The sequence below is a fragment of the Trachurus trachurus genome (assembly GCF_905171665.1).
Source record: "Trachurus trachurus genome assembly, chromosome: 23".
Lineage (NCBI taxonomy): Eukaryota > Metazoa > Chordata > Actinopteri > Carangiformes > Carangidae > Trachurus > Trachurus trachurus.
Genome location: NC_139912.1, coordinates 4,982,707 through 5,043,654, shown reverse-complemented (window position 1 = coordinate 5,043,654; position 60,948 = coordinate 4,982,707). Strand labels below are relative to the sequence as shown.

Genomic DNA, 60,948 nt, shown 5'->3' with positions numbered 1-60,948 from the left:
GTCTATATATAGTAAAGTAGGAACACAGGGGCATTTGCCCAGGATAATGTCTCATTATTTGTCCATGTTATAACACAGGTCAGTTGGGGTCTTGACAGCAGTCTTTGCCTGGTCTTTGCCCTGTTGTCCCCTGGGAGGTTAATCAGGCTGTATGCCCCAGTGGAAACTACTGTGTACACTGATCCCAATTTATGAACGAGCCCTTTATTTCCCAGCCAATCAGCAGCGTCTCTTTTCACTGTCAACCAATCAGATGGCAGTATAATCTGATGAGGACAGTCAGCGGTAGTTCATCATCTCCTGCTCAGTCCGAGGGTGAGAGGAGGAGGACTGGGGAGACTTTCCCCTCACTCACTCACCTGTCCGGTAGTTTTATATCTCTCTATGAAGAGCAGGTATAACGGATGGACAGCTACCTACCTGGCTCCAGACTGGAAGGTGACGTGACATCCCCCCGGTAACAACTTGTCACCAACTGCTCCGCCCGTTAACGTTAACGGTACCGGTAACCGTCACCGTCCGTCGCCATGGCTCGGACCAGCTCCGGGACTCTCCTCGCCCGCCGCAACATCAAGCTGGACACCTTCCTGAAGCGGAACACGGAGCAGTCGGTGTACGAGCGGATCCGAGCCTACGAGCCGTGCGTGGTGGTCTCGGACACCGTCAACAAGGTGTACATGCACGTGGTGCTGAGCGACGAGCTGGTCTACCTGACGGAGTACCCGCCGCGCACGCTCACCGCGGCCGTTAACTTCAGGCGCGTGCGTGACATCGAACTGGTAAAAAATTCAAAATAACGGTCGTTTTTTGAAATGATGTGAACTGTCAGTTAAACAAAACTTCATCAAACAGCTCGTTATTTTGATGGTCCATTAATCAATTGATCAGTGTTAAAGCGAAACTGTCAAACTGTACTGTTCCACCTTCTCAAATATGACAGTTTGCTCGTTTTTCTCATGTTTTCTATCAGTTCAAACTCATTCCTTCATCTCAAATTGAAATAGTTGATTAGTTAAGTGGCAGAAAATACCTAAATAGATTTAGGTATTGTTTAATCGTTTAAATAAGTGTTTGCAAAGTAAAGCATCTACAAGAAATCTCTGTACAGCTTCTAAAATGTGAATATTTGTGTTTGCTATGGGTTTTTAACAGCTGCGTATAGAAAAAAAAAACTTGAACATGTAGATAGATAGACAATCACAAGTTCTGACATAAATATTGTAAATAACAGCTACACCATATTGCTACATATGCCAAGCATTCCCTCTATTCACTGAGGAGTTTTTTGTGTAAAATGTAGCCTATAGGCTACACTGAATTTCTTAAAGACCTTTCTAGACATCCTGAATTTCCATAATAGATTAAAAAAAGCCATTAGTAAGGAGATTTCTAAACAAAATGTGATCAATCGGTATCAAAGTTTGTGTCCATCCGATAATCAACTAGCCTAACTGTTTACACTTAACCTTCCACCCTCTGATTAATTGAATGAGTAGCCTAATATTTGGCAAACATTGTCAGATACCCCCCCCCCCCCCCCCCCCCCCAAAAAAAACAAAAAAAAAAACAATTGATTAAGTGATAATTAAAGTATTCTTTATTTACAACTCTAATCCTGACCAAAGTAAATTAAATTGAGTATGTTTTTATGTTTGCCCATTAACTAATAGGCTCCTGCAGTGTGATCCTGGTTAAACTCGTCAGATTACAGATCAGATATTTTGATTCACAGGTTTAACTCCACACCTTTTCACCTGGCTGAGGTTACCTGGTTAATATGAGGGCATCATTGGCTCTGGTTTAATAATGGTTCAACAAACAGTTTGCATCTAATATAATGGTCCCTGTGGGCCTCAACCCAAATTCATTTTCTGTTGATCAACCAATTAACAATTGTAAATATAACATTTATCTAATATAAATATATTACTGGTGTTAAAATAGGAGAAACAGAAACAAACCTCCCACAGAGAGAGGCACTGGAGCGCGTATAAAAAACCTGTCTTGTCTAATTAAAGATGTCTTAAAAAGCCATTATCCCTGGATTACACTCTGATCTACACTACTAATGCCTTAAAATGGATTTAGGTGTTGTACTCCAACAAAATATACCACTACATAACATGCAGACAGTTATCCGGAAGATTATGGCAGCATTAGCGTCTAATTCTCACTTCATTATCTTGTTATGTCAGAGGTCAAAGTTCACCGTATAGTCCTCACAGTTAATTCCGTCTGCAGTAAACCGTCAGATTATAGAATCAGTCGAACTGTTTCCTCCCCCACTGTGGCTTCAGCAGGTGTTTTTACACTTTTTATATAGCCTTACCCAACTCACCCCAGTTATTTCAGCCAGAATTAACTAGTGTTTCTTCACTGGTTCCCTGGTCCTGCTGGGATTTAATCTGTTGTTGAAATTGAACCAGATTTTGCTGGAAAATGCAATTAACAGCGACATAATCCTACATAGGAACAATACGAATACGAACTACTTTATTAATCCCCAAAGGGAAATTAATTTGTCTGTCAGTTCACCTACAATTTGCAGAATAATTATAAAGCATGATGGCAGTGGGTATAAAAGATCTTCTGCATCTCTCTGTCCTGCAACGAAGAGAGAAGAGCCGTCGTCCACCACTGTTACTTCTTTGGTCCATCCAGGTGTTATGAAGTGAATGATCTGTGTTGTTCAGGATGGCCTCCACCATCCTCATTGTGTATCTCTCAGCCTTCTTGCCTGCTTTTTCCCCAAACTTCCTCCCCAGCAGAGCAGACTGCAGCATAAAATGAAACACTTGTCACCACAGACTGATAACCATTAAGGCAGCAGAACAAAAACAATCATCAGCTTAGCTAAGTTCTTGTGATGTCAGCTGCATATAATTATTGGTATTCCCTTCTGAGCCCCATTATAGCTTATATTTGTTTATCTAAGTTGCAGTGTGCTTATGAATATCCAGACAAGTACCACTAAATTAATGTTAGACTGAAGGAAATATAAAAAGGAGGTAAGGAGGTAATGACATCCTAAAAAAGTCTAATTTCCCGCTGAAGGAATCGATATGTGTTTCATGTGTGTGGGTTCAAATGTGACAGAGTTATCATCACCCAGAGAAGGACGACATTTTTTGACTCGTCCTCCTCACATCACGTCTGTTTTCGTCCCTACAGATCAACGACCTCCCAGATTTCCTCAGCGGGAAGGACAGGGAGCGCTGCCAGCACATACGGATCACCTACATCACCGACAAGTCTGCTGCGAAGGGACGCGACTGGCTGAGGAGAGACAAGAGGACGCCACTTCCTCCTGTGGCCCCGGCCTCTCGCAGGGGCAGCTACTGCCCTCCAGTCACACACACCTTAGAAGGTAAAAAAGGAGTAATATGTTGGTGTTTTTTTTTTTTTTTCTTTTAAATAGGTGTGTGTTGTGTTGTGTACCTGCTTTTATGAAGGCAATGGGCTGTAAAAAAGTCACTACCTAAGTCGGTTTTAATCCCTACTTCAGCTGTGGATCGATCTTAATCAGTGATCTGATCTGTTTCCTTTATTTCTTTCTCCTGATATCTGCACCTGTAACTCTAACCGTCCTGTTGCTCTATCTCCTCACAGGATATCCTGCAGAGAGGTGAGCATTACACACACACGCACACACGCCTGACTCTCCATAGATGTGAGGACACTCCTTTACTTTCTATTTTAAATCTTAATTTAAGATAATGTTTCAGGGTTCCTACGCAAGTATGGAAAATGGAAACTATTGTAAGGAAATATATTTATCTTAATACTTATCTGGATTTGGTCTTATCTGAAGTTTTTTGGGTTAATTATTTTGAATGTGCTATTGTACCTAGCTACAATCTCCTGGAAATTATTTGGTGACACAATGGCATAGAAATTCTGAATAATGAAAATCAATGAATAAAAAAAATTGCATAATTTATTTACATGATACACATTTAATTACTCAAATGTCACAAATTATTTGAATCCAGAGAAGTCTGGAAATTAGGGTCTGAAAAAACTAATTTGAAATTTCAAATGTGTAGGAACCCTGATGTTCTTACTCTGAGAGAGGAGACCCTTATTCTCTCTTTTGATTGGCTGACTGATGAAGTAAAAATAGAGCAATTTCAGTTAAACACTCAAGAGAAACCAAATCCTGCCTGTTGGATGGTCTGTCTCGGTTGGAGGTGCTTTGTTTTTGTTTTGTTGTGACATCACAAAGTTACAAAAATCCCAACGGTTTGTTTTTGAGGCTCAGTTTCTGAATACAAGGCTGTGTGCATTTCTCTGCATGTGGACTGAGGGTTTGACACTTTCGCAGTATTAATATAGAACCTAGAGCTGCTTTATAATCACACTACACATGGACATCTACCTTTTAAACAATATGGGACCTTTAATTACTAAACTAATTACGAATAGTAAGTCAGGAAGTTTCGGTTAAACCATGTCTGAAAACTCAGACAGTCTCCTCACACTCACTCAGGTCTTTGGTTTGTCACTTGATCCCCGTGTGGGGAAGCTGAGACAGACTGAGACTGTGTTGCTCTCACTTTTTAAAGGCAACACTACACCAGAAGTCTATCATTCATCAGTAGGTGCGTTTCCATCAGCTGTTTAGATGCGCATCGAGATGTATCGCATCGGAAAATGATGATGGAAACGCCGTGATTCGCATTAAAATCCCCTGATTCGCACAAACTGAAATACGCTCGCTATGGCCGGGTTTTGGTTGATTCGAATGGGATGGAAACAGCTGTATGTGAATTAAGTGTGACGTAGCGCACTTTCACCCCATCTGCTCCCATGTTTGCAGTTCACTCACAAGACAACATCAGGGTTTCTGCACCACCGCCACGGCAAAATAAAAGCCCCCACACACCTTCATAATGATGTTACTGCACAGTTCTTCATAGTTCCTCCTCAGTAAAAACCAAACTTGTCAACCAGCGAATCCAGCGTTTATCATTAATAAAGTCTGTGGCGGCCGCTTCTCTCTCTCTCTCTCTCTTTCTCTCTCTCACACACACACACACACACACACAGGTCGTGTTATGAAGGTAATAAACATGCGCTAAATCGCGCTAATGTGTTCAAATCAGACCATCAGTCCGTCGGGGGGGGGGGGGGGGGGGGGGGGGGGGGGGTGCAAAGTCCGTAGATGGAAACACACACGATTCGGATTTCTTTTAATGCGCATTTCCCAGTAATTCGAATCACTTTGGATGGAAACATGGCTAGTGTGCATCAGCAGGGTTTAGCCCTCTATGGTACGGCGTTGCCATATGGCAACAAACCCATTTTAAGCCTTCGACACACAGACAATACATCCCCGGTTATGTTGCAATGCATTAAAAGAGAGGGGAGGTTCTAAGTAAACCAATAGCAGTGTTTAAATTTGTTACATGACCTTCTGGAGGCCATTTTTAAGCCCTTTTCTGCAGACGTTTTCACAGGGAGGAGCCTCGCCATTTGACCCCTCAAAAATGATCTAAAAAAGTGTTTTAATGACATTTTTCAACTGGGAAAAAAATATATACTCAATAATAGGTTAGTTAAGTTCATTATTCTGTAGTTTATTGCACTGTACTTGATCATTAAATATTAGAAATTTGTTCAAATGTGTATGTTGCCATATGGCAACACCGTACCATTATGAATTGCTAGCCCGGCATGTTGATAACATTTTGTATTTAGTTATAGGCCTAAATTCTTCAAAATAATATTGTAAACTTTATGGACTCAGGCTCCACAACCATGTAGAATCATTTATTTTTTTCAGGTCCATCAATTAGCCCTCCCAGTAGATGGTAGTGAAGATGAATTAGGATTCAGTGTTGAAGAAAACGAGCAGCTGGCAACATAGCAAGGAGAGAGTGAAAGATGAAGACAGTGAGAATGATGAAGACTATGAGCCAGAGAATAAGGACAGTGGAGACAGCGAGGGCAGTGGAGACAATGAGGACAGTGGAGATGGTGAGGACAGCGAGGATAGTGAGGGTAAAAGTGCAGTGAAAAATGTCTTTTTAAATGGTTTTTACTTTCAAATGAGATGCATTCTTAACTGTTCAGGCTACTGGGGATTGTTGAGACTATAACATGAGTTTTTAAATAAATGTTATTACAATTTTAGACAAAACTCTATTATTTTCATTACTTTCCACTATCGTACGGTGTTGCCGTATGGCAACAAACCCTAAAAACTACTAAAAAAATAATATTTTTTGAAAATTTCTCTTGATTATGTTTAATTGGTCTATTTTAAGACAAAAAAACACCCAAAACATTTTTTTACCAACTGGGATCATAATGCGTACCATAGAGGGTTAAGAGAAAGTTTAGACACGTCTGCATGTTGTTGGTGAACGGCTGCAGCTCCTCTCTGCTGATGTGTTTACCTCATTCGGGTACTTCGTGAATCACTGCTCGCAGCTTCAGTCAATAGAAAAGTCATTGAGGAGGGAAAGTTGAGGACGAGAGCTAACTGCCCGTGACTCCTCTCTCATGACTGTCGGCAAACAACTCACGGCCCGTTCCTGTAATGACCCTCTTCACCGTCTCAGGTAGCTCATGACTTATTTACTCAAGAGAGACGAGTTTCCCTTCGGTTCAACCTGCTGCTCATTAACATTGCTCACTGAGCCACTCGGCTGTAAAGTACCGCCATTAAACAAGCACAGCCATTATTCAGCTGATACAAGCTGAGATGGGAAACGGAGCAAACGCAACAGTTTAATCGATTTACCAAAGTGTATTATGGTGAAAAATGTTACGTTTAATGTCTGATTATGTAAAACACACAGATATTCAGTTTGCAATCTTATAAAACTTCAATGTTTTGGGTTAAAAAGGTCTTACAGTCAGTCCCTTGGCACGTGTTTCATTCACTAGTCATCACATTGGCAAAGTAAGATATATATATTTATTCATATTCTTTCATAATATTATTAATATTTCCCATGATCCAAGTTGTTTGCATCCAGTGTCGTCGTCTTCCTGCGATTATCCTGATTCATGGACTGTGAAGAGACTCACTGAACTCTGGATTGTTGCCTGGTTACAATAACGTGCTATAAAACTGATATGTGTGATGTAAACAGCTGTCTCATGCTAATCTGTGTCGCTGCTCGAGTGTAGTTCACCCCCGGGAGGTCATTAAGCGCACGCACACACACACACACACACACACACACACACACACTTGTCTGTTTATACTCGTGAGGACCCTCGCTCACATGATGCTCTTCCCTGAGCCTCTAACCCTTAAATACCCCGACACCGTCCTCGAACGCCTCACAAAATATGTTTGAAATAGATTTTAAAGTCTTAGTTTCTTAGTGGTTTTTTACTAAACTGTACTCAGCCAAAGGGAAATAACATGATGGATTAATCCGCCTCTGAAAATAGTAGAGATGCACCGATCCAGTTTTTTCCGATCCAATCCGATACCGATACCTGGGCTGAGCGTATCGGCCCATACCGATCCGATTCTACTGTTGAATGAATGAAGCGTATACCTTGCCATTTGAGTGAAGGCATCAGGCTTGACATAAACATTTAGCCTTGTTAAAAAAAAAGGTAACAAATTAACTCATTGAGTGCCAACCACGTAATTTCTCGTTTTTCGTTCCCATGCGTTGAGTGCCAAAAACGAGATTTTTCGTTTTTTGCTTTTTTTTTAAATTATGAAAATAGACACTTTAATACACATTATATGTAAATTTGGGGACTCTACGACGAGGAGAACTGAAATAGATGACGATCAAAGTCACATGACAGCTCATGATCTGGAAGTTTTTATCATAACTCGGCTTTTGCAAACGGAGTTCTGCATGCAGATGCAGCAGCTGCTGCAGCGCAGCTGCTCTGCTCTCACCCGCGAGGCTGCAGCAGCTGCTCTGCTCTCACCCGCGAGGCTGCAGCAGCTGGGAGCTGAACCAGGAAGCTCTCAGCCGACTGTCCCGCCCGGTCTTCATCTGGAGCAACACCGTGTCCTCCCCAAAGTCCCCCCGCGGTAAAATCTGATGGTCTCTGGACCAAAGCAGACCGCCGTCACCGACCCGTACCACAGAAGGACCGCGACCACCGGCGGGACCGGTCTTCCCGAGCCGCGGTGGCCGACTGACCCTCACGCTCCGCGGGGAGAAGCTGAGACACGGCACGGTGCGTCTGTGTTATTGTTGTTTAGTGGCGCCCCCCCCGCCCCCGCTGGTGGTTTTGTGAATAGAACAACAACTGTTGTATATATTTATCTTATACGAGCCCTTTGATCCAGAAATGCGAGTGTGAGAAGAGCGACAGGCACAAACAGCGCACCTTTCATAAAAGACGCTCTATCTCCTTTTCTAGAAGAAAAGGAGGGATTTTGGTGAAACCCAGCCATGTTTAGCTTGACTTTTCTCAGGAACGGAGGCACGTAGAAACAAACGGTTTGTGGTCATTTGAAGCATAAAGTTAAACCTTTCAATTGAGCTACAGTATGTGTTGGTGGCAATAATATAGAATACACTATGGCTCTACATAAAAAGTCAAAAATGGTCTAAATTGCCGGTACACTTGACTAAAACTTTGGAAAGGAGCGCGGCACTCAATGAGTTAACACAGATATAAATGTACTTAATATTATTTATTAACAAATAACAAAGTGTAGGCTACATTTGCAGCAAAAAGAAATAAATAACACTAGATCGCTGTGTATGATATTAAAGCAGAAGTAAGCGGAATATTTGTGTTAATATAAGTCTTAAATAGTTATATCTTCCGACAGCAATCACTTATATAGAGTGTTTGGTCTGAAACACAGGTCTGTCAGTCACTCTGCTCTGTTGTAAGCCGAGGAGAAAACTTTCCTTGTATCCTACAACCTTTATCCAATGAGGAGAGAGAACGGCATAAAGGGGCGGTCCTCTCTGTGTGTGCAGCCAAGGGATGCGCGTGAATGTGGTGACGTAGGGACGAGGGCGGGGACTGCTAACTCCATCGGCTGTTAGCCAAAACGACCGGATCGCTTACTTCTGCTTTAATAAAAAAGAAATGACTGGATCGGAATGCTGGATCGGCCTCATTCATCCGATATCCGATCCAGCTAATTAGTCAATATCGCAGCCGATATCCGATCCGGGTGTCGGATCAGTGCATGTCTAGAAAATAGTCCCCACAGTCGGTTCTTTAGTCACCCAAGTCCCAGATGCTCCAGAATACACTGGTGGAAACCCTGAGCTGTAGATGTATCAGAGTTTAGATACAGACTCAAGGATTTATTAATAACTGCCTGGTTTGTTAGCCTGAAAAGCAACGACCGGTAGACCTCGGCTCAATCCAGGGGGCGGGATGAAGGCTGTCTTTCAAACTGCTTCTGCACGCAATAGGGTAGCGCTACGACTAATCAGAGCAAAGAGCAGGATGAGGTTGGTAGGTTAAACTTTTCCCATATCCCGTCGGCAAAACACCAAATACATCCTTCTTCGAAATGAATGACTTCAGTGCAGTTTCTTGCTCAAATTTTAAAGAAAATGACAAGTTTAATTCTTTCAAAGTTGATGCCAAAGCCGATTCAAACGATTCCTTTGCCAAAGCTATCTTGTCATGTTTTTCACTGTCGCAAGTATGTCGTCATCGCGTTAAGCCCGTCCAATGACTCTCTGAATAGAATAGAATCGAAATACTTTATTTAATCCCCGAGGGGAAATTTAAAATGTCACAGAGCAGCAGCAAGACAATACAGACAACAACACGGATCACAACACTGAAGTGAAATACATAAAGACATAAAAACACGTAGTGTATTAAAACACAAAAAATAAATATAATAAAAGATGCGTATAAAAAGTTAAAAAGTGCTGGGTCCAGGATGCTTATGGTGAATGAATGAATCAGATTGAGGAGTTGTACAGCTGTATTGCAGTGGGTATAAACAGATCTGCGCAGCGCTGTGATTGGTGAACACAAACGGTGTTCGAGACTCAAAAAGTTCCCATGGCTCGTTTCTAGACCCACCTACGGAGCAAATATATTTGCTGCCGCTAGGGTGCATCTAGGTTCTAAGCTACTGGTTTGTTTCTTTATTGACAGTAGAATAAAATAGAATATAAAATATCACATGACTGATTTTGTGTCTCTCGTCTCGCCTCCTTCAGGAGCCGCAGCGAGTGGAGGAAAGACGAGCTCCCCGTGTTAAAGCCCACCCGCTCTGCCTCCTGTCCAAACCCAGAGACTCTGGGGCTCCCGAGGGTCCCGCACCCTCCCACCACGCCCTCCCCCTACTCCCCCTCCACCTCGCCCACCTCGCCGCGGTCGCCCTCAGAACAAAGCCTCAGGACCAGTGACGGCGGTCAGGTACGGGCGGGTTCGAACATGTTTAGCCTGGTTTTTTTTAAAGGGATAGTTCACCCAAAATTGAAATTTCACTCATTATCTAGTACTCACCCTCATGTCGACTAAGGGGTGGGAGAAGTTTCAGAGTTATCCGTGGCTTCTCTGAGTTACAAGCTTGTTTGTAGCGGAAGATCCTCTTCCCAGTTCGTCCAAATTTGACGAACCGGGAAGAGGAGCTTCGAGGAGCTTCCGCTACAAAACAAGCTTGAAATATAGACTTATTTAATTTTTTTCGGGACAATTTCTCATTTCGGGGCTTCAATACAAGACGGACATTACATACGAGCAGCATGGAGGTATTTGGATGTTTTTTGGTGTGTCTTTTTGTTACGAAGACAGTTGGTATCCATTTGCAACCGTTATATGGACATGCACTGCTACGCCGAGACCCCCTGTAACTCAGAGAAGCCACGGAGGACTCTGAAACTTCTCCCAGCCCCGTGAAATTTCAATTTTGGGTGAACTATCCCTTTAAGAACTACCCAAAAAGCCGGAGGAACAGTCACACATTACGTTAAGTTTCTCCACCGATCTGAACCCAGGTTCCCAGGAGGCTCGGCTCGGTGCTGTCGCGCCTGCTGAGGAGAGACGACGGTGTGAACGGCGCCGAGGAGAGAGAGGCCGAGCTGCATCTCTACGCCGTGTCACAGACGTCCAGACTCTACCTGCATCTCCAGAGCTCGTGGAACAGCTTCATCATCGTGAGTGATGATCAGATGTGAAGATCCTGAAGGATCATCACAATCTTTCTACTACTATTAAAGGGATAGTTCAACATTTTTGGCAAATCCCTATAGCTTTAGCAGTAGGTTTGTTACCTTTAATTGTCGGTGCAAGCTGTTTTTAGAACAGCGGAGCAGAGCCGCGAGCTGCTCAGAGCTACGCTGCGGAGGCTCATGGGATTTCTTGGTTTCCCTCATCAAACTTTTCGAGACTGCTTGCCGAAAAAATGCCCCCGACAGGAACGCGCATCAGCTGTTTTGCATGAATTTACCTCTAAAACAACTCTGTCTGGTAACATTGTGTTATTATCTCATAGCGTGGTGAATGTGCAGGTCACAACTTGTCCACCAGAGCGTTTTGGAGTTTTTGGATTGTGTATTTGATGAGTTTGATGAGAGAAACCAAGAAATCCCATTAGCCAGCTCGCGGCTCTGCTCCGCCATTCTAAAAATAGCTTGAACCGACAATAAAAAGTAACAAACCTGCTGCTATGACTATAGGGAATATGGCAATGGGCCAATTTGCCAAAATGTTGAACTATCCCTTTAAGAATAATATCATGAAGTAATGACGGGTAAAGTTGTAAGAAATCAAATTAAAGAGATGAATGTAATATAGTGTGGAAAATAAAATATAGTATGAACTGTTCATCTGCACATTGTGTGATAACATTCCAGTGTGTGTGTGTGTGTGTGTGTGTGTGTGTGTGTGTGTGTGTGTGTGTGTCCAGAGGTCCACTCTGCTGTTAGATCCTCTCTACAGGAGGAAGTGTAACGTCTCATCTGACTCGTCTCCGGGGAAACGTCGTCCTGTCATCAGGTGACACAAACTCCTCCATCACTGTCATGAATGACCTGGAGCAGAGGCTCAATGGTCACCGGGTGTTCACCACTTATTGATTATAGATCAGCTGTGTGTGTGTGTGTGTGTGGATGAAGCTGTTGTATCCTTTAGTGTCTTTTTTAATTGTTCTATTTACCTATGATACTTTAGATGTCTGGGTTCTTGGATATTTGTTACATTTTTCTATTTTTCTAATATTTGTGCATTGTGAAGTTGTTATTCTTCTCGATTACTGTTACTTGTCTATCAAGTGATTGACCACAGCTGTGAGTATTTAAATGCATCACTTCCCGTTGTCGAAACCGGTCTGTGTGTGTTAAGCGCCGACGCAGTTTGCAATAAAAAACAATGAGAAGGACACGAGTGCTGCTGGCCTTTCTTCTTTTTCTTTAAGTGCAACTTTTGGCCGTGCACCTCTTCAGTTTGTTCCTGAAAGTTTTTTGGAGAGTGCGTGTTTTGTTTTGTTTTGTCCTTTAGTGTCAAAGCCATAACCGTGTGTGTGTGTGTGTGTGTGTGTGTGTGTGTGTGTGTGTGTGTGTGTGTGTGTGTGTGTGTGTGTGTGTGTGTGTGTGTGTGTGTGTGGGTGTGTGTGTGTGTGTGTGCAGCTGGGAGCGGACGGCCCACCTGTTCTCTCAGCTGAGCTCTGAGCTGCTGCAGGACGAGATCAGTGTGGAGAGTTTGTATCTGCTGCTGCAGGAGCTGAGGACGGCGGCTCACCGCAACGTCACACTGCGCAGACTCTTCTGGAGGGTGAGACACTAAACACTGGAAACACACGCGCACACACACACACACACACACACACACACACACACACTTTGATGTCTGACAGGGTTCCCGCGGGGTCTTAAAAAGTCTTAAAAGCATTGAATTTCAAATTTGAAAATAATACCTTAAAAAGTCTTGAAAAAGTCTTGAATTTTTATATTTGGGTCTTAAAAATTGTGCTGTTTGTAACTTCTCTCTATTTTTAAGTTTTTATTTGTCAATCGCGAATATTTGATAAAAAATAATGTAAATACAGAGAGGCGGAACTAATCATTTCGACCGCACTGCAATTGATAGCTTTCATGTGACGTCACGGTCCGTATGGAACGCCCCCCTGGCGGTCAAAACAATCCACTTCCCCGCTGTCCGCGGATTAGGACAAGGCAGAAAAACACACACTGCCCCCTGCTGCTTCAAAAATACCGGTGTTATGGCCCAACTGGTGTCTGATTTAACTGGTTACCGAACCGAACAACAGCTGTGCTGCACTTCCGTCCGCAGATTTGTCACAAATTCACAAATAAAGCCGCAGTTCACATGTTACTGCAGCCAATATGCGTCTGTGAGTGAACCTGTTCCGCCAATCTACAGACATCAGCGCCACACTACTCTCACTAGTCTGCACAACACTGCACAGTATGACAAAGCCTGTCGTGTTAAAGTTACGAACTAATGGAAAACACTCTGAAAATACGCTAAACAACACCGGTCATCGTCCTCGCCGCGCCGCGGTCGGTCCCGACCCTCGTTACCGTGTCGCTGCCGCCGCGGGCGGTCCTGCTGCCGGTGTCCGGTGGCGGGCGGTCCCGCCGGGTTACCATCGCCGCCGCCGCCGCCGCCGGTCCTGCTGCTATCGGACCGCCGTCATCGTTGCCGTCGGTAGCGGTGCGTAGCAAAGCTCCGGGGGGAAGGAGGGGGGCAGCTGGTCACCGTGCAGCCCAGCTAAGGGCTCTGGTTTGTGGGTGAGAGGAGCAGGGAGCCTGGGCTCAGTGGGCTGGAGCTCAGCTGTGGAGCTCAGCGGAGATGCGGTACCAGGACGGTGTTCCCGTACAGGAAAGTTACAGGTACATTTCTACCACTTCAATGAGTTCAGAAACATTATTTTAAGATAAAAAAAAAAACTACAAAATGGGGCTTTTAATCAGAAACCAGTTGAGCCATAACACCGGAGGTATTGGTTGCAAGCGGTGGAGGATGATGACTCTCCACCAGGTAATAAACATCGCCCAACTGGAGCTTCGGCAGGGAACTCGTATACAGCAGCTGGTGTTGAATATGGGTCACAAGTGCCCAAAACTTCAAAGTTGTTTTTATATCTTTCTTTCTCGGCCGCTGACAGATGATTTAAGTCATTACTCGGTTGTTTGTCCATAGAAAGTCCATTGCGGGGCCACTTTGGAATGTTGCTTTTGACCGCCAGGTCCCTGGGACGTGACGTCAGTGAAAGCTATCAATAGGCTATATATATCAGGGATGTGATTTTTCCGGATTTATCCGGAAATCCGGATTTTTAGACATGAAAATGCGACCCTCGTAAATCATGCAAATCCGCTTCTTCTTTTTTTTTGAGAGGGGGTGTGGGGGGGTGGGGACCGGTGGACCGCCGGACCGCCATTATCCACCATTTAACCAGAGACGTTAACCCACACAGCCATAGGTGTTGATGTTGCCCCGACCACGGAGCAGTAACAAGAAGACGTAGCGGCGGTAGTCGGTAGTTTTCTCTCTCTCTTTTTTTTTTGCCGCGGTAGTGTTTGTTGGAGCGGCGTGGTGCTGCACGTGACGCGCTGACGTTAATGTGTTTCGACGAGCATTAATTCTATGTCCGAACCCGTTAAAAAAAAAGAAGAAAAGAAAAGCCCGGCTCGAACCAGCGCGTCCGGACGGGTTGGGCCGTCCATGCTACTTATAGAGCCCAAAAGAACAGTCCAGAGAGCCGAGGGAGAGAGAGAGACAGCGCAGCAACAGGTGTGTGTGCGTGTGTGCGTGCGTGTGCTACCTGGGGGCTCTGCAGCCACAGCTCCCCACTAGACCAGTTCTGAGTTCAGTTTAAGTTTCATACACTCCAGCCGTTCTTGCCATTACAATGATAGGAACCTCACTCAGTACTAAATCTGCTTTTTAAAAATGATTATTTACTTAAGCAGCTACAAAAAATAGGCTATTAGACATGTACCACACATCTGGCTGGAAGGTCTCAATGGTTCAAGAACTCTTTTTCCATCATTAATTATTAAAATGGAGCTAAGTAGGCTACTGCATGTTTGTTTTCCTTTTAAATAAGTTCAATATCAAGTGCTAATTCCACCTGCCATAACTGGCTCTCTCTCCTGTCTCTCTCGCTCTAAGACACATTGAATGATCAAAATGATGAAGTTTATGTCACAGTGTGTGCGATATTCACAACACACACACTGTAATAATATCTGCACCTATTGATTGACATGCTGTTTTTGAGGGGGTTTTTTCTCCTTAAATTAATTGTTTAATATAAAGTGTCAAAATTATGTCATTGTGTGTAATGGCTGCACTGTTGCCATGTCGCGCTATGGGTCCGTATAATTTCCTGCTTTTTTGTCCTTGGCCAATCACATCCCTGATATATAGATACGTCACTGCAGACTTCATTTATGAAGACCCCCTGTTCATTTGCACGGTTACTGTGAACTGTTTTTCAAATAAACGCACACTGTGAAATTCAAGAATTTCATTTTTCTTCTTTGCCGATATGGCTGTAAAACAGGCCGACTAAAGTCTTAATTTCATGTATAAATGGTCTTAAAAAGGTATTAAATAGTCTTAAATTTAACTTTAAGAAACTTGTAGGAACCCTGGTCTGACTTTTCTCTTTTCTTTTTGCCCTCAACCTAAATTGCATCAGAGCCACTCTGAATAAAGTTGGAGACTGTTGCAAAACAAGAGACAAATTAATTTCATTTTCTATTTTTCTTGTTTTTCACTTCAAACTTATGTTTCTTCATACTTTTTATTGCATAATATTGTTGTATCTATGGTAACCAGGCCCGCTGACTGATTGCTACACACATATACACTCAGCATGCTCTCATGTCTTCACTTCTCTCTCTCTCTCTCTTTGTGTTTCAGTCCAGTGAAGTTTGTGTTTTCCTGGTTGAGACTCTGGAGGAGTCTCTCCACGGCTGTCAGAGCCTCAGCGGAGTCTGCACAGCAGATCAACTACTGTAAGCTTCAGTGTGTGTGTGTGTGTGTGTGTGTGTGTGTGTATAAGTGGGAGTGTGTGTGTATGTGTGTGATGTTAAACCTTTAATACCATCAGTCAGGTTGGACTAAGCTGCTTTTTTTTTTTTTTTTTACACAACATACTTATAGTTAGAGTAACGTTAAGGACAACATTGGTGTTTGTGGATAGAGATCTACACTCAATGAGCAGTTTATTAGGAACACACACCACCAACACTGGGCTCTACTTCCTGTCTCTTAAAGGGATACTTCACCCAAAATCCATAAGTCACCAATCTTCTACTCACCGTTATGCTAAGAAAGGGTTTGGAGAACTTTCAGAGTCATCAAAACGCTTTAGGAGTATATAATGGCGGCGGATAGAGCTCACTTTTGAATCGTCCAAAACACACACTATGAAACATCCAGATACCTCCATACTGCTCGTCCGTACTGACCCAAGTGTCCTGAAGCCGCAGCATGAAAAAGTTGTTCGGAAAAAATGTATTTGATCTCTGTTTTGCCAGTGGCTGCGCGAGATTTGCTGTGATATGTTCTTCCGTGTTTACATCATACATCCAATGGTTTACAACGACCAACGAACATCTCGCAGCAAATCACTTTTGAATCGTCCAAAACACACACTATGAAACATCCAGATACCTCCATACTATATATTGTAGCAGTAGCTCCCAGTGGCTGCGTGAGATTTGCTGCCAGATGTTCTTCCGTGTTTACATCAAACATCCAGTGGTTTACAACGACCAACGAACATCTCGCAGCAAATCTCACACAGCCACTGGGAGCTACTGCTGCTACAACAAGGATAAAAACAGAGATGACATTAGTTTTTTCCGAACAACTTTTTCATGTTACGGCTTCAGGACACTTGGGTCAGTACAGACGAGCAGTATGGAGGTATCTGGATGTTTCATAGTGTGTGTTTTGGACGATTCAAAAGTGAACTCTATCCGCCGCCATTATATGAAAATCCGTTTCCAGCCGGACCCCCCCTGGAACTCCTAAAGAGTTTTGATGACTCCAAAAGTTCTCCGAACCCTTCCTTGGCATGACGGTGAGTAGATTGGTGAATTATCGATTTTGGGTGAAGTATCCCTTTAACTGATGAGCTCCTGTTTGACAGTTGGTAACTTGATGATGATGAGTTCAGGTTGAAGAATGTGACTCTGACCGTTTGTCCTCAGACTGAGCACCGTGATCGTCCAGACGCTCGCCGTCATGTTCAGAGAGACGGAGGTGGAAGCAGCCAGACTCAACCTGCTCTCTGCCAAGAAGTAAACGCCTCATCTGATTCTTTCTGGCTGTCTTTACACTGCCGGCCTTGATGCCCAATTCCGATTTATTGCCTATATCTGATTTATTTTATTTATTTATTTACATGTTCTATCAGAGAAGTGACCCATATCTGATAATCTGCATTTACACCTGCTGTGCTTGCATGAAACAACTCACTGGAAATAAACCAGTGATTTTTTTTAATACAGGAGATTGTCATGTTATGATTCCATAATATTTTTAAACGAAGGTGAGTCTGGTGTTCAGAGTTTATATCCAACACGTCACTTACAAAGTGAACGTCTGTCCTTACTAAATAAAGTTAGTGAAGTGCCTGCATGGAGCGGAGCTGCTGTGAGATGAGTCCCGTAGTGAGGACGGGACAGCCTCTTGGACACATTTGTGTACATTGTTTTTCCTCTCTTGATTTCTTATCGGCATTCATGTTACAGATCCGATCTGAGCCACTTGAGAGGAAAAAATTGGGCCACTTGAACCATGCAGTGTAAAGACTGTCTCTGTCTCTGTCTCTGTGTCACTACAATAAAACAACAACTCTGGCAGAAGCAGCTGTGACTCGGTGGTTTTGTCTCTGCAGAGGAGCGCTGGCCTCCAGGATGCTGCTCGCCTTGGTTTGTGATCCACGTCTGCAGACACAGAACAGAGGCTCTCAGGTCGACTCTGAGGTGAGCTGCTCTCTGCTGCTGCTGCCGCGGTAACAACACCGTCTGTCTGAACCTTAATTCATGAGAATGGATTTAATGAGAGACTCACAGATGTCTCCGTGTCCCGCAGCTTCAGGCCTTACTGTCTGAGTACCTGGACGCTGCCTGCTCTCTGCTCTTTGAGCTGCTGCTGTGTGGACACGAGGTGAGTTAACACACATGTTCGGTGGTAGCGGGAACTGAGGCACTCAGAGTAGGAAAGTGATTTTAAAAAGCCTTTATTGCAGCATGGCCAAACAAATTAAAACCAAGCCAACGTGTTGCGGCCACAGGCCTTCATCAGGGCTGGTATAAAATGGCCGCCCATATGTAACCTGTATATATAGAGAGAGGTCACATGACTGGGCGGGCCCCATGGTAGAAGCACATGTGATGCCAATCAGCAGAATACAATATACATCCACATCCAAACAGACATGAAAGGAGAATAACACAAAATATACAAGCAATCAACAATAGAGAACATTTCAAACATTATAAATCATCAAGTTAATTAACAAGGGTTTCTCATTCAGGAAGCTGAAGGAAGACACATGTAGAGACAAAGACAATTGATACCCATGCAGCACTCCATGCATGTTTTTTGATTTAACACACATGTTCCTCTGAACTTTATTCATAACTGGTCAAATTCTCATTTTAAAACACAAATTTTATTCATCCCAAATGAAAAAAAATTAAAAACATTGAATCCAGTTTCCTCAAGAAAAGCCCTTATCACATTTCAGGGTTCCTACGCAAGTATGGAAAGTATGGAAAAGTATGGAATTTGATTTTATACATTTTCAGGTCTGGAAAAGTATGGAAAATGGAAATTACTGTATGGAAATATATTTAACTTAATACTTATCTGGTTTGGTCTTATCTGAAGTTATCTGGGTTAATTATTTTTGTATGCGCTATTGTACCTATAGCTACAATCTCCTGGAAATTATTTGGTTACATAATGGCATACACATTCAGAATAATGAAAATAAATGATTATTGCATGATTTTTTTAATATAATGCACAACTATTTACTCAAATATCACAAATTATTTGAATTTTTTTCAGGAAATTAGGGTCTTGAATTGGAATTGGAATTGGAAATTTCAAATGTGTGGGAATCCTGACATTTGATTTAGAAACTGTCAGGAAACATGACACTCCTACAAAATAAAAGTACTGTATGTGGCTGAAATTTTTTCAGTTGTGAACTAAACAGTTTTCTGTGTGTGTGTGTTTCAGACCAGCAGGTGTTTCTCCTTCGACAACCTCCTGTCTGTTGGTTGGACTCTCCGTGTGCTGCAGCCTCATCCTCACCTGGTACAGAAGCCGTGACACCGCGGACCGTGACTCTGTCTGTGTCCCGTCTCTCTGTCTGTCTGACCCCACGCCTGTCCTCTGTCCTCTGTCCACAGCTGCCCTTCATCGGCCACCAGGCCCAGCAGGCGGTGCTGGTTCTGTCGGAGCTGCAGGAGTCGGTGCTGAGCCCCGTCGGGGCCGTGCTGCTGTTCCAGCGCTGTCGCCTCCTGCTGGCCTGTCTGCAGTACAACAGCCAACTGGCTCAGCACCTGCGCTCCAACTTCAGAGAGGAGTTCAGGTTCGTTCTCAGTCAGTCAGTTAGATTCTTATTGTTCTTAAAGGGATAGTTCAACATTTTTGGCAAATTGGCCCATTGCCATAATCCCTATAGTCATAGCAGTAGGTTCGTTAGCTTTAATTGTCGGTGCAAGCTATTTTTAGAACGGTGGAGCAGAGCCGTGAGCTGCTCAGAGCTACGCTACGGAGGCTCGTGGTATTTCTTGGTTTCCCTCATCAAACTCATCAAATACACAATCCAACAACTCCAAAACGCTCTGGTGGACAAGTTGTGACCTGCACATTCACCACGCTATGAGATAATAACACAACGTTACCAGACAGAGTTGTTTTAGAGGGAAATTCATGCAAAACCGCTGATGTGTGTTGCCTTCAGGGGCAGTTTTTCAGCAAGCAGACTCTGCATTTCCCTCTAAAACAACTCTGTCTCGTAACGTTCTATTATTATCTCATAGCGTGGTGAATGTGCAGGTCACAACTTGTCCACCAGAGCGTTGTGGAGTTGTTGGATTGTGTATTTGATGAGTTTGATGATGAAAACCAAGAAATCCCATGAGCCTCCAGCTCTGAGCAGCTCGCCGCTCCGCTCCGCCGTTCTAAAAATAGCTTGCACCGACAATTAAGGGTAACGAACCTACTGCTATGACTATAGGGATTATGGCATTGGATCAATTTGCCAAAATGTTGAACTATCCCTTTAAAGGTTTATTCAGGGGTCTAACACACGTTTGCTCCCTCCAGGTACTTTGTCAAGCCGTCATGTGCTGAGGAGAAGCTGCCCCCTCACTACCCCATCAGCTCCCCCACTCTCCGACTGGTAGAGCATATTCTGACTCTTACAGTGGACAGATGATCACACACTCTGTTATTTACGTTTCACCCAGACTTGAACACTTGGGGGGGAGAAATGTGCCTTTACCAAAGTCTGAGGGATTTTGTGCTTTCAAATGTGAGGCTTCAGTTTCTGTGTTAATTTACCAACTGCATCAGGCCTGGTCGTTTCCACCCGGATCACAGCTGTCAAATATCATCGGTCATCGCTCTAGAAATTAGACTCAGTGGACACTCACACAAGTTAATGCTGATATACAGCAGTCAGGTCACCGTAGATAGATTTAAGTTGATGTTAAATTATTCGTGTGTGGTGTTTACATTTGAACCTGTAAAGTGCAGATTCCTCAGGTGTGTGCACTCTAAATAAACCACTGTTCAAGTCACCTCGGTTGCTTGAATATTTATGTCACAAACTGTGTTGTAGTCATGATACAGGAAAGTTACAAAACATTTTTAACCCAACTTTAACAATATCATTTTATGTTGTTAAATATTTGGGGTATTTTAGGAAAATAATCAGAATGGCACCAATACCTTCTTCTAAATATCTCAGGTAATTAATTATTTACTACTTGAGAAGGAGCTTTTAAAAACTAAGCAGCAACACACTGCCGGTCACTCTACATGTCAACATCCAATATCTTCAATATGTTCTCTACATTAAAATGAATTTAACATCCATAGATCTGGTTGATACACACAAGATGATTGACACACAATGGCACAATTTGGTAATAAAGATACTTGTTGAGTGCATTCAAGTCGTCAAATGCACACTGTCATTACTGGCATATATGTATATGTACTGTTTAGGTAGTAAGTGCTAATGCAGTCTGTCACAGAGTTGAGCTCTTGTACATGTGCAGCTGCAGGAAGCTGATGATTTTCCTCCAGGAGTCCTCCTGAGCATCTGAGTGAGGTTTGGTTTGTCCTCCCCACAGCATCACCACTGCAGAAACAATAACACAGGAAATTGTCAACTTAACAAAAAAGTGTAGTCAATTAACTGGCCACATGGGGGCACTGTTGGCAACATGTTTAAGTCCTTCACCTTTTATTTACAGCCCTAAATCATTACAATTCTATGAAAGGGTAAAACTCACCTTTTTCCTTTGTGTGGTTTTCTATATAGTTGGTCGCTCTAAAGTGAGGCGAGTAGGGCGGCTCGATCAGGTGTCCAGTGTCGGGGTACGCCAACCTGGTCAGGAGGTGATCCTTGCCTGCCGCATGCATCTGCCGAGCAATCTGAGGACGATCAATCAATAAATGAAATAGTCTTTAAATTCCACTGATAGATCATAAGTTTTCAGATCGATGTGTTAGAAGATAGCTGCTACTTTCTACATCTGGCAGTTACAGCATCTTCATGCACATTAAAAGCACTTAAATATTTGGACTACAAATCTCCATGAAGCCGAGAGCAGTTCTGTGGACTCGTTTTACCAGTTTTTCCAATAGTTAATGTCAAGAATGTGACCTTGACTCTACATTATGACAAGTGTGTGTTTACACTCACATCTTCAGCTGACTCCACCGTAGGCCAGTTCTGATCATCACAACCGTTCACCAGCAGCAACGGACAGTTTATTTTCCCAACCTAGCGAAAGAAACGTCTTAAAAACACCTTCAAATAGAGCCTAGTGGTGTGTTTATAGTTCTTATAAAATCAGCTTTATTGTTTACAACCAATCTGCCAACAGTGTGTCAAAGTCTTGTGCAGCATGTACTCACGTTTAAGTTATTAGAGGGATCACTTATAACAGCCAGACCGACATCTCGCCATATTACATGGTTGTTCTCATCCACACGCCTCTTGTCAGACTTCCTGCCATTACACATAACAGTTGGCAGCAGACCCACTGTAAAGCTTTACGTACTGCGTCCATGTCATTGACAAACACAACACCTACTTGCTCAACAGTTCAAAGACTCCACTGACGGGCTTCCCAAGTGGGTATGTGTGGTTTCCATTGATGCAAACACAACAATGTGGCTGGAAAATGACACAATGACACAAAATCAATTGTACCCCACCAAACAGAAAACCCAAAAGATGCTTCTCATACTCACTTTGACAACGGTGCTCTCAGACGCCAGATACAAGGACACCATCGAGCCCAAGGAAATACCAAAGAGTCCAACTCTGTCCGGCATCACCAGAGGATGGTCCTTGATGATGTTAAAAGCCGCCTATGCAGAAGATTAATATTAAGATTCTAGATTATTAAATATCAAAATATAATGCTTTTTGTCATGGATAGTAGTAAAGGACTATCAATTCCTATATTTATTATAAACAAATAATAAATCAACTAATTATATTGATTATCTTTTGGTTTTAAGAAGCTTTAGGTGTCAATTTATTGTTTTCTTAATGACTCAATAATCGTGGGAAAATAGTTTAAAAAGTCGCTGCCGGGGCAGTGCGTGGCGCAATGGTTAAGGCGGCCGCCTTAATGTAGAGGCTACAGTCCTCAACGCAGGCGTCCCTGGTTCGAATCCCGCGTCGGTCAGACCTTTCCTGCATGTCATTCCCCTCTCTCTGCCTCCCCTTTTCCTGTCTATCTCACTATGTGCTATCAAATAAAGGCAAAAACGCCAAAAAAATAAAAAAAATTTAAAAAGAGTCTTTGCCAAATAAAGGTCAATTTTAAACTGTTGAAAGGAGCATGAGAACAAACCTCAAAGTATTTCAACCCTGCTGAATGTCGCTCATTAGGGTCAAAATACTCCAGGGCCAGAGCGGCGTAACTCCGAGACGCTAGCAAGGCCGAGCGGTACTCCAGCAGCCCCCCGCCCGCTCCCCACATGTCCAACAGACCAGGGAAGGGTCCTGGACCTGAGGGGACGAGATGCAGACTCTAGTCGTTAATCATCACAAAAATAAAGCAAGGTGTACTTGGAAGTACAAACATGGTTAAGCTAAAGGTACGAACAGGGTGTTCCTAGAGGTACCAACGTGGTTTGCCTTGAGGTAACAAGATGTACCGGTACCTAGATGTATGAACATGGTGTACCTGGAAGTATAAACATGGGGTACCTGGAGGTACGACCATGGTTTACCTAGAGCAGACATGGGCAAACTATTCCACAAAGGGCTGGTGTGGCTGCAGGTTTTCTTTCCAACCAAGCAGCAGCACACCCAACTTGACTCATTTAATCAACTGATCTTAGTCTTCAGACAATTGATTGGTCAAACTGTGTGCTTTTGGTTGGTTGGAACGAAAACCTAGGCCTTTTGGGAAATGAGTTGCCCATGCCTGACGTAGAAGCATGAACAAGGTGTACCTTAAGGTATGAAGAGGGTGTACCTGGATGTACGAACATGGTTTACCTAGAGTTACAAGTCTTACCTAGACATATGACCATGGTGTACCTGGAGGTACCAACAAGGTGTACCCGGAGGTACCAACAGGCTGTACCTGGAGGTATGAACAGGGTTCCCCGCACTCCCTTCTCTCTGATCTCGATCCTCTTCACTCCTGGAGCCATGTACCATCTCTCTGTGAGCACCAAGGCCAGAGGAGCCTCGTCCCTGAAGCCCTCGTGTCCACTGTGGACTGAGATATCGACCAGCATGGGGGTGCAGACGTTCATCTTCCTTAACCTGACGAGCATAAGACAAGGACATGAGGGAGTCAGACTGGCCACCATCTCCATCTACAAGGTCTTTGATTTGGTGAAGATGCAGGTTCTTCTACCTGAGGCCTTTGCGGCTGCCTGGGACAGGACGCATGCTGCTCAGTAAACCCATGGGTTCTTTTCCTGTGTACGTTCCTCCAAAACTTAAATCATCTGAAACTGCAAAAGCAAAAACTTGATAACCGTATGAACAACATCAAACAATCAAGCCAGGTGCGACACCTTCATGACTCCACTTCTCAACTTCTTCATTTTAAAGTCTTGTGGCCATTATTGATTTAATTTCATCTAAACATCTAAAGGACCAGAACGCACCAGAGACGGTTCCTCTGTGATCACTGACGTAGTGCCCGTAGGCCTCCCAGTAGTCCTGGTCTTCCGAGTGGTGGAGGGAGCGGATCGTCACTGGAGACCCTGGAGGTAGGTTCTCCACCAGCACCTTGAACGTCTCGTCCACCAGAGCCCGGGTGGGGTGGACAGACAGAAGTGGAGGGACCGTTCTCTCAGACATGGTGGATGATCGTCTAATGGACACACACAAATGATTAACAGTTTACAGTTAGTTAAATCAGTGACAGAGGAGAGTGCTGTCCTGGATTTCCCAGTATGTTAGAAGTGGACACTGTTAAGACGTTCGGCTCTTATTGATCAATGGAATTTTGAATCTGAACCTACAGCCAGTGTTACAAAGAAGAACCAGGAGTTACTAAAATATACCTTTTTTTTTTTAGGAGACCGGAATGGAAAAAGGATTTTTTTTTTTTTTTTTTGATGCCAAGATCATTTTTGAGTTAAATAATAGGCTGTACTCCGTACAAGACAACTGATCCTGTCTGGTACAGAGAGTAAAATAAAGAAATAAATCAACATATTTTACAGTGGGTATAAAAGAAGAAGAAAGATCTCAACAACAATAGTTGGGGGATCCTGCAGAGTCAGAGGACGCCGGTGCAGCACCTACCTGTGGCTCAGGTACCAGTCACCTGTGTGCAGGTCAACAGAGGCGGGAGGCACAAGTGGTCCCGGGTGGTTTGTCCCATCCTGAGGGATCCCTCCGCGGAGCACACTGGTGCCGGGTCTGACCCGGGTTAAAGCCACAGAGCGGCGGGACAGCAACTTCAACATAACTCTGACAGAAAGTGAACTTGTGTTTCTTACCGGAGTCGAGAAGCAGAGACTACTATTGTGTGAACCTTCAACACACAGTCGTGTTTGTGAGAGGCGGGTCACACAACCTTCAGGCATCAAACTGTGTTGCAGTCATGTGAGAAACAGAAAAGTAATGAAACCTTTTTTTAACCCACAAAGAATTTTTTTTATTGTCTTTGGAAAAATCATTCATTTCTACAAGATGATTTTATATTATTAAACATTTTGTTATTTTTAGCAAAATTATCACAATAGCACCAATACCCTGTTCTAAATATCTCAGGTAATTACGTAAAATAAGAATGACGGCCAGTAATAACAATAAGGTATTTACTACCTGAGAAGGAGCTTTTAAAAACTAAGCAGCAACGCACTGCCGGCCACTCTACGCATCAACATCCAATATCTTCAATTTGTTCTCTACATTAAAATGAATGTAACATCCGTAGATCTGGTTGATACACACAAGATGATGGCAATAGACGCACAATGGTACAATTTGGAAATAAAGACACTTGTTGAGTGCATTCAAGTCATCAAATGCACACTGTAATTACTGGCATATATAAGTACTGTTGAGGTAGTACGGTAAGTGCTCATGCAGTCTGTCACAGCTTCGCTCTGGGAGTTGAGCTCTTGTACATGTGCAGCTGCAGGAAGCTGAGGATCTTCCTCCAGGAGTCCTCCTGAGCATCTGAGTGAGGTTTGGTTTGTCCTCCCCACAGCATCACCACTGCAGAAAAAGAAACACTTTATTTAATCCCCCTACAATAAATGGTCAACTTTACAAGAAAATGTAAAATGAAGCACAAAAAACAATGATGGAAAGTACATTTTCAATTCAGTGTAAAATAACTAAAAGAAGAGTCAATTAACTGGCCACATGGGGGCACTGTTGGCAACATGTTTCAGTCCTTCACCTTTTATTTACAGCCATAAATCATTACAGTTCTATGAAAGCGTAAAACTCACCTTTTTTCTTTGTGTGGTTTTCTATAAAGTTGGTCGCTCTAAAGTGAGGCGAGTAGGGCGGCTCGATCAGGTGTCCAGTGTCGGGGTACGCCAACCTGGTCAGGAGGTGATCCTTGCCTGCTTCACGCATCTGCCGAGCAATCTGAGGACGATCAATCAATAGATCAAATACAGTAGTCTTTAAATTCCACTGTTATATGTGGAAATAAATCAGATACAAATAGGATATCTGCCAATACGTCTGCAGTCTAAACAGACAGATCGAATCTTTCCTGGCAATGCTTCTCGTACGTCATCAATGATAATATTCATTCCCCGTGCCCGAACATTTCGCTGAACCTCTGTAGCCCGTGATTGACACGTGAGGCTGACCTGGACGACCACGGCCAGCTGTGGCCAGCTGTCACAGGAATTGCAGTGTTTCATTTCCGTGGTGTCCGAGTCCGCGCAACTTTTTTTTTTCCTCACTAGTTCTTGTTTTCATATACAGATATAAACTCTGAGCACCAGACTCACCTTTGTTTACAATTATTATGGAATTATGACGTGACCTAATACATTTCCCGTCTTTAAAAAAGTTCACTGGCTTATTTCCTCTTCAGCGGGTTTCACGCAAGCAAAGCAGGTGTAAAAGCAGATATCAGATATTGGTCACTTCTGATAGAACATGTAAATAGACAGTCAAAAAAATTGGATATAGGCAACAAATTGGAATTGGCCATCAAGGCCTTGTAGTGTAAAGACAGACAGCCTATGATACTGTAGGTGTGTTTACACTCACATCTTCAGCTGACTCCACCGTAGGCCAGTTCTGATCATCACAACCGTTCACCAGCAGCAACGGACAGTTTATTTTCCCAACCTAGCAAAAGAAATGTCTTTAAACTACCTTCAAATAGAGCCCAGTTGTGTGTTTATAGTTCTTAAGCTGGCGTGGTGCATTTAGAGCCAATTTGCCAACACTGTGTTAATGTCTTGTGCAGTGTGTACTCACGTTTAAGTTGTTAGCGGGATCAGTCATAACAGCCAGACCGATGTCTTTCCATATTACATGGTTGTTCTCATCCACACGCCTCTTGTCAGCGTTCCTGCCATCACACGTCATAGTTGACATCAGACCAACTGTAAAGCTTTACGTACTGAGTCCATGTCATTGACAAACACAACACCTACTTGCTCAGCTCTGTAAAGATTCCACTGAGGGGCCTCCCAAGTGGGTATGTGTGGTTTCCACTGATGCAAACACAACAATGTGGCTGGAAAATGACACAATGACACAAAATCAATTGTACCCAACCAAACAGAAAACCCAAAAGATGCTATAGGTACTCACTTTGATAACAGTGCTCTCAGACGCCAGGTAGAAGGACACCAACGAGCCCAAGGAAAGACCAAAGAGTCCAACTCTGTCCGGCATCACCAGAGGATGGTCCTTGATGATGTTAAAAGCCGCCTGTGCAGAAGATTCAGATTTCAGATTCTTAAATGCCAAATATAATGCTCTTTGTCATAAATATTGGTAAAGGACTACCAAATCCTATATTTATTATAAATTAATGATAAATCAATTAATCATATCGATTATCTTCAGGTTTTAAGAAGCTGAAGGTGTCAATTTACTGTTTTCTCAGTGATCTGCCATAGACAAAGTAAATATAGTGTTGGAGTTGTTGTTCATACAGAGTCGTGAGCACAATTAACAACCTGGAGCAAATTAGACATCACAAACCTCAAAGTATTTTAACTGTAGATCTGCTGAATCTTGCTCTTTAGGGTCGAAATATTCCAGGGCCAGAGCAGCATAACTCCGAGACGCTAGCAAGGCTGAGCGGTACTCGAGCAGCCCCCCGCCCCCTCCCCACATGTCCAACAGGCCGGGGAAGGGTCCTGGACCTGAGGGGACGAGATGCAAACTCTAATTGTTATTAATCACAAAAATACAGCAAGGTATACCTGGAAGTACAGACATGATTTACGTACAGGTACGAACAGGGTGTTCCTAGAGGTACTAACAGGGTATAACCAGGCATTTCAACAGGGGAGGCATCTAGGCAATTGCATAGGACCCCCTGAGCTGGAAGGGGGGCCACACAGATGGTTGACATTGGTCCATATCAATGATAACCTGATGTTGCCAATGGCTGTGTGCACAGAACTGTGCATAGTAGGATATGCAAAATTGAATCATCAATGGTTTGGGTTTTTTCGATTTATCGAAAAATCAGTTAATAATTGTGGCCTGTAGTTGGGAAAGGGGCCTCAAGGGGCATCTTGCCTGGGGCCTCCAGAGTGTCTAGAAACGCCCCTGACCCGGAGGTACCAACAGGCTGTACCTGGAGGTATGAACAGGGTTCCCCGCACTCCCTTCTCTCTGATCTCGATCCTCTTCACTCCTGGAGCCATGTACCATCTCTCTGTGAGCACCGAGGCCAGAGGAGCCTCGTCCCTGAAGCCCTCGTGTCCACTGTGGACTGAGATATCGACCAGCATGGGGGTGCGGACGTTCATCTTCCTTAACCTGACGAGCACAGGACAAGGACACAGGGGAGTCAGACTGGCCACCATCTCCATCTACAAGGTCTTTGATTTGGTGAAGATGCAGGTTCTTCTACCTGAGGCCTTTGCGGCTGCCTGGGACAGGACGCATGCTGCTCAGTAAACCCATGGGTTCTTTTCCTGTGTACGTTCCCCCAAAACTTAAATCATCTGAAACTGCAAAAGCAAGAAAACAGTAGAAACAACATCAAGCAAACAAACCATGTGCAAATTCCCCAAGACTTCACTTCTCAACGTATTCATTTGAAAGTCTTGTGGCCATTATTGATTTCATATCATCTAAACATCGACAGCACCAGAACGCACCAGAGACCGTTCCTCTGTGATCACTGACGTAGTGCCCGTAGGCCTCCCAGTAGTCCTGGTCCTCCGAGTGGTGGAGGGAGCGGATCGTCACTGGAGATCCTGGAGGTAGGTTCTCCACCAGCACCTTGAACGTCTCGTCCACCAGAGCCCGAGTGGGCTGGACAGACAGAAGTGGAGGAACCGTTCTCTCAGACATAGTTGATGATCGTCTAATGGAGACACACAAATGATTAACAGTTAGTTAAATCAGTAACAGAGGAGAGAGCTGTCCTGGATTTCCCAGTATGATAGAAGTTCACACTGCTGCTGTGCAAAAGTCAAGACGTTCGGCTCTTATTGATGAGTCAACACCATCAATGGAGGTCTGATTGGTCCTGATTGATGATATAAAATCTGAACCTACAGCCAGAATCAAAAAGACCTCAATGGAAAGAGGATTTTTTTTATGCTAGTATCACTTTTGAGTTAAATAATAAGTTGTACCCTATATGTCCGGTGGTTTTCTTTAAAATAAAGATATCAATGAACATATCTGACAGTGGGTATTTGACATAAATATCTTCATATATCCAGAGCATGCTTATACACTCTATGATGATAATCCTTTCAGACACGTGGCTAGATGTTGGTGTGTAGGGTATGTGACCTATGACTACATGAACAAGCCTGTTCCAAGTTTCACTTAGTCATAGGTCATAGGTAATAAGCTGAATGTAAGTTAAACAGCTGACGGTTTTGTGCACAATTTGTATATTAAATTAAGTATGTAGCTCAGAAAGCATGCTGCAGTAGTTAGTTGAAGTTCAAAGAGGTTGAATTTTTTTTAGTTTCAGGAGCAGATTTTCCCATTCAGAGTCAGAGGGCGCTGGTACAGTAAGCCTACCTACCTGTGGCTCAGGTATCTGTCATCTCCTATCCTGAGGGCAGAAGCAGAAGCAGAAGAACAAGGCAGGCAACCAAGGCGATTGCCTAACCAGGGCCCAAAACTGGAAGGGGGCCCCCATAGACGACTGGCATTGGTCCTTATCAATGACAACATGATGTTGACAATGGCTGTGTACACAGAATACTGTGAATAGTATACACAATGCTGCCAATGCCAAAGTTAATTCCTCCCAATAATGCATATATTATGTTGTCAAATGCTAACATTGATAACGACATCAATTCAGCTGTCAGGTTGTTCTGTCCAACCTGTTACTCATTTGTGTTTTGGAAGATGACAGTATTATTATCTCCTTTAATTTTCTGGTATAAATGTTGCATTAAACAAAATGAATGAATTTTTTTTTTTTTCGTGTCATGCCACCACTGTGGCCCATCCCATATGGGAGACACTTTTAATGAGAAATACAAGGGAAAAAAAGACTAGACAGTCCAGTCCTTCCTGTTGGTGTTACCTGCCACACAGGTGTGACATAAATAAACAATTTAAGAGTAGGCTACTCAACTATATATCACTCTTCGTCTCATTGCCCAAGCCTTTTCAAGAAATAAAGAAAATGCAAATATATTCAACTGAAAAATATGTTTATAATAACTATAACTATAAATAACTTCTCAGCATTGTCTAACCACACAAATTCGTTATTTGGATCTACCTTACTAAACAATTGTTGTCTTATAGAGTCATAGAAAGGGCAGTAGAACACAAAATGAATTTCATTCTCCACCTCTTGGATCTGCCTGTCTCAGTATGAAGACCAAAATGTTAACATGAAGCAATGATGAAATTATTGCAAAGTTGAATCATCAGTGGTTTGGGGCCTACAGTACAGGGTGAGGGTGCCCCCTCCCAGATTTATTGTCTAAACCGGGTTAAATCCACAGAGCGACGCAACAACAGCTTCAACATACAGTAAGTAACTCTGACAGTAGTGAACTTCTCTTACCGGGGTCGATCCTTAGAGACTACGGCAGATCGCCGTGGGCCGAGTTGCGTTCACGGCCCACATTGAATAATACGTGTTTTGACCTCTGCCCACCTATTACGTGGGCCTGTGTGTGTCTGTAAACTTTTAACACACAGTCGGACTAAGCCGTGTTTGTGAGAGACGGACCAGCGAAACTCCAGACTGGTCGGAGAAGTGACACCACAAGAGACCGAGAGACCCGCCGGCCAGTTTCCTGTAGGCGGAGTTGTCCAATGCGCGGTCACGAGGGTCTGCTCGTACCACCGAGGTTGGAAAGACTCCAACAAAACCCCAGTCAGTGGTGAGGGTGGTAGTAAAAGTACAGTACCTAATACTGTAATAGTAGGTAGCCTAAGAGTAAACGTATAAAGCAGCTAAGTGGCCTACTGTCAATGGAATTAACCCACCTTACACACTGAACAAAAAAAGTTAGAGAATTTGCTAACTTTATATTCAAAGTACAATAAATAGATAAATGAATAACTTGGAACCAAACAGGAAGGCAGGATAAAGGGACGGAAGGAAGAAAAGAAAGGAGGAAGGAAGGAAGGATAAAGGGAAAGGTAGGAGGAAAGAGGAAGGAAGGAAAGATAGAAGGAGGAAGGGAACAGATTGGGTCAATTGGGTCAAAAAGGAAGGAAGAAGTAAGGACGAAGGGAAGGAAGGAAGGAAAGAAGGATTGTGGAAAGAAGGAAGGGGAAAAGGATGGAAAGAAAGATGGAGGGAGGGAACTGATTTGTTCAAGGGAGGAAGAAAAAGGAAGAAAGAAGGAAGGGAAAAAGGATGGAAAGAGATGGAAGGAGGGAACAGATCAGGTCAATTGGATCAAAAAAGTAAGGAAGAAGAAGTAAGGACGAAGGGAAGGAAGGAAATAAGGAAAGGAAAAAGGATTGTGGAAATAAGGAAGGGAGAAAGGAAGAAAAAATGGGTCAGATTGGGTCAATTTGACCCAGAAGGACAACAGGAAGGTTAAAGTAGCCAACAGTTGTCAATGCATTTGTTAATGCATCACTTTAAAGTTGTAGCTGCTTATGGTGAGACCTATTTTAAATACTTTAAATTCAGATTTTTCTGTGGAAATGTTCATTATATTTGCTAGCCAATTGTTAATCTGTATCTTGAAATAACAAGTAGGCTAACAAAACGTAATGAAAATGGAATTAGTGGAATAAAAACTGCAGGTTCTATGCAGTGAAATAGACATGGAAGTACAAAGCAAAGTAATACTTCATCGTGTACAGTATTTGAGTTAACTCAATTTCCATAATTCCCAGTCGATAGCTGTAAATCAGAACCACAATGTAAAAAATACTCTTTTACAAGTAAAACTATGTGTCATTTAGAATACATATCCATATATAGCCTATAAATCACTTAGGAATTAAAAGAAAATAGGTGAATTTAGATGCATTTTATGTAAATACATTTTGTCAATGTTGTTGCCATTAACACGTTAACATTTTATGTGAGTTTTCAGACTATTTTAAAAGATTAGTAGAGAGTAGTAGAGTAGCACTGATTTATGTTTAATCAGTAAGTTATGTCACATGGCCTCAGTCCAGGAGCTACGAGCAGAAATACCGGCAGCTGGTTGTAGAAGAATCAGAAATACACTAATCAACATACACGTGTTTTCAGTTGATTGATGAGCCTTTATAACTGTGGAGTCTGATTTTCCCACAGTTACAACAGGACGCAGACACGTTTAATCATCTTTTTGTCAGTGAAAGAGAAAAATATCAGGTAATAATTTCACTAAAGGACTCACAGAGTTTGTCTTGACGAGTGCAGGAGGGCTCACAGCTGAAATCTTCAAGTGCACGTGAGCGCTGTGCTGGACTTTGACCCCGTATGTGCAACACCAAGGAGGATTTCCCACATCCCCCCGCTGCATGGTGCTACATGACGCTGCCTGATAATAACTGTGCTTTGTTAGTAATCTGACAGGTGAAGACAGTCTCAGTCTGTCAGAGTTCAGGAGTCAAAGTGACACTGTACGTTTCATAAGAAGGAAGAAAATCATATTATCACAGGGCAAAGACATTTTCTTTCTCTCTAGGTCAACAACACAGAGTAATGTTTATACAAACATATATGAAAAACTCTTTCACTCATTGTATGTATTATATTTTTTATAAAATAACACAAAAAATTAAGGATTTTCAAAAAGGACTCATTGTGTAGATACGTCCATTCATAATTACTATTACTGGACTATGTGTAACTATCACTTATACATGTAAAATATGAGCACTAGAGTAGAAGTATACTCAGGCGAGTTGTATGTATGGTTTTGTCAAGAAATTTTTTTTTTCAAATGAAACTTCTGTGGACATTGAACCTAAGACAAAGTTCATGGACAAAGTCCTCAGAAAACTGTAGAGCAAGACATTCTTTGTTTTAAAGCATCCATGTTTGCTGTGGTATATACATCGAATATAGATTATTTAAGAAAAAAAAGTTGTTTAAACCAAATTTTGTCTTGAAGTACTAGCTATAATCTATTAAAAGACATAACACGTATCTGAGTAATGCAATAAACTGATTTGGCTGACTGTTTAAAGACACTGTGAGATGTAAATGCTGTGAACAACATAATCTACACTTTTCCCAGTAAAACACAGTATGATTAAGATTCAAGATGTTTATTGTCATATGCACAGATGTTAAAAACCATGCAGTGAAACTCTTTGCATTGCCTCCCTTCACATTACAAACAGATACAGTAGTAAGAAAGAGGTAAATAAATAGAAGAAACCAACATATAGACATATTTAAGCTAAATATGCATAAAGTGCATGAGTGCCTGAGTGCTGGGTGGAACAAATACCCGTTTTATATGACGTAATCTGACAGGTGAAGACAGTCTCAGTCTGTCAGAGTTCAGGAGTCAAAGTGACACTGAACGTTTCATACAGCCACGGTGCAAATATTTTTTTCTTTCTTTCTAAGGCAACGACAGAGATCTTTTACACAAACATATATGAAAAACTCTTTCACTCATTGTATGTATTATATTTTTTATAAAATAATAACACATTAAAAAAAGGAGTCATTGTGTAGATATGTCCATTCATAATTACTATTATTGGACTCACTTATACATGTAAAATATGAGCACTAGAGTAGAAGTAGGGGAGACCGGGGATGGTTGTAACATTTTTTATCTCAGCTCATGTAACTTGCATAGTGTTCATGGTAGGGCTCTCAAATTTTGACACAGAATACTCTCATTTGTCCACTACAAGTAGCAGTGCCTTGAACTTCTTAAACTGTATCACAGAATTCCCTATTTGATGTCAAAGTGTAACAGTGAGGTTAAAAACTAAAAACTGAGACCAAACAAAAAAATATGGATCTATGTAAGTTTATTGTGCATGTTCCAACACTAAAGCATCTTCCTGTGGTTCCGTATGAACAACATCACTGACGGCTAAATAAGCAGTGACAGTGGTGTGGATCCTAACATTAGAAAGCTGTATTAAAGAACATATTCTGATAATACCAATGAAGGGTGTGTATGAATCGAAACCTTCAGCAGGAGGTCAGAAGCAGCTAATAATCCGGGTAAAATTCCAGGAAAGATGGTGACACTTAATGACACTTAATAAAACAACAGAGATAAAAGGTGTTAAACAACCATCCCCACCCCTGACAGTCATTGTTTGACCAGCTACCAGCATGGTGGTTTGATATAAACATTGATGAAATGACTCACATTTTACCTAAGAACCTGCTCTTTCATCTTATACAAGTTACCTAATTCAAACGCCAACGGTATCGATACTAGTCAGAACTTGGATTTGGTCTAAAAGATTAGTTTCTGACCTAAAAAAAATGTTTTTGGGCTGTAAAACCTACACACTTCTTCATAGAGCCATTCAAATTCATATGCAATATCAGTGAGGGAGTGATAACACATGATATTGATCACATCACTCTAATGTTATCCCTTGTTGGTAAAAGTGATGCTGTCACGACAATCCCTTTGTTATAACCATCCCCGGTCTCCCCTATAATATAATACTCGGGTGAGATAAAAGTTCTTTTGCACGTGTTGTATGTTGTTAAGAAAGTTTTTCTTCAAATGAAACTTCTGTGGACATTTAATCTAAGACAAAGGTTCAAGGACAAAGTCCTCAAAAAACAGTGGAGCAAGACTGTCTTTGTTTTTAAAGCATCCACGTTGGCTGTGGTATACGTATATTAGATTATTTTAGAAAAAATAAAGTTTTTAAACCAAATTTTGTCATGAAGTAGCTATAGCCTACTCTATTAAAAGACAAAACACTTAAATCGGTGGTTCGAACCAGCAAGTATTTAATAAGTACCTGATTGATGCAATAAACTGATACTGTTTAAAGACACTGTGAGATGTAAATGCTGTTAACAACATAATCTACACTTTTCCCAGTAAAACACAGTATGATTAAGATTCAAGATGTTTATTGTCATATACACACATCTTAAAAACCAGTGCAGTGAAACTCTTTGCATTGCCTCCCTTCACATTACAAACAGATACAGTGGTAAGAAAGAGGTAAATAAATAGAAGAAACCAACAAAGACATATTTAAGCTAAAAAATATATATTATTACATTGAACATCTGGTCCCAGATGTTTTACTAGAACAGAATGTGGTCATTTAAACCCTGCAGTTACATGATCTCCCCACTAGATGGTGCTGTCGTCCACACCGTTGTCTCATTTTTCACAGCACTGTGAGTGATTTAAATTAAAGACTTTCCCCCTGTGGTTTGCAGAGGCTGGAAACTAATAAACCACAAACCTCAGTGTCAATTGTTTTGACCCTTTTTAAGCTTTTAGTACAAATAAATCCAAATTAAAACTTTTTTTTTTGCCCCCCAGTCATTAATATTGATGTTCTCCTTACATGTAGACAGTAGACGCTGTTCCCTTTGGTCTAATGGTACAATTTTATCCTCTGTTATTGTATTTTTTTATTGTTCTCGCCGGTATACCCAAAGTGTTTATTGCTTTTTTATTAGTTTCTCTGCTCTTGCTTATAAAGAACCCTGTTATCCAACGTTGTACTGCATTTTATTTGTGCTCTTTGCTCATGAATCCAGATTTTATTACTCTTATTTATCTTTTGAACCCCTGAGCCACGGGACCACATGATGAGATCTCTGCACTTCACTGCAAATTCAGCTGATTGCTGCTCTGTGTATTTTATGTAACACTTCCATCTGATGGGGTTTTTATAAAAAAGATGACTGCAAATAACCTTTAACACCAGCATCTATCTGTGGCCTAATCCTCTAGGCCTATATTTTCTTCCTATTATAGCATCAGAAACAGGCCGAAAACCAACTCCTATGAAAAACCCAGATTAATCGTTGCATAGGCCAAAATGCACCTGCACAAAATGTTCTACCTATAACTTGTCTGTTAACTCCTCTGAAAGCTTGGGTGTCACATGGACTCCATCCCATAATGTGCAGATTTAAGAGCGGGAACATGCTGTCTTAAACGTCTCGTATTTCATACTTTTCCCTGAGGTGAAGAAGTGTAATGCATGAATAAATCTGTCAGGGAATAAAAAGAAAAAACTTCAATGGAGTTTGAGACCATCTGTTTAATTTTCACGACTTTTTCAGAGTTTATATTAGAAGATGTTTATATTTATTTCACATCTACACCCCAGTGGTTCTGTACATTTTTAAACTGAATATGATTAAAAATATTGATGATAAAGCCGATATTGTTATTTTATACCTAACCGTTGCATTAAAGGGACAACAAGGAGTTTCTATTTGGTTACAAAAAAAGTCTCACGTTAATGTGGATGAATCTACGCTACCCACACTTGTTAATGGGCCCATTTTCAATAAATATATTGTTTTGTCTCTATCGTTATTTTGTTATTATTAGTGGTGGCGGAAATGCTGGGCGAGCCGACCAGCGTTTCTTTACTTTCGGTTTCGTGGCGAGTCATGAGAATAACGCCGCCGAATCACCGTTTATGGTCGGAACTACGACGGTATGTGATCGTCTTCGAACCTCTGACTTTAATCCTTGATGAATGAAAACATGAGTCTGTCTTGCGCCGGTCAAAGAAATGTACGGTGCGCGGAGGCTCATAAATGTAGTGTGAAAACGCTTCGCTTTTCCAAAACTCCTCGTTGTCCCTTTAAGGTTTCATCAGCATTAGCCTTTAGCCTTTTTGTCACCCAGAGAAACCTCAATGTTTGCATGGTTTTAGCAAACTGTTACAATCCAATTCCCAACAAACTCTCTGTCCTGCAGTTCTCCACCTGCCCACCAGAGCTCCCTGGACTTTAACCACCATTTTTACCAGCTCTTGGCCTTTTCCCTGTGTTGCTGCTTCTTTAGTTTTGTTTGCTGTTAACTGCTTCTTTTCATAATTGCCATTTGCATTCACCTGGCTGCCTCTGAGATATTTTTAATTTAATTTTTTATTAAGGCTCCTCTGCTGCAGCATCCCTATTAATGGTTCCTCCCTTGAAAGCTTTTGAGACCGTGCTATTCATCATCTTTAATTATTCATTTTAACACTTTATCCATCTATCTATCAAACAAACAGACGAGACCGACTCCAAAGCATTTGATTTGCATGCACCATCTGCTATAACTGCAGACAACAGGCCTGGGGAATCACCTTTAAAAAGCCTGAACCTTGATGATGGAAATCCTAAATGAAGCCTGCGTGCACATAACGGCCGTTTCAGCTCCCACACAGGATGCAGGCGACTCCGCTCACGTTGGTCTGATCAGATTATGTGGGCATCTTTCGACTGCACTGTTTGCCGTTACTGTCAGATAAGGTTCAGATGGCAGGCTGTTATAAATGAGACTCTGATTGCTATTTAATGCCTTATCTGGTCTGGATTTTTTCCACCGGCTGATACATAAACTGATACATGCGCTTGACATTTGGTGTCATTAAAAATTGCATGTTTTTTCTGTCAGTGATTCCCCTTTAAGGGTTTTCATGCAGCTGAATTACATCTACATGGACATTATTAATTATTGCATGAGAATATAAGAGTAATTACTACCAGACCTTGGAAACTGTAAAGTAAATCTACTTAATTACATTTTTTTTTTTTACCTCTGCAGCTTCAGTGATGTAAAACACATGAAAAACAATCATAAGAAATCTGATCTTTGTTCCTCAAACTAATCCTGTAGGATGTTACATACATTAATGTTTTTTTGGTTGCAGTCTTGTAAAGCCGAAGCAGGCTGCTGTGTAGATTCAAATCTACATCAACATGTATGTTTGTGTTTTTATTATCTCTGTATCCTGGGTTACAGTGTTTTTTGTGTCCAGTGTTAAGCTGCGTGCTATTTCAGAGGCGGCCTCGCCACCCGGGCAAAGGAAAACACTTTAATGGAAACACTCGAGTACCTTTTAATATCCTGGAATGTTTTCAAATGAAACTTGTGGAAATTAAAGAAACTTAGCAGAGGCACGGCAAGTGTCCGGTGACGGCATCTAACAGCTTTTTCAGTCAGTCGGACGCTATAAACCTCCCGCAAACAGCTGTGAACGAAGCACTGAAGTGAAGTCTCCAATGTAAAGGTCCAGTGTTGGGCTCTGTGAGATATAACAGGACTCTAGCTCCTGCCACTGGTTCTGATTATCCTCCTGCCCGTCACACTTTAAAAGACCCTCGTCATGTAAACTCACCTTGACACGCAACAAGCCTCAAAACACACATTCATCAGGATGTGTCCAGATGTGAGGGTCTTACCCGACGTCAGTCAAACAGAGCCCATGCAGCCTTTAATTCTTTTTGGCATTTTCAATTTCTGCGGTATATATACAACTTTAAGTGCATATAGCTTTAAAGGAGCCCCTTCTCATGTAACTCACTTTATGTAACAGTACACGTCCCTGGGGCGCGTTTTCAGATGAGGATCTGACTTTGTAATTATGACTGATGTGCACAAAATTGGTTTTTAAAAGGATGAGGATACAGGCAGGGTTTAGGGCGTAGATTGATGGCAGAGATTGAAACCCCAGCAGCGTGTGTTACCATTTCCACTTCCATAGCTTTTCTATTTTGTTCATCTTGATAAAACTATATTTTTCATTATTTTGTAAAGGTCCTATATTTGATGTTTCCTCGTTTGTTTAATCTGAGTTTGGTGTTGATGCGAGGGTATATTTGTGGTTTCCAGGAGTGTAGTTTTACATCTCCTCTCTCAGTTTCTCTCAGTTTTTCTGAATGAATGCTGACTGCTGTGTTGTGACATCACAAAGTGACAGGAAGTCCTGACGGCTGGTTTTAAGGCTCAGTTTCTGAATACAGGCTGTGTGCATTTCTCTGTGGACTGAGGCTTTGATACTTTCACAGTATTAATATAGAACCTAGAGCTGCTTTATAATCACACTACACATGGACATCTACCTTTATACTGTATGGAGCTTTAACACAAACATCTACCTTTATACTATATGGAGCTTTAACACAAACATCTACCTTTATACTGTATGGAGCTTTAATACAAACATCTATCTTTGTACCGTATGGAGCTAAAACATCTACCTTTATCAAGCTGAGATATAGCTAAATATATATTAAAAAATATATAGTAAAAATATCAATATATCCATTGTTGGTGTAGTAAAGTGGTAAAATAAACATCAGAAAATGTAAATATTCACATTTTTACAGAAGTAAATGTATTCAACACCACTATGTTCCACCTTTCCTTTAAAAAAAAAGATGTTGTAAATATTTTAGATTCACATATTTGCGCTGGACACTGGGTAAATGTGTTTGTACCCGACCTGCTGTTTTGTCCCGAGGGCCTGAGGGGAAACCACTAAACTCCTCACGCGTAAACAGTGGAAGTGCTCGATTTGCACATACGTGACATTTGGAGGGTATTTGCCAGAAGGATTTTGTGCCTTCAGAATAAATTCTACCTACCTGCAGTGTTTGGGGGGATAGCAACGTGTTTTCTGTTCCATCTGTTGTCGGAGGAAAAAACAGATTTCAGTGTCTTTTGTTGGAAGGATAAAGAGCACGAGCCAGGGAACAGGTGGTTGCCTTGTGGTTTGGGGATGGAGAGAAGTTTTAAAGGAATTTTTTAACACTTTTTTTGCACAATTGGACCTAGAAATAGATAAAAGTTTAATTATAGAACTTTATTTGTTTATTTATTTGGCAGTCTATAGCAGACACAGCAACATGAGTTTACCTAGTATTATTTTACTTAAGAACATCTGAAGGTCATTTATCTTTACTCTCCAACATTGTATTGACCATTAAAGTAGTATTTCTAAATGTGGAAGTTCCTGTTTCACTTTGGTTCTGAATTAGAGGAAGAAGAACAAGAAATGAGAGGAAGAATGAAAGGAGATGGACGGACCGAGTGAATGCAGATGAGGGGGAAAAAGGAGTCGGGGGGTTGATGTATGGAGATATAGAGACCACTTGAGCTCTTGGCACAGGATGGGGCACCGCCCAAGGTCATTCATGATGAAAGTCGCCTCAATGTAAAGACGCTGGCCTCGCTTTTGCCACATTCATCTGTGCTTCCTGTCTTTAACAATGCACTTCCCTTCTCCCCCGATTTCCTGCATCCAGCTCTGTGATAAAATTTCATCCCTGTGGACAAAGTGATTGATTCGACTGGGGACGCTGGATAAACCCTTCAGCTACTCATTCACAGCAGTCAGGGTTTAAATTGGTTTTCGGGTTTTAGATCATTTAATATAAAATCTATAGGCAACATTAATGGCTATATAGCCTATCAGTTTCTTTGGCCCTGGACAGCTTTTATATTGAGTGTTTTGCATATAGGTTGTCAAGCATCACCTGCCTTTATTTTTATCTAATTATTTCTAATGATTTCATTAAAACTACTGAATCACACCTCCACTCAGGGAAGCGAGTGTGGTGTTAATGATATTTAATATCGATCCAAAAATAAGATTCATTTCCCTGTGATGCGATTCCCTCAGATAGGCCGATAAATCATGATGCATTACCACAAATTAAGTTAATTAGCAGTGTTAGGTGGGTAGAATAAGCCTCATATGAACCAGCTGCAACAACAGATAGATAGATAGATAGATAGATAGATAGATAGATAGATAGATAGATAGATAGATAGATAGATAGATAGATAGATAGATAGATAGATAGATAGATAGAGTAGGTTAAGTTAAGTAAAATGAATTTGCCTAGCCTAAAGTAAAGTGAAGTAGGAGCCTAAGTAGCCTAATACAATGAAATAAAATAAAACATAAATGGATAAATATAATGTGCCAAATATTAAAAAAAATAAACATAGGCTAATTTGGACCAAAATTTACGGACACAACCATAAAGCCATCAGGTGAGAGAGGTCCTGTAAAGTCTCATCAGTGCTGATGCAACACGTTGGTCACCAGCATTCATCACTAGCAGGGCCGGTTTTAGCTATGGGCAATATGGGCGACCGCCCAGGGCGCAATCTTTGTGAGGGCGCACGAGCGCTCTCCAAAAAAAAAAAAAAAAAGACAAAACAAAACTCGCCGTCAAGTTAGTGGAGTGGTCGCTGGGGCGCCCCTATGTCACGTCAACTTGCTGCTGAGAGTCATAGGTCTACTACATATAGCCTACTGGGTCTACTACAGGTTCTGTGTGTGTCAGGAGAGGCGAGGGGGGAGGGAGGCGGGGGGGATCAACTTGCGACTGCTGAGGTCTCACCTCGGATGCTCCGCCGGCCCAGAGGGCTCTCATGCGGGGAAAGAAAGGAGGGTTAAGCGCTAAACTCCTCGCCCTGAAGTTGGCTTCATTTTGGTAATGTTGCTATGGGATGCCCAGCAATATTCCTCTTCTTCCTCTTCAATGTCCGGTCTCTGGTAAACAACATGAATGAACTGCGACAGGATCATGTGTTAAAAAGGATCCTGGACTGTCATGATGTTTCTAATGAGCTGGTTTAACAGCAACGTCACGCTGTTACCAAAACCACACCGACTTCAGCAGAGAAGTGAGTTTAAGCACATTTTTAGTTTAGCCTACAGATGGAACAGTGGTTCCTGTCATTACTTTATATTCAAAATATCATCATGTTGCTGGCCCTACACTCACAAATAAAAACTATTTTAAATTGTGTATTTTTTTTAGAGGTTCAGAGGCTGTAGTCAAGCTGCTCAGTTTTAATATAGCCTAAGCCTATAATTTTATGTGATTGGCTATTTTAAAAAATCATTTAAATATGGCTGGATGATCAATAACAAATTAAACTGTGGTTTGACAAATTCAAACACATTTATTGATGATTTAATTTAAAGGAACCACGGTAGCCTATAAGATCATGTGTAAGATCAAATTCAGTGTTAAAGGCGCTCAGGCAGGTGATTTTGAAATACGCTAAAAGTAATCCAGTACTATTAGTATTACTTTACTTGAGTAATCGAAATGCATTACAGATTACAGATTTTGGGACATGTAATCTGTAATCTGTAGGGGGAACACTGATTATAATATATTCTTGTGTTTGTTCGTTGGTGGGTTTTTTTTATTGGGGGGGGGGGGGGGGGGGGGGGGGGGGCACCAAGGGATGGTTTCGCCCAGGGCGTAAAACTAGCCAGGACCGCCTCTGATCACTAGCTCATGTTTTTAGGCTTTATGTCTTTTACAGTTCACTTAACTGGCACCAGAAATGGGCCGAATTATCGATTAATAGTTCCTTTTTGCGTCGCAATAGGAGTTTATCAGACAACTGTCACATAATTGTTATGATAATGAAGAAAAGTTAAAAAACGCAATGACTTTCAGGCGAGTTCCGTAGCCTACCTTTCTTCTTTGATTTGTAAACTTTGGGGTGTTTTTTCCCCACTGTGTTCATGGAAGCCAGAGGATTTTGTCTAATATTCCGAACACATAGCCTACCTTTCGATTTTAAAGTTTCACGTTGTGGGGTTGTGCTAATTTCAGCCGAGCTTTGGAAACAACTCCAGGAAGTCACCGATCCCAAACAACCAGGTAATAGTCGGGCCCCTGACACCGCTTTTTGTTTGTTTGTTGCTGTTGTTATTAAGAAAATACGTGTTTAAGAGTGAAATTCATTAAAGCTGACATAAGGATTATTAGTTAACGAACTACTAATCATTTATTAAGATAAGAAGAGTAAGAAGTTAGGCTAGTTGAAATGTTTATGCTAAACTAAGCTAGCTACAGGCTACCAGTTTGTTGCTAACTGTTTGTGTGGCTATAAAACATTTTTATCAACATTTCTCATTATTTTCACTTGTGTCAACATTTTTGTTGCATATTATTACAGTGGTTGAAGAGCATGAAGAGCATTTAGTTGTGTCAGTATAGATAAAAGTTCTATTGTGAAAAATAAAGTGTTTTTACTCTAATTTGCAAGTAAAATATACATTTTAAAGCCCTATCGAGGAACAAAAGAAAGAATTGTATATTTACTCCTGTGAGTAAATTTTGTGTATAATGTTAAGAAATTTGCTGATACAGAGTCAGTATTGGGCATGTTACTTTTACAAAGTAATTAGTTATAGTTACTCTTTACAACCAAGTTAGCAACGACTACATTACAAAAGTAATTAATTACCAGGAAAAGTAACTATTGCGTTACTTTTTAATAAAATGCAAATGTGTCAAATTACTTGGACTCTACTTTTTAATAAAATGCAAATGTGTCAAATTACTTGGACTCGCCCCCCTAGCCTAACCCTTTATTGTCAGTAACAGTAATGGCATTTTGGTTACTGTGCTGTTAGTAATGCTGTTTACCTATAAGGCCATTATTCCCATTACAGTTGATGGGAATTAGGTCATTTGAATAATAGTGCTTTAAAGATTTATGTATTTGTTGTAAGTGACAAGATCTATAGTGTATTTTAATAAATTGTATCTTTAAATTGTCCTTGTCGTCAGTATTTGTGTTTAGAGAGGAACTTGTAACTCTAGAAGGCTTCACCTCCTGTGGCGGTTCATGTTCAGGGTAAAGGTCAAGGACAGCAGGGGTTTCTGGGTTGAATTATGTTGGTCATGATAAACATTTTTGTGTTTCTCTGCCCCCTCAGCTGTTTCACGTCAACGCCCTGAGTTACCCGAGTCAGCCTGGATTTCCCCCGAGGTCCACGTCCACCTCAATCTGCTGTGTGTCAATGTGAGTCCTGTGTTTTTCTGTTGCACTCACACCAAAGAAATCAGGCAAAACACATGTCCAGAGGTCCCCTGTGTTTTCCGCATTACACATAAAACAAACTTTGACACCAGTGTATAATGAGTTAAATATTGAGCCAAAAAAAAAAAAAAAGAGCTTTAGGGCCCAGAAATTCTGGAGCAAATCAGGCCTCAAACACCTCTGAATATTGGGCTAAACCAGATGTAAAACTAGGCCAACCAGACCTAAACCGCCAGTAAATGTTGGACACACCTACAGTAGACCTAAAACATGAATGAGTATTATTTGTTGATGTGCTCCTACAGAGAGAGGGTCAAACAAGGTGATGGGGAACTTGCTGAACTTCAAATTTGTGGCTTGGAGGCACATTCAAACTAATCAAATTAGTTCAGAAAGGAAATTGTAAGCTGCCTTTTTTTTTTTTCCACCACCCCTCAGGTTCAGCATAAGGTTCAATCCAGCCTCCAGGTTTCAGTTTGCACGTAAAAAAAACTCAATCAAAAATCACATGATGAAATGTTGTTGCATAACGGTTTCCGCCGACAACCACAGTGGCTTTTTCAGCATCAGCAACATTGAAAATCCCTGTCCCCGCTCCTCCGTTCCTGCATGTGCATCGCTTTGTGATTGCAGCTCTGACTGTTTTTCATTTCCCTCTTCAGTGCAGATCAATCAAGGCCAAGATAGTCAAAACCCCGCGGCCTCTCGATCGGGGATGAGACAGAGTAATCATAGACCTGCAGAGCATCTCTGCATCCAGATGGAAAAACATGTTTCTTCTCTACAAGGACTTCTGTTTTCCAGAGTAAGTAAAAAAAAAAAGAAAAAAAAAAGGGGGGAAATCCTGGGGAAGTGAAGGAGTCGTGGTGAAAGGTCATTAAAACAGTATTTTTATACTTGATGGTTTAAGAAATCTGATGCCAAAGTACGTGATGTAAACGAAGATTTCTGATGAGAATCTCTCACATTAAATTATTGAACATTCTGTGGCAGATATAAATGATTAGAAATAACAAATATAGTTGTTTTTTCCTGTTATTGGTCATTGATAATTTAAAAGGCTCCTCTGGGTTTTGGGTTAAATTAGTTTTTTTTTAAATTCTGTCACAGTGATTGATTTGAATGTTGTTATTGGGTCCAGTTTCTTTCCATGTAGAGATGTAGAGTGTGGACATTATTTCTGGTGTTTTTGCACTGGTCAAATGATCAGGCTAATACAAGCAGCTAAATGACACAACAGGTAAACTTCCTGTTACCTGTCGTGTTTCTGTACAAACAGAGAACAGTCAGACCTCATGAGGATATAAGGAATAAACATTTATCTTTCTTTACATGTGCAATATATATATATAATCCAACATATATAATCCAACAATATACAGATGACAGAATACATTACATTAATAAAATATCTTTACAACAACAATAACGACACATCTGGGAGTGAAGCTGAGCAGTTACACACTCAATGCAAAGCAGTACAAGTGTGTGTGTGAGTGTGTAGCTGGACAAAGATGTATAATCACAGGACTAATATCTAAATTAAACCGCTGTGCAGCTTTAATTATCATTAACGTACATTAAATTCATTATCTGCATCATTTTTCCATTTAACAGTCAAAGTGACTGATGACATCGAACACTGGAATAAACTCATATGAACTGAAACAAGACTTAAACGCGACTGTTAAAAAAAATGAATTAAGTTTCAAATTACAAACTCAAATCTTGAGGCTGTGCTCCTTTCAGAGGTGATTCATCAAAGAGACGGACAGGAAATTAATCCGACACGGTTCTGATAAGAGCACTATTGTTAAAACTGTTTGGTTTTTAAATGACCCAGATTTCTCAGGTTTTTTTGTCGTGTTTTGAAGTAAAATGAACACACTGCACCTTAAAAAAAAACTCAATTTCATTTCAAAGCCCAACTTAAACATTGTACTGAAAGACACAGATGTATTAGCAGCAATAAGAGTAAAAGGACACAGTGTTTATATTTAACTAAAAACGTATAAGCTTCATTTTAACATTAGCAAAACCAGTGCTAAAGCATTCATCTACTGTAATGCATCAAGTTTTATTGTCTTTTTCGTGTCTTTTGTAAAATCTGAAACTGTGGCTGTAAAATAAATGTAGTTTGTCTCTAAATATACTCAGTTACTTCCCACCACTGTTTCTTTGGTGGTAAATTGAACAAAACTGACTAAAAACACACATTTGAACATGTTAACTCTACTTTGATTTTCTCTATCTTGCAGATACCCTACACTTAGTACAAACGATTATTTCAATGAAAGTTGAAAAAGTAGTGTTTAGCTGGTGATGTTCTACATTTATTTTACTGTCAACAGATTTCATGAAAAGTCCAAACCTCAATGTTTCTTTTCCCTCTGAGCCACAGAGGTCCATTGTTTCTACAGACCATTAAAAACACATCAGTGACTCACACTGTTGCAATGAGTGACGTTTTCCTTCATCACCATCAACACACACACACAAATACACACACACTGTATTTTATTCCAACATTGTCGTCCTGCTGCACCAAATACACACTAGAGCACCAAATGTGGATTAATCCACTGATGAAACAAGTCCCCAACAAATGCACCGTGTCCTCCAGCTGTTTTTGACACTTACTGAACCGTTTCAAAAGTGAAACTACATATATTTTCCTAAAGTCTTACGGAGCCAATGAAAAGTTGAACACAACAGCAAAGAAACACCAACATTATTCTTAAAATCTCAGAATGTTAAGCTTGTAAACTGGCCTCAAACATTAAAATTCATAACAAATCTCCAAGCAGATACACAGAACTGTCCATTAAGTGCTCGTCAACAGGCATGCTCACTGTAGTGAAGACACAACGTCACATTTCGGTGCTTTCAGACCAGATGTAGAACAGTTTTCCAGACCGCAAAGTGTTAATTTACTCCTGTTGCTCCACAGTCTGTTTCCGTTTCTCTGAGTCGAGCTGAAATATGAATATCTACAGGAAACGACCTCTTAAAGACATTTCTGCTGACCCTTGACAAAACTACCAGCAGTTTACTTATGTGTCACACGATGAATCTCGGTTTTCGACGGACGCTCGCGTTCGACCACGATTGACATTCAATTACAGCAAAGGGCACAGACAAGAGCATCATGCTAACAGCTGGAGTTAAAGCAGAAGTAAGTGATCCGGTGGTTTTGGCTAACTTCTTGTCAGCCGATGGAGTTCCTACGTCACCACATTGACGTGCATCCCTTGGCTGCACACACAGAGAGGACCGCCCCTTTATGCCGTTCTCTCTCCTCATTGGATAAAGGTTGTAGGATACAAGGAAAGTTTTCTCCTCGGCTCAGAGCAGAGCAGAGTGACTGACAGACCCGTGTTTCAGACCAAACACTCTATAGAAGTGATTCCCGTCGGAAGATATAACTTTTTAAGACTTAAGCCCTATTCGCACGGGATTAGTTTTACCTGGGGACCTCTGGTAATTTGTAATAATTGCGGAGGACGTCTGTGATCTTAATCCCGTGCGAATGCGCCATGTCAGTCATTTGTAAAGTAAAAATTCCCCCACAAATTACCTACTATATTTCACCAAAGACCGACGTCCCGTGGTAAAACTAGTCCCGTGCGAATCTGCATCTCAGTAATTGAGAGGCATTTTTTGTTCTTCCCCGGTTGAAACCATAGCCTACTGTACGGGTTGAAATATGGAGGCTGCGGTGGAAATTATGAGAGGCATTTTCGAAGGCGTTTTAGGTGCAAACATGGGCTCGTATCGGTGCTGGAGACCCATTCGAAAAAAGAGCAGGCTCCGTTCCATCAAAAGAGCAAAATTTCGGAGGATATTGACATGCGGCTTTTTAATAGGCCATGACGGCCCGTTATTGCGACAACACTGTTGCGAAGTCACGTTGCTGCTTTGACATTTTATTTACATTTGCTTCGCACATGGATGTGACAGCAGCGGATGTTACAACGTGCACAACTTTGACGTCATATCGGAGCCTAAATGTCAGTAAATTCGAGTAAAAATACAGACTTCACTTATCCCGTGTGAATGCACCGCAAGAAACACAGACGTGGGGGGGTAATTTACAAATTACCAGACGTCCCCAGGTAATACTAATCCCGTGCGAATAGGGCTTTATATTAAAGCAGAAGTGAGTGATCCGGTCGTTTTCGCTAATGCTGCGTTCCAGGCAGGCTTTTGAAATCGTAAATTACAGCTTCAAGTCACAACTTATGACTTTGTAGCGTTCCAGGCAACCCACTCGTGTTTCTCCGACCTGTTTTACCGGTGAAAGTCACTATAACGGCCACTCGTAACTTCCGACCGGTGAACTATACCAGATCGAACTGGTACCACTTCACGGTTGGAAAAATACGAGTTTCCTTGAACGCACCATAACAGTCCTCGTCGCTACGTCACCACATTCACGGCGTTCCTTGGCTGCACACACAGCCCTGCATGCCGTTCTCTCTCCTCATTGGATAAAAACTGTAGGATACGATAAATGTTTTCTCCTCGGCTCAGAGCAGAGCAGAGGGACTGAGAGACCCGTGTTTCAGTCCAAACACTCTATGTAAGTGATTGCTGTCGGAAGATATAACTATTTAAGACTTATATTAACACAAATATATCACTCACTTCTGCTTTAACACAAACATTCCGCTTACTTCTGCTTTAAAGCTCCAACCAACCTGGTCGGATGCCGTTTCTATAACAGCAGTGTGAACCTGAACAGAGCCGACATCAACAACACAAACAGCCACGTGGTAAACTTTCCCACTCTGGATCGGACCAACGAGAACAAACCCACCCTCAGATGATGAGATCACACCTTCCTTCCTCCGCTGCTACAAACCAGCAGGTAAAACCAGTTCATGTGTTCGGTGTCGCCTTCGCCAAGCAGACACAACACAACACACACAACACACTATGTGGACGGACTTTCTCCTGGTCAGGACGTGGACGGGACCTGTGGACAGTTTCTGGGGCCGACGGGGTTCAGGTCCCTGAAGGGCTCGGAAAGCCGCGGCCCCTGCAGCCGGGACAGCAGCGTGGTCCGGCGGAAGCTGCTGTCCGAGTCCCGGTGAGGGCCGAACTTGGTCTTGAGGCGGCGGCAGCACGGCAGGCTGCCGGCGAAGTCGGACAGGAGGTGTCCACTGAAGATCATGTAGATCCAGGGGTTGCAGCAGCTGTTGAGGCTGGCGAGGAGCGCGGACAGCGTCACGGCCGTGTTCTCAGAGTCTGCAGGAGGGAAACACAGGGAGGCGTCAGCTGCTCGTTCTTATTTTCTTTCTTTTCACTGCAAAAAGTCAAAATCTTTCCAAGAATATTTGTCTCATTTCTAGTCCAAACTAAACTCTTTTCACTCAAAATAAGATTCATCACCTAACAATGAACTTGTTTTTAGATCATTTTCATTTGTTTCAAACAAATTTTCACTTGAAATAAGTAGAAAAATCTGCCAGTGAAAGCAATTTTTTTTGTGCTTGTAATAAGAAAGGAAAAACTTGATCCACTGTCAGATTCTTCTACTTATTTCAAGTGAAAATCTGCCGTAAAGAAGTAAAACGTGTCTAAAAACAAGTTACTTTTTATGTGATGAGTCTTATTTTAAGTAGAATGAGATTTGTTTTGATTAGAAATGACATTTTGACTAAAAATAAGACAAATATTCTTGGTAAGATTTTGAGTTTTTGCAGTGTTCTTTCTTTTTATTTATTCCAACCAAGGCAATCTCACAATTTGACAATATCATCACAACATTTCTTCCATTGGTTGGAAGGGAGCAGGGAGAAGATACATCTTATATTGCCTGCCCCTCACTTAAAGGGACAACGAGGAGTTTTGTAAAAGCGAAGCGTTTTCACACTACATTTATGAGCCTCCGCGCACCGTGAAATTCTTTGACCGGCGCAAGACAGACTCATGTTTTCATTCATCAAGAATTAAAGTCAGAGGTTCGAAGACGATCACATACCGCTGTAGTTCCGACCATAAACGGCGATTCGGCTGCGTTATTCTCATGACGAAAAAGCCGGTGCATATTCTCATTAGTCCAGGTCATAGTATTTCAAAGGAGGTTAATCGAAAGCAACTGGACTTAGTTATTTGTCTAGGAAGACTAGGGCTGTCCCAAACGATTATTTTTCTCCCGATTAATCTATCGACTATTTTTTCGATTAGTTGATTAGTCTAACGATACATTTTTTGACTAATCTAGCGATTATTTTTTGGTTGACGATTAGTCATTTACAAAAAAACACTTCTGAACACTTCTCTTATTTAAATTGTTCAGATACTCTTTCTGGCTGGTGTACATTCCTCTTTATAATCTTTTTTATTAGATTATGATTAAAGTTGTCTTATCTGTCACTGAACAAACTGTAGTCTTACCATAATGTGAACAAGACAAGAACAAGTATAATGAAAACGAAAAACAGCATTATAAGAATCATTGGCTACATTTATCATCATTTCTGATTGCTATTTCCTTAAAGCATTTTCTTGGCTTGGAAAACATTAGTACAAGTCTTCAATTCATTACTTTTACAGAGTTCCATAGTTTGACTGCAGCTACAGAGATACACATCTGTTTCAAAGTTGTCCGAGCAAACGGGTGATTTAAAATGAAACTTCCTCCTTTCTTCTTCCTCTTTTATTCTGGTGCTGCAGCGTTTCACATGTTCATCTCCCCCCCTCCGGCTCCAGTTCTTCAAGCTTCTCGTGTAATCACAGGATTTACGACGTGTTGGATTTTATTCAGATTCAGACGACACACAACCTCGGGGGTTGGATCACACTGTGGCTGCCTGCGGGGAGGAAGTCGGCTTATCAAGCTTCCTCTGCCTCTAACGCCAAATATTACATGGAAAAATATTTGCAGTGCAAAATTTGGGCCCTGAAAAAATTGCTGTAGAACTGAGGAGCTGCAGTCGACGGCTGATTTGACGCACCAAAAATACTCTGCACATCAGCTCTGATCAGTCGTGTTTCATTGACAACAAATAAGGTGAAGTCACAGAGCTGCACATGTTGATTTACATAAAAACAATGACTGGATGTTAAGATTTTAATTAGGCTTAATATAATGGAACCCTTTTATCATGTACTAATCAGGAATATCAAGCTATTTATCAGTTTTTAATTCCCTACCACAAACTTTCCAATTCACCACAAGGCTGCAACACACCAATTAGCATTAGCAGGCGGTACATACACTATACACATATAGTAGCTGGTTTACGCACTACAATCTACATTTCGATTGGTTTAAATGGAGCGAAATTACATTCGAGAAATACAAAAAGAGAATTAAAACATCTGTGCAAGACGTTGTATGAGAGTTGTAGCAGATCCCAGGTGCATTGAGAATAAAAACAGAAAAGCTGCTGCTCCATAGTTTGGTATGTAAAGATAAATGACTCGCCCCACAGGGAGCCAGGATAAAGGTCTTACTGTATAACACCGGGAACTCTCAGATGTATTTTCATGTTTAAATCTTGAACACACATCATAAAGAACCAAGAGCTGCTGCAGCATCAAACAGTACACCCTGCAATCTGTGGCTCCTTATATGGAAAAACTAATTGTATACAGTATAATTTTTTTATCAAACGGTCCTTCAATCAGAAAACACAATCATCGCTTGGAGATTAGTTCATGTGCCGTTGTTGAACAAGTGAACTCAGTGTATACACTGAGTTGTCCCAGGTGTCGAGCTCACGAGGTCAGTTAACAGGCAAATCCCAGAGTCGTGTCAAACGATGATTAATGAGGGATCCAAGGTTTTGGAGGTGTGTGTGTGTGTGTGTGTGTTTCTGAGTGTGTGTTTGGATTTCAGCAAGACGAAACACAGGTGGAAAAAATCAGAAAATGCAGTTATTGTTTCTCTCTGGTTCATTAATGTATCAGCAGCAGCAGCAGCAGCTCAGAGTAGATGTTGTTACCCAGCTGGTCCAGTCTTGTGTTAAACCATAAGTCTGGCTCACAATTGATCCAAAGATAAATGCAGGTATTAGGCTAGAAATGATGTGGAGCACTATTCCCTCTAAGGTGTTTTACTGTGCAATTGCACACTGCTTCCCACCTCTTTGCCCAGAAGACAAAAAAAGTTGCACACTCAAATATCCCCGACTAGTTTACTGTTTATTTCTCCCTAATGTGCGCTTCGAATTGTGAAATGTATGACCTTAACCGTGGTCTGTAGTGCAACTACGATTGAAGTTTTTGCTTGAGAATTATTATTACTGTTCATATCAAGAATGCTTCTGTGCCAAGAGTTGATGACACCAACTCGACGTTAGTTGTTTTTTTTTTCATATTGTGCATATGGCAATAAATGCAAATGCAATCTATTTTGCCAAAACAATATTGTATTTTGTTAGCATTAACTGTAACTGACCTAGATATGGAGTAGCCCAGCCTAGTCTAGGTTGTCAAAATAATCTGTTATTATTAATAATAGTAATAGCCAATTGTATTGATATTTGGAGTTGGAGAGGTGAGGCCATAGCACCAGCATGTGGACGTACTCAGTACGCTTGAGCTTTCGCTCACGGTCACTCAAGCATGTCATCACAGGAGTTGAATTTCTGCTCAGGAGTTTTGAAAATTACATGTAGAGGGAACATTGATGTGGAGGTTTAGAAAACATTTTCTTTTTGCAAAATGGTAGAAATGTCTGCATGGATAGAAAATGAAAAACATTTTCCTGCTCTGGGAACATGTTACATTTAAATTATATCAATTATATCTCGTCACAAAATATTGCAATGCTATGCTGTATCTTTTCTTTTCCTTCCACCGGACTTGATGAAATGGATGTGAAGTGACCGTAACTGCACCAGGACATAATTGAGCTCCAACTCCTCTCTGTCTCATCCTGTGAGTCATCCCCATGTATACAAAGGCTCTGATTGGCTCAGATGGTTCTCCAGCTGTGGAAACATCTGTCACTGAGCAGAAGAAGACGGTGTGTGTGGGTGGGTGGTGATTTAGCAGCACATTCTCACTCTTCACATACGTATACCTCTGGGGTGGATCCAGTAACGGCACCTTTCAACGAGCAGATACGAGACTGATCAACAGAGCAGTGGAGTCATCAGGAGGCGGTTGGGTCAGTTTTTAGGGCTACGAAAGCACTTTGGGTTCAATTCGGCCTCGACTCAAGAACAATTATTTGGTCTCGTCCCAAATTTGGCGCAGACTAAAGGCTGTAGTTACACAAAGGAGAAGTTTTCCTTCAAGGCTTTCAGCCAGAAGAGCGTTGTGTCTACAGTACCATCTGCCAGAAAGGCTTCCCAACAGAACTGTAAAGTCCACATAACATCAGAGCAGGTTGTCGGTGGCGGTGGATGAGTGGCTCTTTCTTTGAGGGCAGTGGTCTTTTTCACAACCAAATTTTCACATCAGTTTTGTTAATTACAGGATGTTTTTGAAACCAATGGCAAATTGGCCCATTGCCATAATCCCTATAGTTTTAGGAGTAGGTTCCTTACTCAGAGCCGCGAGCTGCTCAGAGCTACGCTATGGAGGCTAATGGGATTTCTTGATTTCCTTCATCAAACTCATCAAATTCATAATCCAACAACTCCAAAACGCTCTGGTGGACAAGTTGTAACCTGCACATTCACCACGCTATGAGATAATAACACAACGTTACCAGAAAGAGATGGTCACAACTTGTCCACCAGAGCGTTTTGGAGTTGTTGGATTGTGTATTTGATGAGTTTGATTTGGGGAAACCAAGAAATCCCTTGAGCCTCTGTAGAGTAGCTCTGAGCAGCTCACGGCTCTGCTCCGCTGTTAGAGCTCCTTTTTATTTGGAAACCTAATTCAGATCCCCCGACTCCACTTTGAGAACCAATTGAAGTTCTGGTTTAAGTGACAGAACTATTTGGTTTAGTCACCTTTATCCTGGAAAAGCTTTATTTTACAGATCTAAATTAGCATTTTAGCCCCAACCCAGGGTGTTTACATTGTGTATTCTGTATTGGCTTTCATTAACTTGCACTGTCCTTCCAAGTAAACTTCTTCTAAGTCAACTTTCATTGCAGCAGAGAACAATGGAAGTCTATCAGATCAGGCTGCACTTGTTAAAGGGTCCATAAATCTGTGAGTGATGATTTTGGACTGAGGCTGTCTTGGCTTTAGGTGTCTGGATTTTTATCCTTACCACCAAAACAAAACCTTTTTCAACTCTGTGTCCAAAGTTCAGCACCTCAAGGCTTAAAACTTCTCAATTTAAACGCTCTCTTTTTTTTCTTTTTCTTTACCTGTCATGGTTGTGTTGGTCAAGGCTCAGAAATCCACTGCACACACCATTACTTTCCAATTTTTTTTCTGATTGAATCTGCTGCTTTTTTGGCATTTGGACAGTTAAATGTCAAACAAGGACAGGAACTCAGTGTCCATCTGAAAGTTTATTCCTCTCAGGTTCAGAAAAACCCTGTGAAAGCAGCACACAGCCTATCACGGATCAGCAAAACTCTCTGAAATTAAATTCTCCAGGTGGTTGAGCAGCTGCTTCAGTCTGACCAAGGCAGGTTTTTTAACAGGCTGGAGAGTGTAAAAAAAATGTTTATCCTCACCTCTATCATATGGAAATCACACACTCTGACTGCACATGTCTGGATTTAAATAAAATACTGAATATCTTATTTATTCTGAGGACAATTTGAAGTGTTTCCACTTCCCAGGTTGACCTTGAAAAACCTGAATATATTTACACACGGCGGAAATTGTTCCTGAGATTAACAAGTTGCACAAATATTTGGCCTTTATATAAATTCAAACATGAGGCAAGTGTTATGACACATTCAAATACTGTCGACATACAGCACCTCTACTTCACCATACAGTAAACACCTGCTGTTTGAGCTGTGGCTTCTGCTGTGATTAATATTTAGATTTTCTTACATTATAGGTGGCTGAAATGGAAAAGCTGGGGACAGAATTCCATCTGTTTTTACTTCCCCAATGATAAATCGGCAAAGACTCATGATAGTTGGAGAAGGAAACAGCAGAGATTAAAAGAGATCATAATATAAACTTTACATAACAATCATGAGACTTTAAAATAACTTAAAGGATTTTATTTTGAAAAAATCTGGCCTTTTTGAGACCTTCCAGGACCTGCAGACGACATTGAATGTCACCTTGAGCATGTTGGTGTTGATGTCAGCATCAAACACCAAATCATGGCCATAGCTTTGACAGAAAAGTCTGAGGGTCACTGAACACTGGAGGGTTTTTATCCTCTGAGGACCATGAAAGTCTGTACGGAAAAACTCATGGAGATTTGTGGAAAAACTCATGGAGATTTGTTGTCGAAATATTTCAATTTTGTGGATAAAATAAAAACACAACCCTCAACACCTGGGAAATGTTTTTAGACTTTTCTCTTTGCTGTTATATGAGCTATTAGATGATTCTTGGTCCAGAATTACCTCAAATCAAGCTTTGAACCGATGACAGCTCAGAACTTCAATCTGCTTCAATAAGCTTTGTAATCAAGGATGCAACACAGAATTTCCCCCACAGGGAAACTAATGTTTCCAGTGAGGAGGAGGTTGTTGGATGGAGGCACCAGAACCACTGTGGACTTGTTGCATTGAATGTTTCTGGAAGGTGTACAGTAAATAGAAACTCACCGTCCCAGGAGAAGGTCTCGTCCCACACCGACCACATCTGCACGGTGAAGAACGGCGCCCAGCACACCACGTACGCCACCACGATCACGAAAGTCATCTTCACCGTGCGTAATTTGGCGCGGGAGATGGTGCTGACGCTGCTCACCGAGCTCCTGCCCAGGATGCCGTTCTTGGTGGCCTCGGCCACGGCGCCCACGCTCTTCTTCCTCCGCGTCTTGTACTTGAGGTTCATCCAGATCGTGCGGCAGATGAATCCGTAGCACAGCACGAGCACGACCACCGGCACGAGGAAGATCCCGGCCGTGAACCAGGTGATGTAGGCGCGCGCCCCCCACGGCTCTATGAAGTGGCCCCAGCAGTCGTAGACGGCCGAGCCGGGGTGCACCTCGCTCAGGGAGAAGATGAAGTACTGCGGGGTGCTGAGGACGAGGCTGCAGGCCCACGTGGAGCCGATCATGACGTAGGCGCGCTGCGTGGGCTGCTGGATGGTCTGCAGCGGGTGGCAGATGGCGATGTAGCGGTCCAGCGTCATCATCACCATCATGTAGGTGGAGGCGAACATGCCCAGGACCTGCAGGTGCTTCACGATGCGGCACAGGAAGTCCGGTCCGTAGAAGCGGAAGGTGATCTCCCAGCACAGCTGTGGCAGCACCTGGAAGAAAGAAAGAAAAAAAACTTCACGACCTTTGAAAAACAGAATTGCTGAACACATGTAGGAGCAACATTACATTAGGACCAATGATCAAAAAAGCCCGGTTGCCAGACATTTCAATCTCTTCAAACATACTGTGGCATCTCTCAGATACACAGGCATCGAATATGTCCAACTTCCACGAAGGGGGGGTGACATAAACAACCTTCTCCTCAAACGTGAACTTTTTTGGATGTACACTCTTAAAGTGATAGTTCACCCAAAATTCAAATATCACTCATTATCTACTCACTCATGAGTTTCAGAGTTACAGCGGGTGTCGGCGTAGCAGTGCATGTCCATATGACGGTTGCAAATGGATACCAACTGTCTTCGTAACAAAAAGACACACCAAAAAACATCCAAATACCTCCATGCTGCTCGTATGTAATGTCCGTCTTTTATTGAAGCCCCGAAATGCGAAATTGTTCCGAAAAAAATTAAATAAGTCTATATTTTATGCTTGTTTGTAGCGGAAGCTCCCAGTGTCTCTGTTCACTGCCCTTCCTGTGTCTTTGCACTGACCGGCGGAACAATTTCTCATGTCGGGGCTTCAATACAAGACAGACATTACATATGAGCAGCATGGAGGTATTTGGATGTTTTTTTGGTGTGTCTTTTTGTTACGAAGACAGTTGGTATCCATTTGCAACGGTTATATGGACATGCACTGCTACGCCGAGACCCCCTGTAACTCAGAGAAGCCACGGAGGACTCTGAAACTTCTCACATAGCTCTTAGTCGACATGATGGTGAGTAGATAATGAGTGAAATTTCAATTTTGGGTGAACTATCCCTTTAACACAGTCTTTCCTGAACTAAAGGTCTCAACGACGAGATGGACATCAGACCTTTCTTATGAGCTCTTGTATTTTCTTTTCTGGGTTGACTGTTTCTTCTGCTTCTATCATGACTGTTGCAATAAATTGATACGCTGAGTTCTGCAGAGTTGCGAGTCCTACCCTTGTTTTTTCTATTTTGCCTTTTTTTTTTTTACTCTGCACCTGCCCCTCGCTGGGTGTGATGATGTGCGTGTCTGTCGTGTCTACTCTGGTTTGGTTTGTTCTTAGCACCTGGAAGAAAGCCACCACCAGGTCCGCGAGGCTCAGGTGCTTCATGAACAGGTGCATGCGCGACGGTTTCCGCCGGTTCTTGTGCATGGCCAGCAGCACGCTCACGTTGCCCACCACGGCGGCGATGAACGCGAGGCTCAGGACGGTGATCTCGATCTTGGCCACTTCTTCGTTGCGTCCGAACGGGTCGTCGGTGGCGTTTCTCTTCCCGCTGATGTTCCCAGCTGTGGCGGAGACACCACCGACACCCGCAGCTCCGGTCTCCAGCTGCTGCAGCGTCAAGTTGAACCCCTCGGTGCAGTTTCTGGCCGTGATGTTGCAGGAGCTCTCCGAGGGGAAGAGCATGGTGACGCGCGGCTCCACCGAGCGCACCGAGCTGGCTGCCCGTCCGCCCGTGCGTAACCGTCACCACCGACGGAGACTGTGGCTGAAGTCAAATTCCCCCAATTACTCCAGCGTTGCACGGACTGAACCGGTCAGAAGTTTAAAAAAAAGAAAGAAAGAAAGAAAGAAAGAAAAGAAAGGAAGAAAAAGAAACCAAAAGATCGTCCAGTTGATTTGGATTTTTCCACCGTGACGCACAGTGACTCCTGGTTTTGGATGCGAGCTGCTGCGCTGCTGCAGATCCAGCCTCTTTTAAAGGCTCCTGCCCCTGTGACCAGACCAGACACCAGCCCCCCCTCCCCTTCCCCAACACACACACACACACCCTTCCCCACCCTCACACACACATTTCCTCTTCCCTCCCTCCCCTCTTAACAGCAAAACAAACTAGTGCAGGCTGCTGAACGTGTGGCCAGAGAGAGAGAGAGAGAGAGAAAAAAAAGTGTAAATAACCCAGCAAATTAAATTGTTCAATTTTGTTTCATTATGGGCAAACTGGAGGGCGATTTTACCCAGAATTGAAATGAAAATGAAAATCGTTAAAGGCCAAAATTGAGGAGAATTAACAATTAACATTTCAACCTGAGCACAGTTTCCAAGGTGATGTGTTCTGATGTCTTGTTTGGTCCAAACAACTGTCAAAACCCTAAAAAAAAAAACAGACCAGAGAGAAGAAGACCAGGATATTCTTATCTTTTTTTGTGTTTTTGCTTGAAAAACCCTGATAACGAATGCATTCTCTCTGAAATTAATTTTCTGCCCATTAATTGATTTGCTTATCATTTCAGATCAGCCGGCGTTATCTCTTGGGTTAATTTACTTTGAAAATCTTGTATCACAACAGAAAAAGTTTATACGAACCAACATAAAAATTAATTTTATAATATTCCACCCCAATAAGCAGCAGCTAATGGCGAAAAGACTGATCTGAACCACAAATATTGATTCTTTCGGTGTAATTTTAACCAATTTTGCATTATTTAAAGTGGCCAAATTGGCCGTTAGCAGCTCCTGTTTATGATGAACTTATGGATTCACAGAAAACTTGTGAAGATTCTCAGGAAAGTTCTGAGTTGTCCTTTTTTCTCTGTAACTTCTAACCAGATAAACATATGTTTATTCATGATGGCAGTAAAGTTTGGTGCAGGTCCAGTTAAAGAGATGGATCCAGGACTGTTTTTTATTACCGGTTCTTTCAAAAACATTGCAATATGTCATTTTCTGACAGTTGCATCGGTTTCTCAGGGGGAAAAAAATCTGACACATTAACAGTGTAGATCTATGAGTTTGAACAAATTGGTGCAGATTCAGATAAATAAAATGCTGAACCTGCATCACACACACACAGAGAGAGAGTCGTGCTTTATTATTAATGTAAGGTAACGGTGTCTGTGGCATCTGCAGCGTTTTAGAATAACATTCACTTCCTGTTCAGAGTCTGCATGAGTCATAGGTCACACACTGCTGCTGCAGGAGCCAAAGCAGAAAAGAGCATTTTTATGAAAGAGGAAGGCTGAAGACACATTACCCACAACCCCCCTCTTCCCTCACCGCCATCTGTTTGATCTGCTGTTTTTCCTCATAAGAAGCTCATTAGTTTAAATGTCAGGAAAAACTTTCGCTGAAAATGTGCTGGGCAAGTTTCGTCCAAGAAAACGTCTAAAAATAAAAAATGTTAATTTACAGACCTTCACGTTTAAAAGGCTGGAACCAGGAAACTCAAACTCAGTTTATGGATGAATCAACTCATAATATCCAGAGAAACATTTCCTTTGATATATCTAATTAGCATTTAATTACCACCACAACCCCCTCCCTGCACGTGAATGTAGATGTGACCGTCCATTCATTCTGGCCATGACACTATAATGCCTGTGTGTGTGTAAGAGGGGGGGGCGGGGCTTAAGTGTAGCCTGTGCAGCATAATGTGTTTATGTGGCGATAACCTGATAACCTCAGACACAGCGCTTGTTTTCTCAGCGTCGGATAAGAAAACAAGACACAAGTGGAAAACTCCCGCGGGAAGATACACACAAAAGTTTCAAAATCGCAGCTTCTTCTCAGAAACTTCCCACAAAGGTTTCACAATACAACAACACCAGCAACCTGCTGGCGTCCTCTCCTCTCCTCATTCTTCACACCGTCTTATCTTCTTTCCTTCGCCTCAGCGAATTCCTTAAAGTCCAAACAAACTTCACAACCCAATCTGTGTCTTAATTATAGATGATTAATGCATACTTCTGCTGTTTGTGTTTGCGTAAATTGGGTCCAACTTAAAGGGATAGTTCAACATTTGGGCAAATTGGCCCATTGCCATAATCGCTATAGTCATAGCAGTAGGTTCGTTACCTTTAATTGTCGGTGCAAGCTATTTTTAGAACGGCGGAGTGGAGCAACAGGCTGCTCAGGGCTATGCTATGGAGGCTAAGGGAATTTCTTGGTTTTATCAAATACACAACCCAACAACTCCAAAACGCTCTGGTGGACAAGTTGTGACCTGCACATTCACCACGCTATCAGATAATAACAGAACGTTACCAGACAGAGTTGTTTTAGAGGGAAATTCATGCAAAACCACTGATGTGCGTTGCATTCAGGGACAGTTTTTCAGCAAGCAGTCTCTGTATTTACCTCTAAAACAACTGTGTCTGGTAACGTTGTGTTATTATCTCATAGCGTGGTGAATGTGCAGGTCACAACTTGTCCACCAAAGCGTTGTGGAGTTGTTGGATTGTGTATCTGATGAGGGAAACCAAGAAATCCCATGAGCCTCCGTAGCGTAGCTCTGAGCAGCTCACGACTCTGCTCCGCCGTTCTTAAAATAGCTTGCACCGACAATTAAGGTAACGAACCTACTGCTATGACTATAGGGATTATGGCAATGGGCCAATTTGCCAAAATGTTGAACTATCCCTTTAAAGAGTTTAGCGTGAACAGAATCACAAAAACTTTCTGTTACTGTAAAGTCCACAGAGACTAAAGCTCCATTCAAACTGGCCTCATGTCCCTATAGAGGAGGTGGAGGTGGAGCGACGTTATTACCTGCACTGCTCAGTGGTTTTGATTCAGTCTGGACTCTGGAGCACGTATGGAGGTAATATTCAACCTG

The 60,948-nt window shown here is 41.9% G+C and overlaps 4 protein-coding genes across 5 annotated transcripts; 1 reads left to right on the top strand and 3 right to left on the bottom strand.

Moving 5' to 3' along the window:
• Positions 1-527: 527 nt before the first annotated feature.
• cUnh12orf56 (chromosome Un C12orf56 homolog) lies at positions 528-20,365 on the top strand (the record flags this gene model as incomplete). The annotated part of the gene is made up of 13 exons (XM_083999363.1): positions 528-779; positions 3,172-3,389; positions 10,140-10,338; positions 10,920-11,078; positions 11,831-11,919; positions 12,549-12,693; positions 15,817-15,911; positions 17,115-17,204; positions 17,804-17,891; positions 18,001-18,075; positions 19,159-19,236; positions 19,332-19,513; positions 20,254-20,365. The coding sequence occupies 13 exons, from the start codon at positions 528-530 to the stop codon at positions 20,363-20,365; spliced, it is 1,782 nt and encodes a 593-aa protein (XP_083855489.1).
• Positions 20,366-21,182: 817 nt separating this feature from the next.
• Positions 21,183-25,105, bottom strand: LOC311006514 (peroxisomal succinyl-coenzyme A thioesterase-like; the record flags this gene model as incomplete). Its single annotated transcript, XM_083999362.1, has 11 exons — positions 24,950-25,105; positions 24,304-24,512; positions 24,048-24,147; positions 23,769-23,953; positions 23,028-23,185; positions 22,393-22,536; positions 22,257-22,339; positions 22,078-22,171; positions 21,863-21,943; positions 21,450-21,591; positions 21,183-21,295 (listed from the first exon to the last, which is right to left on the bottom strand). Exons 2-11 carry the CDS (start codon positions 24,497-24,499, stop codon positions 21,183-21,185), a joined length of 1,296 nt encoding a protein of 431 aa, XP_083855488.1. The 5' UTR covers positions 24,500-24,512; positions 24,950-25,105.
• A 217-nt stretch (positions 25,106-25,322) lies between these two features.
• On the bottom strand, positions 25,323-31,090 carry LOC311006275 (peroxisomal succinyl-coenzyme A thioesterase-like). Of its 2 annotated transcripts, XM_083999044.1 has the most exons (12): positions 30,864-31,090; positions 29,859-30,024; positions 28,972-29,180; positions 28,722-28,821; positions 28,443-28,627; positions 27,839-28,002; positions 27,443-27,562; positions 27,283-27,365; positions 27,104-27,197; positions 26,891-26,971; positions 26,110-26,251; positions 25,323-25,870 (listed from the first exon to the last, which is right to left on the bottom strand). In XM_083999044.1, exons 2-12 carry the CDS (start codon positions 30,008-30,010, stop codon positions 25,746-25,748), a joined length of 1,455 nt encoding a protein of 484 aa, XP_083855170.1. In that variant the 5' UTR covers positions 30,011-30,024; positions 30,864-31,090; the 3' UTR covers positions 25,323-25,745. The 2 variants fall into 2 exon arrangements, with proteins under 2 accessions (XP_083855170.1, XP_083855171.1); XM_083999045.1 differs by lacking the exon at positions 29,859-30,024.
• Positions 31,091-48,991: 17,901 nt separating this feature from the next.
• On the bottom strand, positions 48,992-57,800 carry LOC311006968 (arg8-vasotocin receptor-like; the record flags this gene model as incomplete). The annotated part of the gene is made up of 3 exons (XM_084000042.1): positions 48,992-49,281; positions 55,692-56,343; positions 57,456-57,800. 3 exons carry the CDS (start codon positions 57,798-57,800, stop codon positions 48,992-48,994), a joined length of 1,287 nt encoding a protein of 428 aa, XP_083856168.1.
• Positions 57,801-60,948: the final 3,148 nt, after the last annotated feature.

What these genes read in the sequence shown, in the direction of transcription:
- LOC311006275 (XM_083999044.1), bottom strand. Translation starts at nt 30,010, where the DNA reads ATGTTGTCATTGATAAGGACCAATGCCAGTCGTCTATGGGGGCCCCCT. An exon ending in GACAGATACCTGAGCCACAG is followed by an intron (nt 29,181 to 29,858) that starts GTAGGTAGGCTT and finishes TGTCTCCATTAG; the next exon opens with ACGATCATCAACTATGTCTG. An exon ending in ATCTTTACAGAGCTGAGCAA is followed by an intron (nt 27,198 to 27,282) that starts GTAGGTGTTGTG and finishes GTGTGATGGCAG; the next exon opens with GAACGCTGACAAGAGGCGTG.